This window comes from Nyctereutes procyonoides, unplaced genomic scaffold (genome assembly GCF_905146905.1).
Source record: "Nyctereutes procyonoides isolate TBG_1078 unplaced genomic scaffold, NYPRO_anot_genome, whole genome shotgun sequence".
In the NCBI taxonomy this organism is placed as follows: Eukaryota; Metazoa; Chordata; class Mammalia; order Carnivora; family Canidae; genus Nyctereutes; species Nyctereutes procyonoides.
In genome coordinates this window covers 13,585,292-13,657,380 of record NW_026575117.1, presented here as the reverse complement: position 1 = coordinate 13,657,380, position 72,089 = coordinate 13,585,292, and the positions used below count along the sequence as shown (strand labels likewise).

Below are 72,089 nucleotides of genomic sequence, written 5' to 3'. Positions count from 1 at the left end.
GTTGACATGGGGTCAAATTCTACTGCAATGAGATTTAAAGTTGGAATTAATGATGGAAGAAAAATGTAAATACTTAGAGGAATGTAAAGAAGGGAATCAACCTTCTGAAAAGTTTAAGAACAGTATTTGAATTTTTATCAGCAAGATCAGGGGAAGGCTGACATTCCACAATAGCTAGGATCAGATCATTGGTTATGGTCTGAAAACATCGAACAAGAGAGGTTTCTCTTTCATTAAATGGCAGTTTAAAGACTGTGAGGATGGATGTGGAAAAAGTTACAAGAGCACAGTGACTACCTTCAATTGATCACTATAGAGCATAGGCGTATGATAACAACTAAGATTCGTATTGCAGAAGGAAATACAGAAGTACTGGAAAAGTAGTAGTATTTCAGCTTCTTGGTTGAAAATTGTCTATTTTGTTTTGTCATTAAACCACGAGTCTTGGCATCAGTTATCTACTGTTAAAGAAAAAGTGTACCAGACAAAGCAAACGAACAGACAACAGTGATTTTATTCGGATGCTATTGACAGTTGTAGGAGAGAGCACAGGCCAAGTTTAGATACTCACTTCCATGGAAACAAAGACTTGGAGAATTTTTAAGAGATAGATTAGGGGGGATCTCAGGTCCTCTGTGTTTGCTAATTGTCTTTATCCAAAAGGAAAGTAAACTTTCTCATATCTTCATGGCACAAGGTAGTTTTTCAACTTGGAGCAAGGGGCTCCCACAAACTGGAGGGCAGGTGCTCTGTGTCCTTCAATAACTACATTTCAAAGGGATGCCTCCATGCAAATGATAGTCCTCAATTGTAAACCAGCAAGAGACTTTTTTTTTTGGGGGGGGGGGGTTTGTTGTTTTTTTTTTTAATTTAATAAATTAATTTTTATTGGTGTTCAATTTACCAACATACAGAATAACACCCAGTGCTCATCCCGTCAAGTGTCCCCCTCAGTGCCCGTCACCCATTCACCCCCACCCCCCGCCCTCCTCCCCCTCCACCACCCCTAGTTCATTTCCCAGAGTTAGGAGTCTTTATGTTCTGTCTCCCTTTCTGATATTTCCCACACTGAGTGAAGTAAGTCAATCAGAGAAGGACAAACAGTGTATGTTCTCATTCATTTGGGGAATATAAACAATAGTGAAAGGGAATATAAGGGAAGGGAGAAGAAATGTGCAGCAAGAGACTTTTTAAAATGATTTACATCTCAAAGGAGCAGAGAAAGGATTTATAATTACAAGTTTTCTAAAGTAAATGCCCTAAGAAAAATCAGTCAGGAAGAAATTTTTCTAAAGTTTAGCCAAGCTGAGAGAGATCTTAATGCCTTCTTGGTCACTGTCTACCAAGATTGTCAGCTTCTGGAGTATTCTATAGACTACTCTCAGCTCAAGGTCTCCCCAAAGCATTTAAATCCAGTGAATGAGAGATGATGACCTTGTCTTTTTAAGTTGGGGAATATAAATCCAAGATCACGCTTTTTCTTGGAGATCATTGTTAATAGTGTGATAAAAACTTTTTCCATTAGGGATGGAAGGGTGAATCAATCTTTTTCTCTAACTCTCTCTATCCCTCTCAGGCCTTCCAATGGCTATTTATGTAACTGTCTTGAAAGGCTGCTTCTTCTGGTTTAATGTTAAGACTCTATTGTTATAAGACTCTGTTGTTATAAGAATTCTTTTTATCCATATTTGTTTCCTATAGGATAGAATCTCCAACTGAATATAAGATTTTACTGGTACCTGAAGGACAGATCCTGTGTCATCAAGGCTTCCCTAGAAAACCACAGAAGTTCTAGAGCAGTGCTCTCTATTAGGACTTTTTGTAGTGATGAATATACTCTAACCTTTGCTAACTAATATGGTAGCTATCAGCCACACATAGTTCTAGAGCACTTGATATGGGGATAGTGTCACTGAGGAACTGGATTTTTATTTACTTAAGTTTAATTAATTCAAATTTAAATTCAAATAGCCACATAAGGCTAGTGGTTACCATATCGGAGAACATAGTTTTAGAGTTCTTAGAACTTTGCTAATTTTTAGTTTTATTTTTTATGTATTTATTTATTTTTTAAGTAAGCTCCAAGCCCACTGTGGAGCTCAACGTGAAGTTTGAGCTCATAACCTGAGCTGAAATCAAGTCAGTGGCCCAACAGACTGAGCAACCCAGGTGCTCTAGCTAATTTTGGGTTTTAGAATTCCATCGGTACTCTTTATTTACTCCTGAAGTTTGAGGTTAAGGGCAATAAAGTTTGTTGAGTGAAAGATCTTACACATATTTAAATAAATTTCTCAGTAAAATGTGGTTTACAATCAAAGAAAGTCCTCAGTCCTAATAGAAAATACGAAAAAAAAAAAAAAAAGAAAAGAAAGAAAGAAAGATAGAAAGAAAGAAAAAGACCAAAAACATTTTAAAACTCACATGATGCTTGTATAAATATTTGGGCTTTTTTGCTTGTTTTTCTTTTGGTACATAGCAGGCTCAGTCAAAGTCAATTAACCTAGTCGTCTGAATTGATTTAACTCCTGGGAGTTAATATACCAAAAATAAATTTGAATATTGCCTTCTGGACAGTGTCCAGGTTGGGTTTTAAATATGATCCATTAACTAACAAAATTAAATCACAATTATCCTATCGAGTCTCTAAAAGTTCTGCATATGATGTAAATAATTTTCTGAGAGGTACAAACTAAATGAATTTTCATTCTTTAGGCAGGAGAAGGAGATTGCTGGTTTCAGGTTGTTACAGTGACAGATAGTGATATGTGAAGGAGAAAGAAATCATGAGGGTATAAATCAGATCCTTTAATTTATTTCATTCAGTGTATTATGGGGGCACCTGTGGGGCTCAGTGAGTTAAACATCGGACTCTTGATTTTGGCTCAGGTCATGATCTCAGGGTCATGAGATCGAGCCCTATGTTGGGTTTGGCACTGACTGTGGGTCCTGCTTGGGATTGTGGCTCTCTCTGCCCCTCTCCACCTCACCCCTGCTTGCACACACATGCACTCTCTCTCTCCAAGAACAAAACCACACAAAACAAAAACTATGATTGACAACAGTGTATCAATATAGATATCTAGAAACAATTGTAGAAAATTATTATGCCAGTATTAGTTCTTTTTTTTTAAAAAAAAGATTTTATTTATTCATGAGAGACACAGAGAGAGAGGCAGAGACACAGGCAGAGGAAGAAGCAGGGTCCACGCAGGGAGCCCGACATGGGACTCCATCCCAGATCTCCAGGATCATGCCCCGGACTGAAGGCGGTGCTAAACCGCGAAGCCACTGGGGCTGCCCAGTGTTTATTCTTAAATATGAGAATGTTTCTTTAACTTGAGAGTAAAGTTCATGCGTGTGTCTCTGTTAAATTGCAAATACTGTTAAAAAAGGGGGGGGGGGTCCTCAAAAGTTTCTAAGTCATCAAAATTAAAGGAACACTAAAACACCTGATTATGTTCACTTTTCCTTCCCTCCCACCCACCTAACCTATTTAAAAAATAAGATGAAGAAGTAAAGCTTTGTTTTACTGATAGTCATTCATTCCTGAAAGCCACAATACAGTTTAGGCATAAAAAGAAGTCTTAACAATGTCGGTATTCTGAATTTGAACTTGAGTTTGCAAAAGGCACAACCGCACAACCACACAACGGGAGGTTGCCAGAGAAGATAAGATGTGAACATAAGCCATTAGTAAATTATTAAAGGCAATATTTTGAAAGCATGTTATATCAAAAAAATAATATTTTATTATCTTACAAAATTAAGAAGTTAGTAGACTCTTTATTAAGAGAAATCTCTGGGGCAGCCTGGGTGGCTCAGCAGTTTGGTGCCACCTTCAGCCCAAGGGCGTGATCCTGGAGACCTGGAATTGAGTACCACACTGGGCTCCCTGCATGGAGCCTGCTTCTCCCTCTGCCTGTGTCTCTGCCTCTCTCTCTCTCTCTCTCTCTCTCTCTCTCTCTCTGTGTGTGTGTGTGTGTGTGTGACTATCATACATAAATTAAAAAAAAATAAAAAAAATAAAACTAGCAGGGGAAGTGAGAAGTAGGATGATGGTGGGATTCTACTGGAAGAGAGTAGTTTGCTATATTTCATTAAGACACATTGCTAAATAATTAGAAATCATCTATAAGCTGTAGGGGTGGACGATTTTCCCCTTCCTCCTTTCTAGGTTCTTTGGCTGGTCTAATAATTAAATGGATTTAAGAGAAATGAACAGGAGAAAAAAAATGTTTAATAACATGTGCAACTCATGCAAATATAAACATGAGAGAGACCCAAAGAATGTTACTTAACTCCCAGAAATGACTGAAATCCTCACCTGGAACATCATCTTCAGCTAAAAACCAAAGAAGATGTTTTGGTGGGGAGTCAGTTCTAGGGGGTTACCAGGAAAATAACAGTAAACAAAGGTAGGGTTGTTGTGAAGATTGAAGCCCAGGCCTTCTATTTAATACCCATTCAAACTGTTTATTTAGATCCTGGGTTTTAAATTGAACTGGAGCCTTTTTAGATTTTTGTTCCTTTCAGAGGTAGGGGAAAAAAAAAAAAAAACATTCCCCAGTTTCTAGAGTCATCCTCCTCTTCCTGGTACAGTGAGGGAGACAAACTTCCAAATGGAGATTTCCTTACAAATGGAAATGTGTCTTACAAAAGTGTAACTTCTATTCAGTTTTGAGGGTTTCACCTGGGTCTGCTGTTCTTAAAAATAACTACTTTAAAATAATTAATATACCAAAGAGGCATATTTTGGGGTGGTATATTTTCCTCCTTTTCTTTATATGTAGATGTACCCAAATCCATCTCACTTCTTGGTAAGTGAAATTTCCCTTTTAAGGGAATTAACTTCTTTTTTTTTTTTCATACACCATGCTCTTACCTAGTTCCTTTGCTCATAAAAAAAGGATTAAAGTGTAGATTTAGCCATAAAATGATCTATACGTCATAGGTTCTTCACACACAGTAAATGCTCAGCCATATGCACAACTGAAGTAATTAAGGAAGTAGTGGCAAACATCCTGCGTTACTGGGGAGCAGCTTGGCTCTCAGTGGTATCATAACAACTCCTGCTGGGCTAAATAGACTCTGAGAAAACAAATGTGTTGGTGGGCAACGTGAGAATTCAAAGCCAGCTGACTATTTAGTGTTCCAGTACCCACGCCAACAGTCTGTCTAAGTACCTCTTTGGGAAAGCAGAACTCCACCTTGGGAGAAAAGTTATATATTTTGCAAGTGAATTTCCAAAAATGAAAACTATGGAAATATTGCTTTAGAATCTGTTATTTTTCACTGTTACTGACAGAGAATTTCCTCCTGGAGGGAATAATTTTGCAAAGAAATTTGATAGTTGACTTGAGAAAACAAATCTCACCTAAATATTTTTCTGTTTCCAGGATTCTTAACGATCTTGTCACAAGCCATTTTCATAGGCTTAATCTAAACCTCACCTATTGTGGGGCAAGCAGGAAGTTCGTTACTTTTCAATTTTTATTTTTTTTTCTGTATGAAATATCTTCTCAGAGAACTATCTAATAATGAAGTTTGTGTGAACAGAAAATCACACAAATGACAGGTAAAAAATATACTTTAAATTATAAGCATTATGAGGATAGAGGGCTCCCCTTCCCATCTGATTCACTAGTTATTACAGGTCTTGAAATATTGCCTGGCCCATAGTAATCATTCAAATATTGTTGAATGAGTACCAGGCATTTTTAATATAAAACTTAGCTTCAGAGTGGATGCGGTTAGATACACTCTTTCTTAGACTTAATAATTTCTCATGAAATATGCTTTGTAAGAATGTGGAGGTCGAAGAGTGAAGTTTCAGAAGTGGGATGAGAAGATATAAGCAGGAAAGCATGGGATCGGGTACATTCATGACAAGTGAACATATGTAGGAATGTCATGTGCTCTATAGTGAACTATGAAAAGCTTCTTCCAGCCTGTGAGATAGAAGAAATAATACATTCACACTAAGTCTATATGAGGAGTAACATACCTAGCTGGGGTCTTTTAGGAGTTGTAAAAGTGTTGGTCTCTTCCATTTACTAAATCACTATACTACTATTAAAAAGGTCAAAAAAGGGACGCCCGGGTGGTTCAGCGGTTAAGCATGTCTGCCTTCGGCCTAAGGCGTGATCCTGGAGTACAGAGATCGAGTCCCACATCAGGCTCCCTGCATGGAGCCTGCTTCTCCCTCTGTCTGTGTCTCTGCCTCTCTCTCTCTGTGTCTCTCATGAATAAATAAATAAAATCTTTAAAAAAAAAGTCAAAAAATTATCATCAGGTTTTAAAATGTATATATTAAATGCTCACATTTAGAAAATAATACACTTTGCAAACACACATAGCAGCTTACACACAGGTTTCTAGTGTATGTGCTTCATCTGAAGATAAGGACAAACTTTACATCTGGGTTTTGTCTTGAATGTGTGGCACAGGCCAAATGGTCCTTTGGCCTCTTTAGAAAAACACTGCCCCTGGCAAAGTCCTAACTCCAACTTTCTGGTTTTTCCTAATGCTTTGGGCAAATTTGGGTGCACTTTTAAATCTGTTCTCTTTTTTAATTTTTTTAAGTTCGTCTGCATCACATTCAAATCATTTTAGTTATTTGTTTCAATGACTATGCTTCCTCTGATTGAGAAATCTTTGAGCATAGTTAGAGATTGAACATTTGCATCTTCTTCAAATTTTGTAAGTTTAAACACCTACTCCCCAGTATGATGTTATTTGGAGGTGAGGCCTCTGGAAGGTGATAAGCTCATGAGAGTGGAAGCCTTGTGAATGGCGTTAGTGCCACATAAGAGAGGTTTCAGAGAGTTCCCTTGCCCCTTCTGCCAACTGAGGCCACAGGCAGAAGGTGGCAGTCTGCAACCTGGGGGAGGACTCTCCCCAGAGCCCTGATCTTGAATTTCCAGCTTCCCCAACTCTGAGAAATAAATTCCTGTTGCTTATAAGCAAACCAGTCTGTGATACTTTGTTACAGCAGTCCCAGCAGCCTGAGACAAGCACAGAAACAATGAGCAAAGTAAAACATCTTGGTGTGCCTGGGTGGCTCTGCCTTCTGCTCTAGTTGTGATCCCAGGACCCTGGGATGGAGCCCCCTGTCATTAGATCTGTGCTTAGCGGGAGCCTGCTTTTCCCTCTCCCTCTGCCACTCCTCCTGCTTGTGCTCTCTCTCTCTCTCTCTGTCTCAAATAAATAAAATCTTAAAGAAGAAATTCCTGGGCAGCCCGGGTGGCTCAGCAGTTTAATACCACCTTCCACCCACGGTGTGATCCTGGAGACCCAGGATCGAGTCCCACGTCAGGCTCCCTGCGTGGAGCCTGCTTCTCCCTCTGCCTGTGTCTATGCTCTCTCTCTTTCTCTGTCTCTCCTGAATAAACAAAAATAAAAAATCTTTAAAAAAATTCCTTCTTTACCAAAATAAAGAAAACAAAACAAAAATATTTACAATGCATGAATGAATGATGAATGAATGAATCTTGGTCCCCGGGTCTCTCTCCTTATTTTGTTCAATTCCACATCCATTTCCAAAGAAAAATGTATAGATCTAGGTTTTTCAAAAGAGACTTTTCTACCTAAAACCCTGTTTTTATCTAAATACTCATTAACATGACCAGAAACATTTTAGTTTCATCCTGCAAGTTGAATTTTGAGAAAATACTTTTGTCGCATTCCCTAACTGATCAGAATAGTGCTTTAGCAAAATTAAGTAATCCCAGAAATAATTTTGTTCAACATAGTGAAATGGATCACGATGTGGACAGAATTTCAAACTGCAATGAGGGACGCCTGGCTGATTCAGCTGGTGGGCGTCTGCCTTTGGCCCAGGGCTTGATCCTGGGGTCCTGGGATCAAGTCCTACAGCAGGCTCCTCACAAGGAGCCTGCTTCTCCCTCTGCCTGTGTCTTTGCCTCTCTCTGTGTGTCTGTCATGAATAAATAATTAAAATCTTTAAAAAATAATAAACAACAAAAAAATAAAACTGCAATGGAATTTTTATGACTCATATATGCTTATACATGACACGCAGACACTAATTCAAGAAGGGATACACTATGTTCCTCATGGGAATTCCACAGAAATGTGGTGAAGGTTCTACCCCATTGTGGGAAATGAGTGGACAGAGAGCTTTTTCCCTATAGTCAGTGGAATACCTTCCTTCCTCTTTCCTTTCCGGGTGCCTTGACTTCCACACTCCTTTGAATCAAAACTCATTTGCATTCTGGGGAGTGCTTTCACTGTGACTCATTTGGGTTTTTTATACATTCCCATATTTAGGAGTGGCATAGCAGAAACACTGATTTTGTTCTCATTAATCTATTCCTGACTTAACTATAGTTTGATTACTTGGGATTTTTGTGTTCTCTGACCTGTTCTCTATTCACCGAATTTTGTTCTACACTTTTTCTTTTTAATAGCTCTCATTTATAGTAAAACTGAGTACTGCACAGCAGAAAAGAAAACTTATATGGCTTTCATGAGAAACTTATCTTTTCCAATAATGCTAGAAGGCTAGTATATACTTAAGTAGTTACACTAGTACCTACTCTTTGTTTTCTATATTGAAACTGGGAAATGGTTCCTACACATGAAAGGAACAGAAATCTAAAAAGGCTCCAGTTCAATTTAAAACCCAAATCTAAGCAATTTGAATGGGTATTAAATAGAACAAAAAGCTTTTCCTCATTTCTCCTGAATTTGTTTTTATTTTTATTCTAGTAAAAAGGTATGATCGATCTATCCTCTGTACCACAATAATCAAATATTGCTTCAGTCAGCAGGTGGAAAGGGAACAGTTTTTACAAAATGGCTTTATGACCAGGTCTATAAATACCTACAGTTTATCTTCCTTAAATCTGTGTAATGTCAGACTGCCTGACAAAAGCCAGCTCAGACCAGTATCTGGATCTCTGCATAGGTACCTATGTTAACTATGCTTTGGGGCTTATTCCTGTGATGTTCACAAATTAGGCTGAGCCACGTATTTTGTCTCTTTTGCACTATAAGATCTAATGAGAAATAAGTGGGATATCGGTAATATGAGGCAAATATGTCTTTAAAATCCATTGTAACTTTTAGAATAAATCTACTTTTCTAGACTAATAAAGTGTTCTGTTTGTATCTGCATTGTACGTACTAATTGATCAGGAATGCAAGGAGGAAGGGAAGAACTTTAAAGCATATTGTCCAGCAAATGAAAGATACATTAATATTTCGCATTTGCTTTGGTCATAGTCTTGTGCTGCAGCCTGGGTCCCCCAGGAAAACAATTTCTGAGATGAAGAGTAGAAAGAAGGAGGTGTACTGTGAAGGGCTCCAGGAATCAATATGCGTAGAATAGAAGAACAGAACCGGGCAGAGGGAGAAGTCAAGCTATAATGCAATCTCTGTAAAGCCTCAGTTAAACTTACATGGAGTTTTATTTTGTCTTGGGGAGAATAAGCTGAACTTGGTCATGTTGATTGGTTGTTATGGTGAAGGACTGTCCAAGAGTGTCGTCTTGGGCACTGTGGCTCTCTGCAGTTGAAGCAGCCCCTAAAAGTGATCGACAGCTGAGGGCTGCCTGCCATCAGGTCTCCCAGAAGCTGGAGTGTAAGTCCTTCATTCCTGAAGGGGGATCTGGGCAGCACAGCATTCACCGCAGATGGGCATGCCATATGCCATGAATCAGTCATGTCAATTGTCTCCATTTAGATTCAAAAAGAAAAATGTAATAGAAAATTATGTTAGTAGTTTAAAATTCATGAAGCAGCAAAAGCAAAGTTATTCTAGTCAACAATATACCTATTATGCTAATTGGATCTTCTGTGGGATATTTTTGAATAAGAAGTAATTGTGTTATTTATGGAAGAAGCATGTTAGGAATTAAGGAAATAGAAAGATGACTAAGATAGTAACATAACTCTCTTTCTAACAGAGTTTACCACCAACTCTAACAGAGTTTAGAAGAGACAAGATGGTGACACCAGTAAGTGTTCTATAATAATGAACACCATTATGTAGAGTCAGATAGTATGCTGGGAGTTAGAATAGTTCAGATGGTTCATTGTAAATGAATTACTTCGTATATAAGGTGCATTTGGACTGGACTTTGAGGCAAGAATTGGCTGGAAGAGACAAGGGATTGGGACTTAAATAAAATGAGCAAATAAGTGAGTTTAGAAAGCCCTGGCTGTATATGAGAAACAAGAAAATGAATCACTATGGCCAGAGTAAAATGTGTGAGACAGGAGAAGAGGGTGATAACATGGCAAAGTCAAAATGAGAACAAACAGGCAAACCCCAGCTTCCAGATATAGAAACTGTAGTTTTTTCAGTTGTAATAAGTGAAAAATTTTGAAAATGTGTTAAACCTGTCAACTGAGACTTCTATACCCTATAAAAATACCATTAAAAAATCAAGATGTTTTCAAATATACAAAAGCTAAGAGGCTATCTCTCCAGGAGACTCTCATTACAAGGAAGGCTAACAGGGCTTCTTCAGGCTAAAGAGAAATCATGCCAGAGAGCAGCCTGTATCTACCAGAGAGAATGAAGAGTATTGACCGGGATGAAATGTGGGTAAATGCAAAGACTCTTTTTCCCTCTCATCACCATGAGATTACCAACAATCAGAAGCAAAATGGTAACATAGTGTGGGTTTCACTATTATACTATCTATGTAAATAAATGACAATGCCACAGAGAATGGGAGTGACAATGGAATTATGCTGTTGTAAAGTTCTTATCCTGTAAATTAAGTGGTATAATGATAATTCAAAATAGAATGTTTTCAACTAAGGATGCATTTTCATTTTTTTTTATTTTATTAAACTTTTTTTTTTTTGAAGTAGGCTCTACCCCCAACAAGGGACTTGAATTTATGATCCTGAGATCAAGAGCTACATGTCCTACTGACTGAGCCAGCTAGGCATCCCAAGAATGCATTTTCTAATCTCTACTACAGTAGCTCACAAAATAAGAGTGCATTGGCCTGCAACATCAGCATTACATGGGAGCTTGCTGGAAATACAAATCATCAGGATTTATCCACATCCCCAAAGGTAGAAACTTTGGAAGTAAGTAGGGCCTAGCTACATGTATTTCAATAAGTCATCCAGTTTATTTTGATGCATGTTAAAGTTTGTCAATATGGATATGTGGGTACAGGCACTATTTTATGCCACTTGGGGTGTCTCTATTGCTTTAAATTATTTTGGAAAGTAGTGTAGAAATACATATGTTCTAATCACTTTATTTGATATTTCCTTTTCCATAAATTTACCCTAAATTAAAATTTGCAAAGTGAGCAATGACAAATGCACACATGTATGCATTGCACAATTTATAATATCAAATAAATGGGAACTATCTATATTCTGAGGAGAAAGGAAAATGTTTGATCAAATGTGACCCAGCCAAATCATTCTGCTATTAAGGTGGATGTTAGATCTATTTGTGTGAACGTGGAAAACTGTCCAAAATATGCAATTGAATTAAAAAATGGATTGTGGGGAACCTTGGTGGCTCTGTGAGTTAAGGGCTTGACTCTTGATTTTGGCTCAGGTCATGATCTCAGGGTCATGAGATCAAGCCCTGAGCTCTAAGTAACAAGGAGTCCGTTTGAAATTTTCTCCCTCTTCTTCTGCCCCTCCCCCAACAACTTGCACAAGCTCTCGAGCATGTGCACACATTCTCTCTCAAATAAATAAATAAATCTTTTTAAAAAATAAAAGTAAATTAAACAAAAGAACATATTGCAAAACAGTATGGATAGTGGAATTCTGTTCATCCAACTATGCATTAATGTATAGTTTGGACAATTTTATTTCTAAGTTTAAAATTATGATTATAAAACATGAATTTAACAGATGATTAAAAGAAGAAAAAATGCAAACAATTGAAAAAAAGTGTAAAAATGAAAGTTCTAAATTGTATCACCTAACTCAAATTCTCTTCCACCAAAGTCAAGCATTTTTAATGCTTCTCTTAGTAAATCTACAGTCATTTATAAATTCAAATATGCTTATATTCCTATTTCTTGGTGAATCAAAATTTAGACAGTAAATATTAAATCTCAATTTTGAAAAATAAAGCTTTAGCTCATTTATATTTCCCCTAAATACATTCTTCCTTCCTCTAAGTTCCGTTTACAACCAAGCATAGTAATGGGATAGGGATATAAGAAAGCAAGTATCACTCTATTACCCTATGACACTTACCCTGTGCCATTTAAAAAATAACATTATAAGAGTAATTGAATAGATGAAAGGTATGCCACATTTTAAAGTGCTGCATATTTTGCCCACAATTTTCTTGAATAGCATTTTAAATGGGTTCCAGGGGTTATCATTACCTGCCTTTTCCCTAAGCACCTACCTTTATTATATCCTTAACATTATCATTTATTTTAACTAAACTATTTATTACATGGTGACCACATTCTTCAAAAGGATATCCCTATAAGAGACCTACATCTTCCTGTTAAAACATAAAATATTTGCTCTAGGGAATGACCTGTTAATCTAGGATTTCTGTTCCTTAGTTTCTACTGTTTCTTTTATCTTTATAATTCCTCTTCCTGGATTATTGTTTCCATTTAATTATTATACAGACTTTTTTTTCAGAAAAAGTTCATAAAATATGAGGCTATATATTGATGAAAATATATATTTGAAATTATGCTGAACTCTTTTAATTTCCAGAAATTTTTATAATGACTTTTTTATAATGATTTGTAGTCATTTTCCATAGCTTTGCTAAAAATTCATTTGTATTATCTTTTAATATCTAGTGTTCCTCTTGGAAACTTAAATGACAATCTCAATTTTGTTCCTCTACAGATAGAGTTACCAGAGGTCACACTGTGTCTGGGATGCTCTTGGGATATTCTGATTGCCATGGAGTAGTTTCAGTGGCACCTCTTTATCAAGAAAATTGTTCAGGATTAGATTATACATTATATAGGAAATTGTCTTTATATTTCTGAAAATTTATGTGTGTCATTTTTCATTTACTGAATTTAGCACTTAAAGCCCCCATCACTTGAAGATTTATCTTAAACTCTTGAAAACATTCTTCCATTCATTATTATTACTGTTGCTATTGTTGTTATTCATGTTCTCTCTTTAATCCCAATTTCTTGACTACTGAACCTCTTAAATAGATATTTGTCAGTTTGTTTTTTCTTACCTGTTCTCTTCCTCTTCCATACTTTCTGACTTAATACTTTCAAGCTTAATATTCTGGAAAATATCTTGATTTTTACCTTCATGCTTTTAATGGACTTTTAATTTTTTTAAGAAATCACATTTTAATTTAATTTTATTTTTTTTTTTATAAATTAATTTTTATTGGTGTTCAATTTACCAACATACAGAATAACACCCAGTGCTCATCCCGTCAAGTGTCCCCCTCCGTGCCCGTCACCCATTCACCCCCACCCCCCGCCCTCCTCCCCTTCCACCACCCCTAGTTCATTTCCCAGAGTTAGAAGTCTTTATGTTCTGTCTCCCTTTCTGATATCTCCCACACATTTCTTCTCCCTTCCCTTATATTCCCCTTCACTATTATTCATATTCCCCAAATGAGTGAGAACATACACTGTTTGTCCTTCTCCGATTGACTTACTTCACTCAGCATAATACCCTCCAGTTCCATCCACGTTGAAGCATTAGAAACAACAAATACCCACCATTTGCTTCACATTTTAATTTTAAAGGATTCTTTCCTCCGTTTCTTTTTTTATGATAGATTTCTAGGTTTTCAATGAATATGTTCATATCTCTAAAAGAATATTAATTATAATTTTTTGAAATTCTTCTCTCTACTCTGAATTACTATTTCAGCTTAGTCATATTCTTTATTCATTTAGATTCTTCAATTTTGTTCCGGTTTTCTCAAATATCTGCTGTCACTTTAGATTTCTATTCTTATTTAAAAATGAAGATTCAATTGACTCATATTAGCAGTTAGCTTGGATTTTTTTTCATTGCTCTATGGGTAAGCTTTCTTCTGTAGCTGCCTCAGCCCTCCACCTATGAGAGAGTTTACTAGAGGATCTGCTTACATAGATTTCAACTGATAATCTTTGTTCTGTGGTACACGACTGGAAAACAGGTGAGCACAATCATTCCAAATGCTAGAACATTGATAATATCAAAATCTCAATTTGTCCTCAAATGTATAATAGGATGTATACAGAGTTCTGGTTTTTGTCTGGGAATAATGGCTGAACTCTGAGTGACTCAGCACACAGAGGCAGGAAATACTGTAAGCCAGCAAGGCTCTTTGTGGACTCCCTATTAATTAGCTTTTTTCTGGTCACTCCTGTATTTCTTCTGCAATCTCTATCCAAGAATTCTGTGCGTATTGGCTCTCCATGGCCCTGAAAATAAAACAAACCCGTTTTCATTGTGTCTGTCAGAGACATCTGGGTTTTTCCTCCTCTGTTCTAACTATATCTTAACACCCTTCTATCTACTTTCCATTTTCCACAAATCCAATAACAACTTGTATAAACTGATAACATCCACTACCTTCTCTTCCATACTATGCATTTGAATCCTTTTTCACCTTTCATTGACATTTCAACAGGGTTTCAGGGGAGAGAAAAAGGAACATTCCATCTTGAACTATTCTTTTGTAATGAAGAATGATATTAATATGTACATTAATGTATATCTTTAATGAAGAATAATATTAATATTTCTTGCATATGAGAATTCATATGTAAGAAAAAAGTCTCATGTTAAAAACTTTGTGAAATCCTGTGTTAAATAAATTTAGAAGGCTGCTTTACTGCAGGATTGCTCACAGTTTTTCAAAAGCTATTTTTAAGGTCAAATTCTGAGAACAAGATATGCTAGAGTAGTTCAAAACCTTTTTCTCATATGCAATGTTTATAGGAGAAAAGTCTTGATATTAGATTAGCAAACTAAAATGATATCAGATTAACAAACTAAAATGCAGCATGAGCTCTTAAAGAATGAGAAATCTCAAACTTAAATATATATAGAACTAAATAATTAGTAAACAATAAGGAAACTTGAGAACACTGACTTTTTTTTTTTTTTTGCTAAATTCCAATTCAATTAGGTTTTATGAAGACCTATATTGGTTTTACCAATGTATTAAGATTTACAAATTTAGCATTTTACTAACTGCATACAGTTATGAAAATGTTTTATACAATCCCTTTTGTACCATAAAGAAAGGACTAAATGACAATATGTATAACCTTGGGTGACTTGGGGATTGTTTTAAATAATAATCCAAACGTTGGGATTCTATTCAAACTCCCCACACTTTTTTGAGATACTGTGAAAGCAGTTTCCTTATGAGATTTCTGCTTAGATTGGAAATTCAATGAGAAAACCTGGTTGACAGTATTTCAACATTTCTAGCTCCCGCTTCGCTTATTATCTGAAAGCTCTGAGGGATCAACAATAAAAAAAGTAGTGAAAATGGAATTTTGCTTTAACTTTTTTAAAGTTCTAAAAGATTTTGACTGAAGACAAAATTTGGAGAAAAGATGGAAACTTATGTTAGCATATGTATTTCTCTCTTATTGATCTACTAGGTCAAAAACAAACAACGTAGCAATAAATGCATAAAGTTGCCTATTTTTAAATTAAAGTTAATAGTTTAAATAAAATGCTTAAATGAAATATAATGTGGTAATAGAATTTTAAAATATATTACATCCAAATCTTTAGAATACAGTTTGATATGCATTTATTTGAAGTCTGATCATTACTGGATTTATTCTGGTGTCTAAATGACAAACTTCTCTGTACCTAAAATCACTGGCAGCAACATTTTTTCTGGGCTTTAAGTCTCTTGGTGTGTAATATTATTAGAAAAATAACACTTATTTTTTACAGTTATAGAATGAATAAGTCATAGGGATGAAAGATGCAGCATAGGAAATATAGTCAATGATATTGTAATAGTGTTGTATGGTGACAGATGGTAGCTACACTTGTGGTGAGCAGAGCACAATATATAGAAAAAACAATAACACTATTTTAACAGCATATTAAAAATATTTGATTGGAGATGCTATTTTGAGTAACTTTATCTCTCACTCCCATACAAACACACACATATAAAGCAAAGTTTAAAACTTGCTTCAACTCCAGGTATGAAAAATTTAAAAGACTAACCTGGAAAAAAATTAGAAGCAAGACAACAGCAACATCGTGAACAACCACCACAACCAACTGCTTTTACTTTGTTCCCATCTGCTAAACTTTCAAAATACGTCATATTTCCCTAGACTGTCTCTTTTTAAAAACCATTCAATGGTAGTTTGTTGTTGTTGTTAATAGAATTTTTATAGTACTTTTGATTTCTTAAAAGTACTTAAAAATTCTTAAATTTCTGCTTTTATATATTTTATATATTTATATAATATTGGGCAAGCATCTTATCTCCATATTACAGATGCCTCTCTTATGGTGTAAACATTTTTTGGCTTCAGAAAAACCATCACACGTTAGTGATAAACCAAGTTTTGCACTGAGATGCCTGGACCATTCCGCTCACCCCATGGCTTCACTGCTTTGAATAACTATGGTATCTAAATCTTACTGTATTCTTAGTATGTTGATTCCCTATTTCCCCTTTTTGGAACACTGATTTACTGAATATGCTTCCTTAAAGACTCTGGGGAGAAAAGTGTCTGTATTTACATTATACTGAACCATATTTTGGAATACAGGCTCCATGGAAAAGAGGAATCTATTATGAAGCTCAGTCATTTGACAGGGATATATAAACGATGCATGAAAAGACTTGAATACAATGTTGAGCACATGATAAGAAATCAGCAAATGGTAGCTGTCATCATTATTTATTGATTATGTCTCCACATTTACTCCTCATTGTCAATGTGTAAGGTAAAAATCCCTATCTTAAACATGAACAAACTGATACATAATTTATGCATGTGAGGGCTCCAGGTTAAACATTTTAGAATTGGGGCTTTAAAACTCAAAGAGCAAGCTTTTTATGAGGTGGAGGAGGGTTTCATAGGGCAGCAAGTTTCCAACCTCTCTGATTAAGAATCACAGAGAGAACTGTAATTTCTTTTTAATTTCCAGATTTTAGCACAGATATAAGGTGTGGCCAAAATATCTACTTATACCTTGTTTTTGGACTCTTCCAACCTCCAAAACTATGATAGAACAAGTTCACATTATTCTAAGCCACTAATTTTGTGATAATTTGCTATAGAAGCCCTAGGAAACCAAAATCCCCTCTCATGTGGCCTGGACATAGTAAATGAAAAATAGATGTTACTTACTGTCAATTATCTTTAGGATACTAGAACATAGGTGAATGTTGAGAACATCGAGTATGTGAGTAGAGGGGAAAGTCTTTTACTTAAGTTTATTCACACTGGAGTCACTATGCTCTGCCTTTCAATTCAAAAGTTGTTTCTGTTAAAGAATTATGTATAGTAGATTCATAATGTGTTAAATATTATGCAGAGTGCTAAGAGCACAAAGATAGAGAAGTCCCTGCCCCAGAGACTTCTGTGGAGAATAGACACAAAAACATTTACTGCTTATTAAAAAAAACTATGGTGATTTTAACTTCAGATACAGACACAAGACAGTGCTGGAGCAAAAAGGAAGAATACTTGATTCAACTTGAGAGAAAAAGGATTAGAGAGAAAGCCCCAGAAAGGTATAATAAGAGATCTTATCAGAGCTGAGGCTCATACTTTGTCCTTGAAAAGTTAGATCACAGGAATGAGTGTCAAAAGGGCTCTCTTGAAGTATCTATAAATAGGATTTTTATATAACATTGATTTTTTTTCTTTTGGTCCATACATTGCTAACTACCTATTCTCTTCTAAGGGTATATTTAAAATGTTGATTCCTTTCCAAAAAATTTAATTGCAATTTTGGCTTTAGCTATGTGTTTTTGGCACTATTCCTCCTTTTTTGTCTTCATGGTCCAAATTCCTACAATATACCAAACATATGAATATTTATGAACTAGATTAATGGCGTTTTCATAAGGATCATGAGCACATTTCCCACTATGAGCTGAGTCCACGCATTCATTCAAAATTATTTATTGAGCCCTACTTTGTTTCAGCCATAATTACCTCAGAAGATACTGACTTTTAGAACGCCTTGTGAGTACTAAATAATTAAAGATATTCTATTTTTTCTAGGTGAGGCTGTTAAATAAATATTTCATTCTCTGATTAGGATTATGGGATCTAGAACATTAGATGAATTTATAAAACTAATTATAGAATATTGTACATAAAGAAATTTGAAATGTAGTGCCCTGGATTTCTTACTTTTAACACAAGAGACTGAGTTTAGACAGAGAATGGTAGGTAAATACTAGAAATGAGAAAGATAAAAATGTATTACCAAAAAATAATACAGCTATTTTAAGAACTGTAGTGACAGTTGGATGTCTGATATATGATAGGGAGGCATTAGAGAAGTTTATTTCCAGAACACCCTGCTCATCCTGTGATTTCCTCTGAAATAGTGAGGTAAAGAATAAACTGAAAGGTTGAATTAGCTCAAGAAAAGTCATGACCCTATAATGCTGAAAATATGGTCCACTAAATAAGGGAAATACTTCTAGGAATAAAGCAAAATATATTTGCATGCATCCTATAGATATGTCAACTTTCTGCAGATGCTTCATAACGTACTTACAGAAAGAAGAATCAACACCAATGACAAGTCAAAATCTCAGTTAGTGGATGAAAAGAGTAATATTAACCCAGCCAAGATTAGCCCAACCAATAAAATGTACTTGGACTAACCTAAATCTGATTCCTACTGGCAAATTTTTATGAGACTTAATTCCAAGAAGATCAAACATTTCAATGTAAAATATTAAAACATAAAAATGCTAGAGGATAACATGAGTAAATTTTTAAAAAGTCTTTACATTGAAAGAATTTTTCATTATGGTTTTAAAACTATGAATTTTACATAAATGTATTTATCTACATAAACATTTAAAATTTCCTTATTTCTCAAAGGGCTAAATATGGGAAAAATCATTCAAACTTATTATTAATCAGGGAAATTTTAACTTAAAACCAAAAATAGATAGTGCTACACATCCATTAAAATGGCCCAAGTGAAAAAGCTTGACAATAGTTGTTGCAGATATAATCCCATTAGAAATCTCATGCATTGCCGGTGAGAGGGCAAATTTGTACAGCTACTTTGGAAAATTCTTTGATACGATCCTATATATTTGATCAAGTACATGGCCTTTGCCTCAACAATTTCATTTGAAGTGCATATCCAACAGTGATGTGTGATGAGTGCAACAATAAACATGCATAAAACTTATTATAACAGCATTATTTTTAATAGATTAAAACTAGAAATAACAAAAAAGTTATAAGTAATATGTATGAATGAGTTTTAAATTTTTCAAACCTGTATTACCTAGCAATTAAAATGAATGAACTATGAGCTTCACGCAATAGCATAGACAAGTTTCATAAATATGATGTTGGCCAAAAGAAATCTGACACAAATAAACAAACACTATATGATTTATTTATTTAAAGTTCACACCAGAGGAGAAGGAAGGCATTGTGTTTAAGAGGAGGAATTAAGGGGTGGGGTGAGGAGCTTCTTTGGTGGTAGTCATTCAATTTTCTGACCTGAGTACTGGTACCTAAATCCATTCACTTTCTCATAATGTATTGAATTGCACACTTGTGATTTGTGAACTCATATTAATGTATGTTAAGCTTACATTAAAATGTTTAAAAGAAACTTCCTTAAGGCAAAAATATTACAGGGAATAAAATGGTTAGTAAAAATGATTGTTATGTATTGAATTGTCCCCCTTCTCTCAAATCTGTATGTTGAAACTATAATCCTGGGACCATATTTGGAGAAGGGTGTTTAATGAGGTAATTAAGATTAAATGAAGTCATAGAGTGGGGTTCTCATTCAATCTGACTCTTTTCCTTATGAGAAGAGGAAGAGAGGTCAAGAATATGCAGGCCAAGAAAAAAGTCTGGTGAGGACACAATGAGAAGTTGTAGGAGCCAACGGAAGAAGCCTCAGGAGAAATCAACCCTGCCAATACCTTGGTCTTGGACTTCCGGCCTCCAGAACAGTGAGAAAATAAATTTCTGTTGTTTAAGTCACGCAGCCTGTGGTATTTTATTATGGCAGGCCTAGCAAACGAGTACAATGACCGAGGGAAAAAAAAATATATCAGTATGGTATAAAAAGCATATGCATTCCTACTATCTTAAATATATTAAATAGGAAAGACTGGGAGGCTTAATCAGTTGAGTACCCCATTCTTGATTTTGGCTTAGCATATGATCTCAGTATCATCGGATAGAGCCCCGAGTCGACTCCAGCACTAAGTGTGGAGTTGCCTTGTCTTTCTATTTCTGCTCCTCCCGCTGCTTGCACACACACTATCTCTCTCAAATAGAAAAGAAAATCTTTAAAAAAAAATAAATGATAGATGATAGATAGATAGATAGATAGATAGATAGTGATAGTATACACACACACACACACACATAAATGAGAACCAAAATAGTATTAGCTAAGGATATTATTATAAAGACAAGAAAATATATTTAATATTGATAACAAGGGGCTCGGGAGCGGCTCCGCGGAGGGGGCTGCGGGGCGGGAGCGCGAATCCAACAGCGCAGGCCCCGGAGCACAGGGCGCCGGGACACAGCCCAGGATCCGGCCTCCCCCGGGACAGGCAGAGGCCGGGAGGGCCCAGGACAGCGAAGGACGCTCCTGCCCCGAGCTGAGCAGATCAGCGGCCCCGCCCCGGAGCCTCCAGGCCCTGCGGACGGAGAGCCGAGAGCCCCGAGCCCCGTAGTTCCTGCGGAGGCTGAATCCAGGCTTCCAGAGTTGCCATAGCAACTGCGGCTGTTCCTCCTGGGGCCCGACGGGGTAAACAACCCCCGCTGAGCCCTGCAGCAGGCAGGGGCAGAGCAGCTCCCCCAAGTGCTAACACCTGAAAATCAGCGCAGCAGGCCCCTCCCCCAGAAGACCAGCTAGAGGGACCAGTGATACTCCCCCGTGTTCCAATACAACTTGTTTTTGGCCACTCTGCACTGAGCAAAATGACTAGAAGGAAAACCTCACTTCAAAAGAAAGAATCAGAAACAGCCCTCTCTCCCACAGAGTTACAAAATCTGGATTACACTTCAATGTCAGAAAGCCAATTCAGAAGCACCATTATACAGCTACTGGTGGCTCTAGAAAAAAGCATTAAGGCCTCACGAGACTTCATGACTGCAGAATTTAGATCCAATCAGGCAGAAATTAAAAATCAATTGAATGAGATGCAATCCAAACTAGAAGTCCTAACGACGAGGGTTAACGAGGTGGAAGAACGAGTGAGTGACATAGAAGACAAGTTAATGGCAAAGAGGGAAACTGAGGAAAAAAGAGACAATCAATTAAGGGACCATGAAGACAGATTAAGGCAAATAAATGACAGTCTAAGGAAGAAAAACCTACGTTTAATTGGGGTTCCCGAGGGCGCCGAAAGGGACAGAGGGCCAGAATATGTATTTGAACAAATCCTAGCTGAAAACTTTCCCAATCTGGGAAGGGAAACAGGCATTCAGATCCAGGAAATAGAGAGATCCCCCCCTAAAATCAATAAAAACCGTTCAACACCTCGACATCTAATAGTGAAGCTTGCAAATTCCAAAGATAAAGAGAAGATCCTTAAAGCAGCAAGAGACAAGAAGTCCCTGACTTTCATGGGGAGGAATATTAGGGTAACAGCAGACCTCTCCACAGAGACCTGGCAGGCCAGAAAGGGCTGGCAGGATATATTCAGGGTCCTAAATGAGAAGAACATGCAACCAAGAATACTTTATCCAGCAAGGCTCTCATTCAAAATGGAAGGAGAGATAAAGAGCTTCCAAGACAGGCAGGAACTGAAAGAATATGTGACCTCCAAACCAGCTCTGCAAGAAATTTTAAGGGGGACTCTTAAAACTCCCCTTTAAGAAGAAGTTCAAGTAACTCTGAACGTGAATGGGCTTAATGACCCCATCAAAAGGCGCAGAGTTTCAGACTGGATAAAAAAACAGGACCCATCTATTTGCTGTCTACAAGAGACTCATTTTAGACAGAAGGACACCTACAACCTGAAAATAAAAGGTTGGAGAACCATTTACCATTCAAATGGTTCTCAAAATATACCCTAAAAACTACAGAACACTTCTGAAAGAAATTGAGGAAGACACAAAGAGATGGAAAAATATTCCATGCTCATGGATTGGCAGAATTAATATTGTGAAAATGTCAATGTTACCCAGGGCAATTTACACGTATAATGCAATCCCTATCAAAATACCATGGACTTTCTTCAGAGACTTAGAACAAATTATTTTAAGATTTGTGTGGAATCAGAAAAGACCCCAAACAGCCAGGGGAATTTTAAAAAAAGAAAACCATATCTGGGGGCATCACAATGCCAGATTTCAGGTTGTACTACAAAGCTGTGTTCATCAAGACAGTGTGGTACTGGCACAAAAACAGACATATAGATCAATGGAACAGAACAGAGAACCCAGAAGTGGACCCTGAACTTTATGCTCAACTAATATACGATAAAGGAGGAAAGACGATCCACTAGAAGAAAGACAGTCTCTTCAATAAATGGTGCTGGGAAAATTGGACATCCACATGCAGAAGAATGAAACTGGACCACTCTTGCACCATACACAAAGATAAACTCAAAATGGATGAAAGATCTAAATGTGAGACAAGATTCCATCAAAATCCCAGAGAAGAACTCAGGCAACACCCTTTTTGAACTTGGCCACAGTAACCGGAGAAGGACAAACAGTGTATGTTCTCATTCATTTGGGGAATATGAATAATAGCGAAAGGGAATATATGGGAAGGGAGAAGAAATGTGTGAGAAATATCAGAAAGGGAGACAGAACATAAAGACTTCTAACTCTGGGAAATGAACTAGGGGTGGTGGAGGGGGAGGAGGGTGGGGGGTGGGGGTGAATGGGTGACGGGCACTGAGGGGTACACTTGACGGGATGAGCACTGGGTGTTATTCTGTATGTTGGTAAATTGAACACCAATAAAAATTAATTTATTAAAAAAAAAAAAAGATAACAATCATAATTTAAAAAAAAAACATAAACAACTTGAAAAAAACATGTAACCATACATGAGGCACTATACCAAGCTTTAAACATACATAACCTCCTTGAATCCCACGAGGTCACTATATAGTACGTATCTTTTCCAACTCTATTTTATGAGTGAAAAAGCTGAGACTCAGAGGGGCTAAGGCTCCATATGTATTGATTGGTGAAGTAGGGATTCCAGCCTAGGCAACTTGAGCCCAAAGTCCACACCACTGACCACTTGTATTACATTGCATGTGTTAGATTAGCAGCAAAATGCCATTTTTCACCTATCAGCTATACACAGATTAAAACTCCCAGAAAATGCCCAGTGTTGGCATCTAATGCACTTTCAGCAGGAATATAAATTGATCTGAGCTTTTTAGAGGGCAATATTACAATTTATATCAAGTCCTTTTTTTAATTACATGGATAAGAAACAATGTAAGGACAAGGATATTTATCACAATGTTATTATTAACAACAAAAATGTGTTACAATGTAAATATTCACCAAAGGAGAATTGACAAGATAATTTATGATATGCACATTCTAAAGGATCCTTTCTATCTATTAAACATGATGTAATTGAGCTATATTTATTGACAAGAAAAGATTTCCATGACTTACTATTCCACGTAGTATTTGCTCTTTCAAATTTTTCTTCCACCACGGGCATTGTACATCTTTTTTCTTTTTTTTTATTTTTATTTTTGTTCTCCTTTTTTACAGTACCACTAAGGAAGCTTTAAAAAAGACTAAAAGCTAGCTTTTCTTGAGAAAGTAATTCATTTTCCATTCACTAATTCAAGAAATGTTTACTGAGTCCTCACTATATGCAAACCCTTTTCAAGGTTTTATGGACACAGTACCAAGGAAAAAAAATCCCTTATAGAACTTTCATCACCAATGATATTTAAATAACAATTTGGAACAGGTGGTTCTTTATGTAAAGTAAATTCATTTTTACTGATTAGGCAAAAAGATCTTAAAAATTCTTTCATCCCCAAGTGTCCTAAATCTATAATTTAATGAACACAATTTCAAGTGTTAAGTGTTCTTTTGCTGCTCCTTGAACTTCCTAGGGCAATTTATCTGTCAGGAAAAGAAATTGAGCTATGGTTTAAATATGGAGTTACAGCTCAAAAATATATTTTTAAAATAATCAACACTTGATAACTAACTCAACTATTAAAATGATAGATATGCAAGTGTGAGTATATAAATATATATTTACATATATAATATAAATGATATGCTTTTTTTCCAAAATGAGTCAGAAGGAGAAAATTGCTAGGTAATAAGAGAAATTGGTCCTGGGACATAATTTTGAAGTCATTCATCTTTTAGAAAGGGCTAAGTAAATCTTAGTTTAGAATTATAATAAATAATAGGGTACTCGGACTAACAGGAAATTAATCAGTGGTTGTAAAGTTCTTTGGCATTAATTTATCACCTTAACCTTAGTTCCTATTTCTTTCATGGTTTTCTTTTTCCTTTTTAGAGCTTTGATTTGTTAATGAAAGAACAATTCTGACTCTTCTTAATAGGTCAAATAATAAACAGTCTTCTGAGTTCCTTAAAATCTTCAGTATTAAGGGATGCATTTCAATTAAAATACTGACACCTCAATATCAATATTTAATTAATTGCTATTATTTGACATTGTTCTAAGATATAAACATAAAGATGGATTTTTCTTTTCCTCATTTTTATTCTTTCATGCACCTATTCAAAAACATTTATTCAATACCTTCCATGTGCCAAATATTTCTCTGAGCATACAGATATAAATAAAACAAATGGTATCTGCCATTATGGAGCTTTTGTTTTAATGGGAAAAACATGTAATATATAAATAGATTATGTTTGTTAAGATGTATTTTGAATAGTCCAAATATAATAACTTGTATTGATTTGATCATCTACAATAGGGAGAGCACATTAAATCTGTTATTTCACAATTTCTTATAAAACTTTGAGACAGGTGTTACTAGGATAAGTTTCCTTGGCCCTCAGAGACTAAGTCACTGATCCAAAGTCCACTGGCAGAACTAGTACAAAACCAGTTTGTCACAGTACTCCAAATATCACACACTTTCCACTATGCTCTTTTGCCTTTTATTTTAAAAATTAACCACATTTGTTTACCTAAAATGTTTCTTTTTAAACATGATGCATCCTAAGTCAGCTCAGGTTGCCATAACAAAATACCATAGACCAGGTGACTTACACAATAAAAATTTATTTCTCACAGTTTGGGAGGTTAGAAGTCCAAGATTAGCGTGCCAGTTCTGGGAAGGCCCTATTCCTGGCTGTGGATGGCTGCCTTTTCACTGTGTATCTTATGCCAAAGAGAGAGAAAAAGCTCTACTCTTTCTTCTTCTTATAGACACCAATGCTATCAAAGAAGCACCATCATCATGACCTCACCTGAACCTAGTTACCTCCCAAAGGCCCCATCTCCAAATACATCACATTGGAGGTTAGAGCTTCGACATATGAATTTTGGGAAGACACATTCAGTCAAAAATAGACACTATTCTTTGAGATATTGTAATAAGAAAGAAAAACTACCATTATTATTTTTATTCTAAAAAAATTAAAAAACATTAACCATACTCATTTTAGAAATCACAGATATTGAAAATTAAAATTTGCATGTAATTTCATGTCAGATATTGCTATTAATAATAGTTTGGGAGGATGGAAAGATGATTGATGATAGATAGATGATAGATGATAGATGATAGATAGATAGATAGATTCATTAAAGAAGTTGATTCTCACAATTATGGAGGTTGAGAAGTTCCAAGATCTGTGGTTTGTAAGCTGAAGGTGCAGGAGAATCAATGTGCACTTCCAATCTGAGTATGAAGGCCTGTGAACCAGGATATCTGATGATGTAAATTTGAGTCAGAGAGTCAAAATGCTTGAGACCTAAGAAGAACTAATAATTCAATTTGAGTCAGAAGTCCAGAAAAGATCTATGCCCCATCTCCCAGAAATCAGGCAGAAGAAGTTCTCTCTTACTCATGAAGCACAGCCTTTTTGTTCTATTCAGGCCTTCACCTGGTCCCGTGAGACCCATCCCCTAAGGGAGAGTAATCTGCTTTACTCAACCTGATTCCAATGTTAACCTCATACAAAAACGACCTCATAGAAACAATAATTTTAGACCAAATGCCTAGGCACCCTATGGCTCAGTCAAGTTGACACAGAGAACTAACCATTGCAGCAACTATTCTTAGTCTTTTACTTGAGTGAAGAGGCTGATGGAAGATCAAGGCTGACTCTTATCAGAAAGGTATTGTGGACCTTGGCATTTATGAACACAAAAACTAGATCTCAGGAATTTAGAGTTAATCAGTAAGACAGGGAAAATTGTCATAGTAAGTGTTGATAACTCAAGAAACTTGTCAGTAAAAGAGAGAAAAGAAACTGGTGGAAACAAGAGGAGAATATGGGATCAAAAGATGAGGTTGTTTCTGGTTATCTGTTTTGTTTTTTTCAAAATGGAATAAAACACATGCTTAAATTCTGCTGAGAAGTACCAAGTAAATATGAAAAGAGGTTGAATATTTGGAATAGAGAAGATAATATGTCTAATGAAGATTTTGATAAATGTAAAAGGGGATAGGATTCAAATCAAGGGGGAAGGTATTTTCCTAAAACAGGAGAGTGAATACCCATTTCATGTTACCAGGATGGAAAAAGTAAAGATAAGGAACATTTGTACACTTGGTGTTTGAAACTGAGACAATTTCTATTCTATTCTATGGCTTTGGCTCCATGAACTAAGATGTGGAGTCGTACACTGAAAATAAATTCCCTATGGTTCTCTAGGCTTGTAAGTACCAGAGCTAGAAACAAAAATATTATAAGTAAATAAGCATATATAGAAAAGTTTATTCAACATTGTTATGGTAACTGAAATATTGGGATTATAGTCAATGTCTGTATTTTACCAAGTTTAAATAAGTTATGAACATTATGTCAAGAATATTACACAGTTACTATAATATATGAGAGAGAGCTATAATAGTTGATTTGCAGAGACTTTGTTGATGTCCTGCTGAGGGGGAAAAGAGAGATACACAGCCTACTTGATGGAATCTTTATTTTTTATTTCTATATTTTTGAAAATTTTATTTATTTATTCATGAGAGACATGGAGAGAAAAGCAGAGACATAGACAGAAGGAGAAGCAGGCTCCCTGGAGGGAGCCCATTGCAGGACTCGATCCCAGGACTCAGGGATCATGACCTGAGTCAAATGCAGACACTCAACCACTGAGCCACCCAGGCACTCGGAATCTTTATTTTTTAATTAAGCAAACAATGGCAAAGAACTATGTATGTACAGGGAGGCATGTGTGGATGTGTATGCATTATAATATGAGACTGGGGAAAGGAATATAGAAAAAATAAAATTGAGTTGTTAATGATCACCCTGCAGTTATTAGTTGAGAGGAGAGAAGTGAGTGGTGGAGAAGTAAGGGGTGGGGTAAGAATGGGGGGAAAAAAAAACAAGTGTTTTAGGGGAAAATATGTGCTAATAACCCACTTCTATATAATTTACATTTTCACATATGCTTACAGGTACATTTCAGGTGCAACACAAACGTGCTGAGATACCTGGTATCATTTTCTTTTCTTTCTTTTTTTTTTTCTGGTATCATTTTCTAACACGTTTCCATGTTTTATCTGATAATAGAAATATATTATTCTTTATATAATGTGAAAACAATCTATGAAGCCAGTCCATTGTGGAAAATACAAATAAATGCTTGTTCCCAGTCTATGAAGGCCATTTGTTGGTATAACACATCAGTTACTTCTAAAAGTTGTAGTATTAGTCTGTTGATTTACTTGAGTTTTCTAGTTTCTTGAGACAATCATAGGGCCTGAAAATAATAATAATAATAATAATAATAATAATAATAATAATTTGATTTGTTAGCTTCCTCTGTTATTTCTATGTCTTCTCTTATTATAATGGTTAGGACTGCTAAGTAATAGTGGAGATAACAGTTATGCCTAGCTCGTCCAACACTAATGAGAAAGCTATTTAAGGACATAATTGTTAACTGCTTCAATGGTGGCTTGAGATAAATCTCTTTATCATGTTAAGGAAGTAGTCTTACATTACTAGTATAGGAAGAATTATACAGAATGAATGTGCATTTTTACTATTATCAGATTTTTTGCTTTGGTCTATTAACATATTAATAGGGTTCCAAATATTAAATATTTGCAAACTTTCCAGAACAAAACACACATTACCTCGGATTAATTTGTTTAAATGTACTGCTTAACTGTCCTAATTTATATTTGACTTAGGATTTATGCAAAAGTGAGATTGACTAATTTATTACAACCTTTGTCATCTTAAAAATATCAGTATTTGTGACTTACTCTATACAAAAGAAAGCAAATAAATTGCCTGCCCTCCTAAATAAACTAGATGAACTGATTCATCGTTTTGCTCATATGAATGCATGACTCTGGAGTTGTTAGTAACCTTTGACATTGTTGTATTTTCCTTGACATTTCATTAATGCGATGTAGATTAATGCAACTGTTTTTATATTAAAAGACATCACTTGTGAAAGCAATAAGATACAGTGTTTTTTTTTTTTTGAGTTTTGTTTTTGTTTTAACATTTCTAAGTAATTTAAAGGCTTTCAACTTCCCACAGAGTTTAATAGAACAACAACAACAGAAATATCTTCAGAGTTCAACACAATGGAAAAGGTAAAAACTGTAGGTTGAGTAATAAATAAATGGGTGGTCAAATAGCCTTAGTAAAGATCAAGCATTACTAATAAGGCAGATTTTGGAAAGAGTACTTTATCATTCCTTCTTCAGTTCAATCAAAAGGTGTTTTTTGTTTGTTTGTTTGTTTTTTGTAAGCTTGCTATATGTAATTCTCAACGATTAGCAGAAGTTTGAAGTATAACATTTGCAAGGGTTCTCTTTATGGAGAAAAGAGATTATTTAAAATAGTTTTTGTCCAAGAATATGATGTTTAGTAACATAAGAGAAAATTACATCACGACTTTTAATAAAGACATGAGATTCTGTGTGTTTGTCAGATTGAGTGTGGGTATCAGTGTAGAACTGTGATGGGCTCAGTGCACTCCAGAGAGTAGAATACAATCTATTAAATCTGTCACCTGGACTATCAGCCCTGCTCATTTGAAATGGAGTTTTCAAATAAAATTGATTTTCTAGTAGCCATTTGCTACTAAACCTTCAGATTTTTCTACAGAAACAATCCAGATATGTTAAGCAGACACATAAAAAGTTTGAAGTTAAAAAAAGATATATTTTTTTCTCTTGAAGTTGATGTGTAGGTCATTCTAACTTTAAAATACATTTAAATTACTGTTCTTCATGAATTTATTTCTATGCCTATATGGAGCTAGCTGATGAAGAGGTCTCATATTTGGTGAGTCTCCTTTTATTAAAATTTTTTTTTCTTTTTTGCCATTTATTCCCATAGTTGAAATCAATATGCTTACAAATCCCTAATTTTATCTGATAGTCTAATGTTTCTTCCCTCCCCTTTACTCATAGATACAATTTTTTTTTTTTTTTTTAAAGAAACCACTACTTGGGCAGCCCAGTGGCTCAGTGGTTTAGTGCCGTCTTCCGCCAGGGTGTGATCCTGGGGTCCCAGGAGAGAGTCCCATGTCCGGCTCCCTGCATGGAGGCTGCTTCTCCCTCTGCCTGTGTCTCTGCCCTCTCTCTGTCTCTGTGCCTCTCATGAATAAATAAATAAAATCTTTAAAAAGAAGAAAGAAAGAAAAAGAAAGAGAAAGAAAGAAAGAAAGAAAGAAAGGAAAGAAAGAAAGAAAGAAAGAAAGAAAGAAAGAAAGAAAGAAAGAAAGAAGAAAGAGAAATCGCTACTTGTCTCATGCTTATTTTAGAAATTCAAAAAACAACTTTTAACCCCATCCGTTACCCACATCGCATCTGGCTCCATGCTTCTCCCTTCTCCCCTGCCCCTCTCCATAGCTCATGTTCTTTCACTTTCTCTCTCTCTCTCTCTCTCTCTCTCAAATAAACAAAATCTTTAAAAAAATAAAAATAAGAAATAAAGTATATTATTAGCAGATAGGAAGCTTTATATATTTCCATCCAGTAACTCCCATCCAAAGATAAAGATTAACTTTATTTATATGTCACCATTAATTAGTTTTATGTTTTTTGAAATTTATTTAAATGAAATCATGCAGAATGACCTATTTTGCATCTAGCTACTTCCTCTTAGTATTATGTTCATGAAATTTATCCTTGTTTTGTGTAACTTTGCTGCCTTCATTTTTATTGCAATATTATATTAATATATCACAAATTTTTATGCATTCTGTTCCTGATCGACATTTTGAGTAATTCCATCATTTGTCTCTTATAAATAGTGGTGCTATGAATATTTTTGTACATCACTTTTGATGCATATGTGTTAGAATTTGTTGACTATGCATCTAGGAGTGGCACTGTAGATTTAAAAGGAATATCAGTGTTCCACTTTACAAAATACTGACAGTTTTCAAAATTGGATCCATCTGCTTACATTGTGATTATCAGTATATTAAAGTTCCATTTGCTCCATTTGATATTATAAGTCTTGTTAGAATCATCATTCTACTGGGTGTGTAGTAACCATTATGGTTTTAATTGGCATTTCCCTAATTCTCGGTTAGTAATAGTTACTAAAAGTTCCTAATGTAACTTTTAAGGTGGTTATTGGGCATTTGGTCTTCGTAAGAACATTATAAAATGTTTAAGTCTTTTATATTTCTTTTGTATTTGACTATCTTTTATTGACTTACAAATAGAAGTCTGTCTATTGGATGTATGTATTTCAAATATCTTCACTTTATGGCTTACCTTTTCTCTTAATTGTATCCACTGAAGAAGAGAAGTTTGGGGGTTTTTTCTTAATATTTATTTCAACTATAATATATATGAAAATAAGAGCACTATGCTAAAAATAAAAATCAATATATTTCCACAAACTGAACACACTCATGTCACAATCACCCAAATCAAGATATAGAAAATGGTCAACATATTAGAAGGTTCCCTTCTGCCTCCTTACAGTCACAAATCCTAGATCCTACTCCTACCATCCCAATTTATATGAGGTAAATTAGTTTTGTCTGATTTTATGATAATTTTTAAAATTTTAATGAGACTTAATTGATCAGTTTTTTTTCCTTATGGGCAGTGCTTCTGTGCCCTGCTTCAGAAATCTCCACCAGCTTCCAGGTTATGAAAATACTATCTTACAATTTCTTCTCAACAGCTGCTTATGGATCCTTATGTGGATTTTCTAGTAATGTTTTCATATTCAATTTCTAAATTGTGCAGTGAGAGAATATACTGAATGATTTCAATCACTTGAAATTTCTTCAGTCCTGTTTTATGGTCCAGCAAGTGTCTATGGACATCTCTATTTCGTCACTGTTGGGCATGGTGTCCTAAATACGTCAATTCAGAAGTTTGGTGTGTTAATTATAGAGTTCAGACTTTCCATCACTTAATTTTTTCTGTTCTATCAGTTACTGAGAGAGGTGGGTTAAACATCTCTCATGTGCGTTATAGGTTTATCTATTTCTCTTTTTCATTCAGTTTTTGCTTCATATAATTAAAACTATATTCCTAAGTACATATGAATTGAGAATTATTATTTTTCTTCTGGTAGGAATGTTACTTTTTACCTACTACTAAAACCAATATCTGCAAAAAGTCTACTTTGATGTACATTAGCTTTGTATCGCATGGCATATTTTCTTTTTAATTTCAATTTTTATGTATCCTCATATTTAAAGTGATTTTTCTTATAAGCAGCATGTGCTTAGGTTTAATGTATCCAATATTAACCAGATCACTATTAACATTTAATGTAATCACTGATATATTTGTATTTACATCTACACTTTGCTCTGTTTTTTTTTTTTTGTTTTCAACTAACATTATTTCCTTTTTTCCTTATCATTTGGTTTCTTTTTAATCAAGAATTTTCATTATTCTATCTTTCCTATCTTTGGGGTTGTTAGCTATACATTTATTTTACTATTCTTTAATTGGCTATTACCCTGGAGATGCTAAGACAGTGCAATGTTAAATACTAAAATATTTTATTTCCTTTCTTTTTTTCTGTGCTCATCCTATTATTTTATCATGTCTCTCTACTGAACTATAGGAATTTCTGTTAGCACACATTTTCTGTCAATAGCTGCAACAAGCGAAATTCTATCAAATAATTACAATTCATCTTTGGACTTTTATGATAAAATTTGAACCTCTTTTCCCTGCTAAAAATGCATGCATATTCATATAAGAAGATCAGATTAATAAGAAATGTTTTAAAATAATGTTTAAAATAATAAATCATGACTTATCCATATCTTAATAACAGTTCCATATTACCACCTTTATTTTATAGAATAAAATAAAACACAACATAGAAATACTTACAATAAAGTCATTATGTGCTCACCAACAATATGAGCCTCTCTCAGATGCATCATTGCATATTTGCTATTATCATTCTTAAGGGCATTTTGTCATCATGAATAAGTAATCTTCTGTAGTAAAACAATGAAAGTGTTTATTAAACATTTTTTACTTTTTATCAATCAGTGCATTAGACTGGCTTTCGCATAATCACATTTCTTAACTTTCTATTGGCTTAATTTAACAAATTTACTGAGTGTATTCCAATCCAATCTATTATTTTTTCAACAGAGCAGCAAGAGTCATCTTTTCAGTGGAATAAATCACATTCTTTATTTTACTTGCTTTAAGCACTTCAGGGGTTTCCACCTGAATTTTTTTTTTTGACATCATTTTTTGGCAAAAAGTTACTAAAGTTATCCTGACTTTAGGGACTTTTTAACATGCTGTTTCCTTCTTGTCTTCCTAGACATCTCTCTTTCTTCCTTCTAGACTCTGTAATTATCTTTCCCTTGACTGACAAAGATAATTATTTTTTTATCCTGTCACTCTGTATTCCACAATCCTAAAATGTTATTCATGGAATTTTACACAATAACAAATATATACTGATTTCGAATTTGCTTGTTTAATGTCTATCATGTGCACTAGACTGCTAACTTGTCAATGCAGGTACTGAATCTATTTTGTTCACATATACACATCCCTGAGCATAGCACAATCCACATAGAAGCATTCAAATGATTTTGCAGTTCTGTGGAAAAGTCAGAGCTGGAGATTATAATTTTAAAGTCATCCCCACAATATCTAAAATATTGTGGATGGGTGAGCTAGTTTAGGTAGACAATACAATGTCAAAGAATGCAGAATGCTGAAGATGATTGCAGCACTGTTTGATCAGAGTAGGTAAGAACTGATGAGGTTAAAATTGCACATATACCAATCAATATTTACCTTAAAAAACAGCTCATTCTATTTTATCTTGAGTAGTAAATATTGGAACTATTAAGATTAGCTCAATTGGTTATGTGGTCAACTCTTAATCTCAGCTCAGGTCTTGATCTCAGGGTAGTGCATTCAAGACCCGCTTTGGGCTCCAAGCTGGTTGCAAAGTCTATAAAAACAAAACAAAACAAAAAAAAAAAAAAAAAAAAACCTCAAAAATTTACAGAAAATTTGTTGACCATCTTTCAAGTTATTGCTTAATTAATGGCTAACATTTCTATTAAAACATTTTATATCACCTGATGAATTAATGAATTAGTTGCTAGCTATATAAGTTAGACTAAAGTTCAATTGCTAAGTGACCAAATAAAGGACCTAAATAATGTAGCACTTTCTTTCTCTTTCTTACATAAAATAAGTCTGGGGGTCATTAAATCCAAGGTCATTAGGCACCCTTTCTATTTTTCTGCTCTATTATTTTCAAGATCACCTATGACCCAACTTGGATGCCAGAACTTGAGAATTATTAAAAGAAAAATAACAGAAAGAAGGTAAAGTATCAAGGACCAATACTTGAAACTCTACCCACTAACTTCTTACATTTCAGTGTCAACCCCTGACTACAAGGAATAGTGGGGAACAGAATCTTCTAGCTAAGAATTTTACCACCTCAAAACAACAACAATAACAAACTAGAGTTCTAATAAAAACTAAGAGGGGTGCTTGGGTGACTCGGTTGGACCCTCAACTCTTGATTTTGGCTTAGGTCATTATAGCAGGGTTGTGAGATTGGGGCCCATGTCGAGTTTTGCGCTCAGTGAGGAGCCTGCTTGAGATTCTCCCTCTCTCTCTGCCCTCCCCCAGCTCATGTGTGCTCTCTCTCTTGCTCTTTCTCTCAAATAAATAAATAAATAAATAAACAAACAAATAAACAAACAAATCCTTAAAAAAATCTTAGAAGAGTATAATAGAGGATAGGAAAATAGTCTTGTGCACATAAGTCCTAATGATTTTGAATGATGTCACTGTAGAAGTATTTATATAACACCATACTTAAGGCAAAAGAGAAATATTTCTTTAGACAGTGAGAGCTGAAGATACTGTTTCTTAAAGGAAATCAATTAAGTGTTTTATTTAAATAATTTATTACCTGAATTACTGTAATTTAGCATAATTTTGAAGTGTGAGTTATTTTAAACATTGAACTAATGTTCAATAATCTTAACTGATTTTAAAATATTTATGTGAAGTGAAAAATTATGTTCTGTATCTGTAAAGAATTTTATGATCTTAATATTTGTTGACTGTTTTATATTTAAATTTATTTTATTATTATTATTAAGTTTATTTTACTCTTACTTTGATCTTATGGGATTCTCCCTAATGGTGCTGGGGAAAAAAATTACATTTCAAATAATTTCTTCATTTAGTAATGTTTAAGGATCTAAGACTTCATGCTCTGTTTTAGACGATCATTATAATAGGCTCAGGAAAGCATGTACTTAGAGTGGTTTATTTGGCATCAGTGGGTACCAAGTAGTACATTTATTTAACTTCTCAGCAGTTCATTGGCATTTTGGTGAAAAGAGGTGATGAAGGCTATTTAATTAACCTCAAATATTTCACTGGCATAAGAAACTGGATCATCTGCCAGAATCATTAGCAATTTATAAGCTGAGTTCAGCAGCAAATGGTCATAAATTCAATCACATGTAACCTTTCCAGTAAGTGACACCAGTCAATTGAAATTTATTATGGGGGAAATCACAGACTTTGACATTCACACTAAATATCCCGAGCATTAAGATTCTACTTGCCAGAATCCTAGATATCACTTTGTAGATAATGCACAGAATTTTAAAATGCAGACATGATGGATAAGATCTGAGTAGTTCCTCTGAGCGTTATCAAGAAATATAAGAGGTTCAATATTTGATAATGCTTCATTTTCTTCAATAGGACAAACTCATACTGTGGGACCTAGAACAATAACTGTGATTACTGAATAGTAAGTGTCATAAAACACTGGTGAGTACCTTTGGTATGGTGTATAGTCGGTCTGGTGAGAAACTTGCTTGGCAAGTTTCCATTAAGTACTCATGACAGATAACCTGAGAAAGCAATCAAATTTCATTTTCTGCATCTTTAGTGGTAATGTGAGGTTATACTTATACAGAGTGGAGTAATTGATTTTAGAAACTTTATTAAATTATCGATAGCATGGCATAAATATAGCTTTTAAATTGAGAGTACATTTGTTTCATAGTTTGGGGAATTTTGGAAAAGTGAGGAAGGAGAATAATCAGATCATCATATCCATAAGACATTAAAGGAATTCAATTATTTGTTAGTTGATGCAAACATTAATGTGTTCATTTTGATTTGTTCAATTCGGCAGATGGCCAGAATGCATCATCAGGGGTAATCCTTCCAGTAAATGACACAAGCTAATTATGGTTTACCAAGAGAGACAAAGTACCTTGACAATTATGGTTAAGTTTTACAAATTTGAGGTTTCACGTAGTAGATAGTGCAATCAGTATTTGTGGACAGAGTTAAGTATTGATAGAATTTTAGAATGACTCTTACATACATTATATGAAAAAGATTTAAAATGCTTTTGGAATTCACTCTTGCATGCTAATATAATATCTAATATCCCACGGAAATAGCTAAACTTAAAAAAATCTGTATGTAAATATAGGTCATATAGAGTTGGTTCAAGCTGATATTTTATTTATTTTTTATTTTTTAAAATTTACTTATGATAGTCACAGAGAGAGAGAGAGAGAGAGAGGCAGAGACGCAGGCAGAGGGAGAAGCAGGCTCCATGCACCGGGAGCCCGACGTGGGATTCGATCCCGGGTCTCCAGGATCGCGCCCCGGGCCAAAGACAGGCGCCAAACCGCTGCACCACCCAGGGATCCTTCAAGCTGATATTTTAGATGTCAATTCACGGTGGATTTCTATGGATAGAATTATAGCTCATTTAGATGTATACATTCAATTAAAATGTTGTAGTCTATATACGGAAAAGTTATTTTAGTTATGAGTTAGTACATTTGTTTTTTTCTTAGTACAGCCAATTCTTCTGGAATTGGCCAGCAGAGGTTGACCTATGCTGGCTCTTTTATGCATGAGTAGTGTGGCTGTCAGGTTAACCATCAGGTCAGCTAGCTGGTGAATGATTTAGAACAGTCTCACTCACATCTCACATATTTGATCACTGAATGTCAATCGATTATATCACTTTTTCTCCACATGGCACCCATTATCCAGAAGACTAGCTTGTATTTATTTGCATTATAAATAGAGGGTTCTAAGTATAGCAAATTCTTGTGTGCAAGTATTTCTCAAGTGTCTGCCTGTGTCACATTTGATAAAGCAAGTTACCTTACAAGAGCATACAAACAGGTAGGGGAAGTTTGCTTTTTTTTTTTTTTTTTAACCTGCTCCATACCTAACAATTTATTCTCTAGGATGCATGGACTCTCAGAAAAAAGATATTGAAAATCATCTACCTTTCTGAACAGTCACATATAAAAGGACCATAAATAATAATATCATACTGAAAATTATCTTCTTGATTTATTTCTTTAGAATTAAGATTTACCAGTCATAGAACTTCTTAATATCTTCTATCAAGTAAAAAAAAAACCAGGATACTCTTTGTAAATATAGTTTGCTTCATAGTCCTTGATCAAATCTTTCACAATTTTCTTTTTTTATAGTTATTTTTATATTTGTCCTCTCCTACAAATTGTGTATTCCTTGAAGACACAAACCAAATGATATACATCATTCTATCCATATTATAATGCCTGGTGCTTATGAAGTAACAATAAATGTTTGTTGAATTACTAACATTTATCTTAACAACATCAGTTACTTGACTTAACATGCTAATATTTATCTTTAAAAAGTAATGAAGTTCTTATTCATGAAAATCTTAGTGAATCCATGATGGAGTCATCACTATTATTATTTTTTTATAATAAATTTATTTTTATTGGTGTTCAATTTACCAACATACAGAATAAAACCCAGTGCTCATCTCGTCAAGTGTCCCCCTCAGTACCCGTCACCCATTCATCCCCACCCCCCGCCGTCCTCCCCCTCCACCACCCCTAGTTCATTTCCCAGAGTTAGAAGTCTTTATGTTCTGTCTCCCTTTCTGATATCTCCCACACATTTCTTCTCCTTCCCTTATATTCCCTTCACTATTATTCATATTCCCCAAATGAGTGAGAACATACACTGTTTGTCCTTCTCCGATTGACTTACTTCACTCAGCATAATACCCTCCAGTTCCATCCACATTTGAAGCAAATGGTGGGTATTTGTCGTTTCTAATGGCTGAGGAATATTCCATTGTATACATAAACCACATCTTCTTTATCCATCATCTTTCGATGGACACGGAGGCTCCTTCCACAGTGTGGCTATTGTGGACATGGCTGCTAGAAACATCCGGGTGCAGGTGTCCCGGCGTTTCATTGCATCTGAATCTTTGGGGTAAATCCCAACAGTGCAATTGCTGGGTCGTAGGGCAGGTCTATTTTTAACTCTTTGAGGAACCTCCACACAGTTTTCCAGAGTGGCTGCACCAGTTCACATTCCCACCAACAGTGCAAGAGGGTTCCCTTTTCTCCGCATCCTCTCCAACATTTGTGGTTTCCTGCCTTGTTAATTTTCCCCATTCTCACTGGTGTGAGGTGGTATCTCATTGTGGTTTTGATTTGTATTTCCCTGATGGCAAGTGATGCAGAGCATTTTCTCATGTGCATGTTGGCCATGTCTATGTCTTCCTCTGTGAGATTTCTCTTCATGTCTTTTGCCCATTTCATGATTGGATTGTTTGTTTCTTTGGTGTTGAGTTTAATAAGTTCTTTATAGATTTTGGAAACTAGCCCTTTATCTGATATGTCATTTGCAAATATCTTCTCCCATTCTGTAGGTTGTCTTTGAGTTTTGTTGACTGTATAAAAGCTTTGCTGTGTAAAAGCTTCTTATCTTGATGAAGTCCCAATAGTTCATTTTTGCTTTTGTTTCTTTTGCCTTCATGGATGTATCTTGCAAGAAGTTACTGTGGCTAAGTTCAAAAAGGGTGTTGCCTGTGTTCTCCTCTAGGATTTTGATGGAATCTTGTCTCACACTTAGATCTTTCAGCCATTTTGAGTTTATCTTTGTGTATGGTGCAAGAGAGTGGTCTAGTTTCATTCTTCTGCATGTGGATGTCCAATTTTCCCAGCACCATTTATTGAAGAGACTGTCTTTCTTCCAGTGGATCGTCTTTCCTCCTTTATCGAATATTAGTTGACCATAAAGTTCAGGGTCCACTTCTGGGTTCTCTATTCTGTTCCATTGATCTATGTGTCTGCTTTTGTGCCAGTACCACACTGTCTTGATGACCACAGCTTTGTAGTACAACCTGAAATCTGGCATTGTGATGCCCCCAGCTATGGTTTTCTTTTTTAAAATTCCCCTGGCTATTCGGGGTCTTTTCTGATTTCACACAAATCTTAAAATAATTTGTTCTAACTCTCTGAAGAAAGTCCATGGTATTTTGATAGGGATTGCATTAAACGTGTAAATTGCCCTGGGTAACATTGACATTTTCACAATATTAATTCTGCCAATCCATGAGCATGGAATATTTTTCCATCTCTTTGTGTCTTCCTCAATTTCTTTCAGAAGTGTTCTATAGTTTTTAGGGTATAGATCCTTTACCTCTTTGGTTAGGTTTATTCCTAGGTATCTTATGCTTTTGGGTGCAATAGTAAATGGGATTGACTCCTTAATTTCTCTTTCTTTAGTCTCATTGTTAGTGTATAGGAATGCCACTGATTTCTGGACATTGATTTTGTATCCTGCCAGCTACCAAATTGCTGTATGAGTTCTAGCAATCTTGGGGTGGAGGCTTTTGGGTTTTCTATGTAGAGTATCATGTCATCGGCGAAGAGGGAGAGTTTGACTTCTTCTTTGCCAATTTGAATGCCTTTAATGTCTTTTTGTTGTCTGATTGCTGAGGCTAGGACTTCCAATACTATGTTGAATAGCAGTGGTGAGAGTGGACATCCCTGTCTTGTTCCTGATCTTAGGGGAAAGGCTCCCAGTGCTTCCCCATTGAGAATGATATTTGCTGTGGGCTTTTCGTAGATGGCTTTTAAGATGTCGAGGAAAGTTCCCTCTATCCCTACACTCTGAAGAGTTTTGATCAGGAATGGATGCTGTATTTTGTCAAATGCTTTCTCTGCATCTAATGAGAGGATCATATGGTTCTTGGTTTTTCTCTTGCTGATATGATGAATCACATTGATTGTTTTACGAGTGTTGAACCAGCCTTGTGTCCCGGGGATAAATCCTACTTGGTCATGGTGAATAATTTTCTTAATGTGTTGTTGGATCCTATTGGCTAGTATCTTGTTGAGAATTTTTGCATCCATGTTCATCAGGGATATTGGTCTGTAATTCTCCTTTTTGGTGGGGTCTTTGTCTGGTTTTGGAATTAAGGTGATGCTGGCCTCATAGAACGAATTTGGAAGTACTCCATCTCTTTCTATCTTTCCAAACAGCTTTAGTAGAATAGGTATGATTTCTTCTTTAAATGTTTGATAGAATTCCCCTGGGAAGCCATATGGCCCTGGACTTCTGTGTCTTGGGAGGTTTTTGATGCCTGCTTCAATTTTCTCCCTGGTTATTGGCCTGTTCAGGTTTTCTATTTCTTCCTGCTCCAGTTTTGGTAGTTTGTGGCTTTCCAGGAATGCATCCATTTCTTCTAGATTGCCTAATTTATTGGCATATAGCTGTTCATAATATGTTTTAAAAATCATTTGTATTTCCTTGGTGTTGGTAGTGATCTCTCCTTTCTCATTCATGATTTTATTAATTTGAGTCTTCTCTCTCTTCTTTTTAATAAGGCTGGCTAATGGTTTATCTAGCTTAATAATTCTTTCAAAGAACCAACTCCTGGTTTTGTTGATCTGTTCCACAGTTCTTCTGGTCTCGATTTTGTTGGGTTCTGCTCGAATCTTTATTAACTCTCTTCTTCTGCTGGGTGTGGGATCTATCTGCTGTTTTTTCTTTAGCTCCTTTATGTGTAAGGTTAGCTTTTGTATTTGAGTTCTTTCCAGTTTTTGAATGGATGCTTGTATTGCGATGTATTTCCCCCTTAGGACTGCTTTTGCTGCATCCCAAAGATTTTGAACGGTTGTATCTTCATTCTCATTAGTTTCCATGAATCTTTTTAATTCTTCCTTAATTTCCTGGTTGACCCTTTCATCTTTTAGCAGGATGGTCCTTAACCTCCACGTGTTTGAAGTCTTTCCAAACTTCTTGTGGTGATGTAGTTCTAATTTCAAGGCATTATGGTCTGAGACTATGCAGGGGACGATCCCAATCTTTTGGTATTGGTTCAGACCCGATTTGTGACCCAGTATGTGGTCTATTCTGGAGAAAGTACCATGGGCACTTGAGAAGAATGTGTATTCAGTTGAGTTTGGATGTAAAGTTCTGTAGATATCTGTGAAATCCATCTGGTCCAGTGTATCATTTAAAGCTCTCGTTTCTTTGGAGATGTGTGCTTAGAAGACCTATCGAGTATAGAAAGAGCTAGATTGAAGTCACCAAGTATAAGTGTATTATTATCTAAGTATTTCTTCACTTTGGTTGTTAATTGATTTATATATTTGGCAGCTCCCACGTTTGGGGCATATATATTGAGGATTGTTAAGTCCTCTTGTTGGATAGATCCTTTCACAATTTTCTTTTTTAAAAAAAATTTATTGGCTCTTTTCCTCTTCGGAGGCGGAGAGCCCGTTTGCGCAAACGTTCAATAAACCCTCTTGCTAATTGCATCTGCCTGTCTGGGGTCTGAGTCTCTGGGGCGTCCACCGGGCCACGTTGGCACCCGTGAGCCAGGGTCCAACATTTGGGGGCTCGTCCGGGATCTGAGACGCCCCAGACTCAATCCTAAAACCGGCAGGAGGTAAGACCGAGCTCGCTAAATGTCCTATCTGTCTCGTCCGTTTGTCTGACTGGCCGGGTCTGTTTTGTGCCGGGTCTGTATTGTGCCTGCAGGACGCTGTACTCTGTATTCTGTATTTGGACCAGCGGGGGAGGCAGACGTGCCCGAGACCCCTGGTCCCCCTCCGGAGTCGGACTCCGGAGTGGTCTGGAAGAGGAACGGAGCCCCGGCACTCCCTCCTCTTCGGGGAGGGTCGTGGTTCGCGACCGCTCCCATCTGAATCTGCCGCGCCAGTCCTGTCGTTCGTGTGCGTCTGTTCGTTCCGTGTTTTTCTTCCTTTCCTGTCCACCTCCTCACCGCTCACCCCTTCTCTACACCCATGGGGCAGACTGTAACCACCCCTTTAAGCCTCACTCTAGATCACTGGAAAGAAGTCGCCGGCCGGGCACACAATCTCTCGGTCGAAGTCAGAAGACGAAGATGGGTCACCTTCTGCTCCTCAGAGTGGCCGGCTTTCAACGTCGGGTGGCCCAGGATAATATTGACATTATCTTGCAGGTGAAGGCCCTAGTCTTCCAGCCAGGACCCAATGGACACCTCCACCAGCCGACCTAGGATGACCGCCAACAGCTCCTGCAGACTTTCCTCACCACGGAGGAGAGACAGCGCGTCCCGGGGGCGGATGGGAGGCCGACCCAGCTGCCTAATGAAATTGAGGATGTTTTCCCCTTGGTTCGCCCGACCTGGGACTACGACACTGTTGCTGGTAGGGAGCGGCTCCGTCTCTATCGCCAGGTACTCCTAGCGGGTCTCAAAGGGGCAGGGCGTCGCCCCACCAATTTGGCGAAGGTACGTGCTATAGTGCAGGGAAAAGATGAGACGCCGGCAGGTTTTCTGCAGAGGTTAATAGAAGGCTATACTGGCCACCGTAGTACAGGGCTCAGGGCAGAGTAAGTCAGGACAGAGTAGGGACCTGGGAGACAAAAGAGGACCACGGGTTGAACGAGACCAGTGTGCCTACTGCAAGGAAAAAGGACATTGGGTTAAAGATTGCCCAAGGAAGGGCCAAACGCAGGGACCTAAAAAGAAGCCCATTCCTGTTTTGTCCCTAGAAGATGAAGATTAGGGATGTCAGGGCCAGGAAACCCCCCCCCCCCCGAGCCTCGGATAACCCTTAAAGTGGGGGGACAGCCGGTGACCTTCCTGGTCGATACGGGAGCTCAACATTCAGTTTTAACTGAGGCAAAAGGACCCTTGAGCTCTAAAACGTCTTGGGTTCAGGGGGCAACTGGAGGCAAGTTATATCGATGGACAACCGAACGGAAGGTCCACCTGAGCACTGGGCAAGTAACGCATTCCTTCTTACTGGTCCCAGACTGCCCTTACCCTCTCCTAGGCAGAGACCTTCTTTCAAAAGTAGGGGCCCAGATACATTTTCAGCAAAAAGGGGCCACTATTACTGGCGCGGGAGGGCAGCCCCTCCAGGTACTGACCTTGCGCCTAGAGGATGAACACCGGCTGCACGAGGACTCTCCACCGGCCGTGCAGCCCCTAGATTCTGAATGGCTCACTAACTACTCTCAGGCCTGGGTGGAAACGGCCGGAATGGGACTAGCTGTAAACCAGCCGCCCATAATTATAAACTTAAAACCCTCGGCCACCCCCATATCGATCCGGCAATATTCAATGAGCAAAGAGGCCAAAGAAGGCATTTGGCCCCATATACAGAGACTATTACAATTGGGCATTTTAATACCTTGCCAGTTGCCCTGGAATACTCCTCTATTACCCGTAAAAAAACCCGGCACAGGAGATTACCGGCCGGTACAAGATTTACGAGAGGTTAACTGGAGGCCAGAGGTGGCTGACGGAGAGCTGCAAAAAGGCTGTAGCCCTGATCCCAGCACCCACTAATGCCAAAGGACTACGAGAGTTCCTCGGCAGTGCTGGGTTCTGCCGCCTCTGGATACCCGGGTTTGCGGAGATGGCGGCTCCCCTATATCCTCTCACGAAATCCAACACCCCCTACCACTGGGGAAAGGAGCAGCAATTGGCTTTTGACAAAATAAAAAGGGCCTTATTGACTGCCCCTGCCCTGAGCCTCCCAGATGTAACCAAGCCTTTTACGCTATATGTTGATGAACATAATGGAATAGCCAAAGGGGTCCTAACTCAAAAACTGGGACCCTGGAAAAGGCCCGTGGCATACTTTTCAAAAAAAATTAGACAGCGTGGCTGCAGGATGGCCCCCATGTCTCCGGATAATAGCGGCTATGGCAGTCCTGGTAAAAGACTCAGACAAGTTGACTTTTGGCCAACCCCTCACTGTGGTGGCCCCCCACGCCGTAGAGACAGTCATCCGCCAGCCCCCTGATCGATGGCTCTCAAACGCCCGGGTCACCCATTATCAGGCCATGTTACTGAATTCTGAGCAGATACAGTTTGGAACGGCTACATCTCTAAACCCGGCCACCTTGCTTCCAGAAACCGAGTCCCCCTCCCTAGTAATGCATGATTGCCACCAGATCCTAGCTGAAGTCCATGGCACCAGAGGGGACTTGACGGACCAGCCTTTGCCAGATGCTGAAGCAACCTGGTACACCGATGGGAGTAGCTTTCTACGAAATGGCTGGACAGAAGCTTTCCCCACCAAGCGAGAAACCGCCCAGGTGGTTGTCAAGAAAATCCTGGAAGAAATTTTCCCCCGGTTTGGACTGCCCAAGGTAATAGGGTCGGACAACAGCCCCGCCTTCGTCTCCCAGGTAAGTCAGTTGGTGGCCAGATTACTGGGGATAAATTGGAAATTACATTGTGCATACAGACCCCAGAGCTCAGGTCAGGTAGAAAGAATGAATAGAACAATTAAAGAGACCCTAACTAAATTGACATTGGAGACTGGCACTAGAGACTGGGTCCAACTCCTCCCTATGGTTCTGTTCCGAGTCCGGAACACTCCCGCGCGCCATGGGCTAACTCCTTACGAGATTCTCTATGGAGGTCCCCCACCAGTAACGGACTTACTAGATTCTGCTCTTGACCCTCTTGCTAACACTCCCGGTTTACAGGACAGGCTAAAGGCGCTCCAGATTATCCAGCACCAGATCTGGAAACCCCTTGCGGCTGTCTACCGCCCCGGAGACACACCGGCCCACACCCGTTCCAGATCGGGGACTCCGCCTACGTCAGGAGACATCAGTCCAGGACGCTTGAGCCCCGCTGGAAGGGCCCATATACTGTACTACTGACCACCCCAACCGCCTTAAAGGTAGACAGCATTGCTGCTTGGGTCCACGCCTCACACGTCCAGCGCGCCCCATCAACGAGCACCGCTGACGCCAGCCAGGACGGACCGGACGAGCCACTCCAGTGGAAGCTCCACCGCTCCCAAAACCCGCTCAAGATAAGACTTTCATAAATTGTTCAATGACAGTTGTTATATTCCTACCTCTCCTAGCGCTCTTCACCTCCGCCAAAGGTGACCCTCATGCCCTCAAAAGGTTAACCTGGCAGGTACTAACGTCTGGGGGTGACGACGTCTGGTCTATAACTAAGACCGCCCCCGTGGGAACCTGGTGGCCTGACCTATATCCTGACCTATGCAAGCTAACCATAGGGGCCCCTAGCCCATGGGACCTAGAGGGATACTTCGACACCTCTAGAGCCCCTAACCAAGAAAGCCCTCCAGGGCGACTGGGATTAGACCCATGGGGAGGCTGTGGCACGCCTGATAGAAGGGCCATGCTAAGCACTCTTCCCTTTTCTGTCTGTCCCGGGCACCACAGAGATCGCAGGCTAAATCCCACCTGTGGAGGAGGGGAATATTTTTATTGTAAAAATTGGGGGTGCGAAACTACGGGGGATACAGAATGGAGGCCCTCCTCCTCCTGGGATTATATCACTGTCAAGGCTAACTATACTCACCCGACATTTAGCAAATGGAAAACCCTTAATTATGGGCCCTGCCAAGGGTGGTGTCATCCCCTACGGATATCCTTCACGGAGCCCGGAAAAAGGGCTACTTACTGGGCCAATGGATATACGTGGGGATTCAGGTTATACAAAGAAAGAACAGATGATGGTTTTATATTCAGAATTAAACTAAAAATAGAATCCCCAGACCCCGTGGCGATCGGGCCTAACGCGGTCCTCGGGGAACAAAGAGCTGCCCCGGCCCTAGCCGCAGGGAGCGCCGCACCCACTAACTTCGCGGTCACTCCAACCCCTCGGTCGTCACCCGAGACCGGACAAATCTTATCATAGGGGCATTCCTGGCCCTTAATCGAACCAGCCCCGATGTAACTAAATCCTGCTGGCTCTGCCTTGCACCACCCCCCCTTATTATGAGGGGATTGCTACTTCAGGGACCTATAATAACATCACTAGCACTCAGGGATGCACACCCGACTCCCAACCACAACTCAGCCTTACAGAAGTTACAGGACAGGGAACCTGCATAGGAACACCCCCCCGGGGCTACCAGAGACTCTGTAACACTACCACCCCGATTTTGGGGACTGATTCTTACCTGGAGCCCCAGCCGGGAACTTGGTGGGCATGCAACAAAGGCCTCACCCCCTGTGTGTCGGCTAAGGTTCTAAATAGCTCAAACGACTTCTGTGTCATGGTGCAGATCCTACCCAGGGTGTTCTATCACCCTGCTGAAACTCTAGAAAATCAGTATGATAAACATCCCACCCGTTTTCGGCGCGAACCTGTCTCCCTAACCTTAGCCGTTATGTTGGGACTAGGGGTCGCTGCTGGGGTGGGTACTGGCGCAGCTGCTCTGATCCAGGGCTCACGGCGTTATCTAGAACTCCAAACAGCTGTAGATGAGGATCCACGGACACTAGAGCAGTCCGTTTCTAAGCTAGAGCAGTCCCTCACCTCACTTTCAGAAGTAGCACTTCACAACAGGAGAGGCTTGGATTGACTATTCCTGAAAGAGGGAGGACTGTGTGCGGCCTTGGGAGAGGAATGCTGTTTCTATGCAGACCATTCTGGAGTCATCAGAGACTCCATGGCCAAACTCAGGGAAAGGTTAAATAAAAGACAAAGGGACCGGGAGGCCCAGCAGGGCTGGTTTAAAAGCTGGTTTAATCAGTCTCCCTGGTTGACCACCCTAATCTCTACCATTCTGGGCCTCTAGTTATCCTGCTCCTGCTGCTAACTTTCGGCCCCTGCGTCCTCAACCGGCTGCTCCAGTTCATCCAAGACAGATTGTCTATTACCCAAGCTCTGGTATTAACTCAGCAATGTCAGGCCCTCCAAACTGAAAAAATAAATGTTCCCTAAGATTTTAAGGTTAAAATCAGCCCAAACAAGAGGAGGGAATGAAGAAACCTCCCCCCTTGTAAGTAGGGCCAGCCCTAATCCAGAGGCAGCCCATCCAGTCTTCTTCCTGAAATTTTAGCAACTAAAAGCATTCTGTTTACAATAAGAAAACCGTTTCCCCCCCACACCCTGATTGGAATGTCCCTGAATAGGTTCATGTTGACCCTCCCCAAAATCAACCTGGATGCCATGCGACTCCCGCGGTTCTTTTGTCTTTAGGAAGTTTCTTTCCTTTTGCCTTTTAAAAGACACCTGTAATTGCTAATCGGGGCTCTTTTCCTCTTCGGAGGCGGAGAGCCCGTTTGCGCAAACGTTCAATAAACCCTCTTGCTAATTGCAAAAAAAAAAAAATAATAAAAATAAAAAAAAATTTATTTATTTATGATAGTCAGAGAGAGAGAGAGAGGCAGAGACACAGGCAGAGGGAGAAGCAGGCTCCATGCACCGGGAGCCCGACGTGGGATTCGATCCCGGGTCTCCAGGATCGCGCCCTGGGCCAAAGGCAGGCGCCAAACCGCTGCGCCACCCAGGGATCCCCCTTTCACAATTTTCAACTGAAATATTTATTAACCTGGAATGAAAAAACACCACAAACTTGAAATATATGTTAACCTGGGAAGAAACCAGAATATGCAGAGAACTTTCATCTAAGCATACGATTAAATGAACTAAACAATCAATTCAGTGAACAATGTATGATATGCATTCAGAATTAAAGTAAAATTATTTACATTTAAAAAATCTAAAATTATTTACATTTATCCTTTTCTTAAAGTTTACCCCCTGCCCTCACACTAGGGTTTACATAAGTCAAAAAGTTAAATAGCATACAGTTGTTTGGGTGCTACCTTTGAAGTAATAAAGCATACTGTTTTCATTTAAAATATATTTCCCCCTAAATTTCCTCTTATTTAAGGATTATATACGAACTGGAAAATCTCAGGGAAAAACTAGGCAAAAAGGATGTAGCAAGGATGGATATGATAAAGTGTTCCATGCTTCCAGGAAGGAATGAAAAGTCAGCCTGTTAATCGTGAATTGTGTTTATCCAGATGATGATATGTTCCTCAGCTTTCTTATTGGTACAGAAGGTCTTACAGGGATGTGCTTCATGAGATTTATGTTTAAACAATTAGTCATTCATAATCGGCTATTGGCTGAAGAAGTTGCTTGGCCTTCACTCAAGTAGGAATAAGAATGACAAGTGCTTCCTGCTAGTAAACATCAGGACTGGGAAGCTGTCTCCTCATTTGACATTAAGTTAACTGTCAAAAACTTGGTTTATGATGAAGAAATCATCACAAACTAATCCATCAAATGCACTAGACTCATGTTCTGCAGATGGACCTAACGTACAACTATGACCACTTAATAGGATTTAGTGGATTCAATCACCAAACTCTTAAAATGAATATCCAATCTTCTCCATGGCCTATTATTTTCTAGTCTGGTATTTTACTATTTCTTCCATCCAACATTACTTTCCAAAGACAACAAACATTTATTGTAGCCCTGTTTATTTATTTTTTAAGATTTATTTATTTATTTTAGGGAAAACGATAGGTAGGAGAGGGAGAGAGAATCTCAAGCAGAATCCCAACTGAGTATGGAGCATGAAGCAGGGCTTGATCCTAGGACCCTGATTTCAGGACCTAAGCTAAAATCTAGTCAGATGCTTAAACGACTGAGCCACCCACGCACCCAACAATGGTTATTTTTAATACTACTGTCCTATATACTTTATGCTTGAGTTAACTGGCTAACTCTCCACCATATTGCAGTATTAGAATATTCTGGATTTGACAAGTACTCCCCACCTCCCCTATCTGTGGGGGTTTCCTTCCAGGGTTTCAGTTTCCTGTGGTCCATCCTAATCTGGAAACAGATGATTCTCCTTCTGATGTATTATGAGAAGGTTAACAGTATTCTGATGTTACATCACAATGGCTATATCATTTGCCTCATTTCATCTCATCATACAGGTTTTTTTATCATCTCACATCATTAAAGAAGAAGATTGATTATAGTACAGTAAGATATTTTGAGAAAGAGACCACATTCACATAACTTTTCTTACAGTGTACTGTTATAATTGTTTTATTCTATTTTTAGTTATTATTATTAATCACTTACTATGCCTGATTTATAAATTAAATTTTATCATAGATATGTATAGGAAAAAATATATTATATAGAGGTTTCATTACTCCCAAGTTTCAGTTATCTACTCGGGGTCTTGGAATGTATTCCTCATGGATAAGGTGAGATGACTGTACTTACTTTTACCAATGTGCTTCTAATTAGCATCCTTTTATTTTATCTTAAAGGTCTCCTTTCATCATTTCTTGTAAGGAAGTGGTGAAACATTCCCTCAGTTTGTGTTTGTCTGGGAAAGTTTCATTCTCCTTCATTTCTGAAGGATGCTTCACCCCATAAAGTTTTCTTATATTTAGTATTATATTACATTAATTAAATTAATGAAAGAAAAAATATCCCCTTGTGGTTACATCTAAGGCTTTCTACATATAATTAACCAAGTAACATGGTGTCAAAAACTAAAGTATATTAGCTAGAATATCTAATCTAATTTCATGATTGAAATTCTAGACAATGCTTAGATAGAGTAGAGAAGAGTGACTATAAACTCAGTCCTTGATCAGAATGCCCTTGTTTGAAAGATTTTAATACTTAAAATGATACAAATTTCATTTGGGATATTTAATTTCTTTTTTTCTTAAGTAATAAAATATTCATAAGTAATGTGGCAGAGGGAGTGATGAATGTCTTGAAAGAGATAATTCTTTTGGGAATAAGAATAGCTTATAATATTAATGCTATAAGCAATGAAGACCAGAAAAATACAGCTTTTGTCTTGTGATTTTCTGTGCTGTTTATTAATATAAACTTGATAGCTGTTCTCAGAGTTTGGAATGATTTTGATGATTGGCTGTCAATCATATATGAAAAGTATATTTCATACTGATGGCTACTAAGTAAAGCTGTATATTAGGGGCTTTTAAAATCCAGATTCTTTTGTTACAAGCACTAGCAAGATATTCAGACTTAAAACTTAGAAATACCTAGTTTTCTCCCAAGTTTCCAGGTACTTTTGTGATCAAATTTTAACTGTTTTACCCTCAGCTCCTAGGCAATCCCTGGGAATTAGGAACTAATAGTAATTATTGAATGAATTAGCAAAATATAGGAATCATATTTTTATGTATCTCATCTTTTACTTACTAGCCAGACACAGAATTGCCTCTTTAATTGTTACACACTGTTTCAAGTTATACTGGTCTATTATGAGTGGTATCTTTAAATGATACTTTCAAATTTTTCTTCTTTCCACTTTTCTTTCTTTTTTTCTGAAGTGACGTGTTCTTCTATATTTCAGACTTTATATGGAGAGAGCACCATTTACTCACCAAATGATAGATAATTGAATCATTTTGGGAGTTTCTTCTCTCAAGCATTAGCAAAATTCCTAGCTGGAGGTTAGGAATAAAGTTTGTGGCCAGAAACTATGTCATGTGTTGCATACTAAAAGAATAACGTTAAAGGGTACCTGAGTGGCTTAGTCCATTCAGCATCTGAATCTTCCTTTTGGCTCAGGTCATGATCTCAGGGTCATGATTTCAAACCCTGCCTTGGACTCCAGGCTGAGTGAGAGCCTGCTTAAGATTCTCTTTCTGACTCTCCCTCTACCCACTACCCTAACAAAACAAACAAACAAACAAACAACAAAAAGGAAGAAGAAGAAGAAGAAGAAGAAGAAGAAGAAGAAGAAGAAGAAGAAGAAAGAAGAAAAGAAAAAAATAGCATTAAGATGTTCTTTGACCAGGGTGTACAGAAGCACTCAAGTGTCTGTCATTCATCAGCCACCATTCCAGAAATAGCACCACAGGGTATATGTATATACACAGACTGTAGCAGATATATAGATAGGTTAATGTCCTATTTGTAAAATTATTTTTCCAAGGCCCACTGAAGATTACCAGTGAATAAGGCTATGGCACGTAAATATTATATAGGTACAGCCTAGAACTAACATTGACTGGACTGTTTTCTCCCATTTTCCCCTCATGGAGTTCTCAGATCTCATTACACTCATCCACTGTTGAGGAAAGGTCAGTTGAAGAGAGCAGCATGGTTAATGATGGCACATACTTCCTCCAGTTCACCAGAGGGGCTGCCTAGTGTTGAGGTGATGAGAGGCAACCTTTAGAATGTTCTCACCCCAGTCCCAATGTCAGGTATAGTCAACATTTCTTTTCCGTCCTCCATATTCAAGCCAAAATGCTCTCCCTAAAGTCCGCTGCAATAGCTTCCCAGCCTCATTCTGTTTTCTCTCTTAACCTACATTAAATACATCAGTTCATGTCCCCTCTTCAAAATATATATCCACAACTTATGTCATTTCCTTGGTCATTCTTTTTTGATAGTGACTCATAATAATAAAAATAAAATCTAAGTTGTTAGCGTTTTCTATTTGGTGTGACTGTGGGCAACCTTTAAATATATTTCCTACCACTACTCTTCCACTGGTCCCCTCTGCTCAATACTAATATTTGTTCTATTTCTCAGACACCCAGTCATGCTCCTCTCTTAGAGTTTGCATCAATTGCCTCAGTCTGGATTGCTCAGCTCATTTCTGTCCCCATGTTCATATGTCTACTTTCTTTAGGTCTTTGTTCAGATGTCACATCCTCATAGAATCCTACTTCGATTACCTTTACAACTAACTCTCCCATCTATTTCCATTCATTCCTTTATATTTTAGATAATTACTATGTAAAATTATATTATTTATTCACCATTTTATTTGCCTATTGTTTAGTTATTCAAAAACTTGAATTCCATAAGGACACAAAGTTTAGAATTTGGTGGTTTTTTTTTTTTTTTTTTTTTTTTTTTGAGAACCTGAAATGTTTATTGCAGAAATTTGGTCACAATTCCCACTGGGTGGACCTCGTTGAAGTTGGAGCAGAGTGGGCCCTTTGTCCAGGGCTGGGCAGGTGCAACATGAAAGAGTGGAAGGAGTATATCTGGGCCCAGGCACTCAGAGCTGCGAGAGGATGTTGGGGGCCAGGCCGCAGGGAATTTGGTGGTTTTTATTATTTTTGTTTATAGATTTTTGTTCACTATAGTATTCTCAGCAACAATAATGAACCTCACAAATATTTCTTTTTTAAAAAAGATTTTACTTACTTATTTGAGGGAGGGAGGTCAGAAAGAGAGGTCAAGCAGACTCCACACTGGACATGGAGCCCCACATGGGACTCTATCCTAGCACCTGAGCAGAAACCAAGATTCAGATGCTTAACTGACTGAGCCACCAGGCGCCTCCCTCACAAACATTTCATCCTAAAATAATATTTGTATAATGAATAACCTAGCCAACCTAGAAAGACCATGATGCCAAGAGAAAAGTTTCTCTAACTACAACTTCCATTTCCCCAACTTTAGGTCACAGATGTTATATTTAGGTTTCACAAGAAAGACTATTTATATTTACTTATTTAGTGGCCTGAAATGACAGTGGCATTTTAATTTTAGGTAATCTGCATGAAGCTAATTTAGGTCATTTAAAATTTTTCTGTTTCAGCAGTAATTTATATTTCAGGATTTTTTTTTAATGTATTTCAGGTTTTTAATGTAGATTGCAAAGAACGTTATTCCTCAAAAAGGAGACATGTTTTGTGTTACTTGTTAATTATCCTTATTGGAATTAACTAAATATTTGAAATCAATTAGTAACATTTAAGGAATATGATTAAATTGTAAATTCTTTTCTGTTAAAAAAATATCAAATTCTTCATGTATTGCTATCTACACACTTGAGAGCCATATGTAAAGAAACAACAGATTAAATCATTTCTAGCATGCATCTATGTTTAAATTCTCTGAGAATATTTTGACAGAAATTATAAAATTAATTATTGTTTTAAACATCAATCTTGAAATATAGGATCAGATTACCAGGTATTTCCAGAATGTTTTAAGTAAGATCCTTATTCAAAATTTTTGCTTCATTAAACTATGATCATATACAGACTAGAGAGGAGTATTTAATGATAAATATGTGTACTGTGCAAATATTCATAGGAAAATACTTTACTGTGTACTTCACCCTGCAATATTTTAAAATAATTAACATTGTTCACTCTTAGCATAAGGATTGATATTAGAAATTTCTTCCCACTTCTACTACTGGAAGAGTAGTATTTATTTGGAAGACTTAAGAACAATGAATGCAGAGCAATGTGTGTTTGTGTGTGCATATGACTGTGTGTCTGTACATTCCCCTGTTGGTAGAACAGCAAAATGGTCCTGAGGAAAACATACTAAATCAGAATTTGCATTGTTGTAGTGGGTACTCTATTGCTAGGCCACTGGGAATGGTTGTGAAGGCTGTAGTCTAGAAAACTCTAGGAGGCATCTTTTTCATCAAGTTCTCAGCCAACATGGTGATATGCAGTGTTCCAGTAGTAGGCAGCTATGATCATTGCCAAGACCACCACTGAGTCATAGACGGTAACTGAATATCTTTGAATCAAGTTTGTTTGTTTTCTCTGTAAAACAGTGTTAATAAAACACAATTACCTTATTTAAAAGTTCTTGAAAAGATAAAGGGGTGCCTGGGTGACTCAGTCAATTAAGCCTCTGACTCTTGATTTCTGCTCAGGTCATGATCTCAGAGTCTTGGGATTGAATGCCACATGGGACTCTCTGGCTCAGTGGAGAGTCTACTTGAGGATTTTCTCTCTCTCTCTCTCCCCCACACCCCCACCCTTCCTCCTACTCCTGCATTCTCTATATAAAAGTAAATAAATCTTTTTTTAAAGGAAGCTTTTGGAAAGATATAATAAAATTTAAAATAGAACAAAATATTTTGAAGCAAACCTGAAGTTAATATCAAGGCCAATATATAAATATCAATCACTTTCCTCCATATCAGCAATTAACAAATAGACTTTGAAATTAAAATCTCAGGATCATTTTCTTTAGCACACTTAAAAATGAAATATATAGTTATAAATCTAACAAAATATGTGCAAGATCTATAGAAGGGAAGGCTAAAAAACTCTGATAAAAAAAATCAAAGACCTAGATAATTGCAGAGATAGTCCATGTTTATGGACAGGAATATCATCAAGCTGACCATTCTTCTTAACTTGATTCATAGATTCAAGGCAATCCCAATCAAAGTTCCAACAAGTTATTTTGTGGATGTTGAAAAGCTTATTCTATGGAATCAAAAAGTCTATTTTTTTTTGAGAAGAAAACAAATAAAAAACAAGAATAGTTAACATAATATCCAAAGGATAAGAACAAGGTTGGAGGACTCTACCTAATTCCAAGATCTTACAATTAAGCTACAGTAACTAAAGCAGTATGATAAAGGAGGAGAACAGCAGGAGAACAAATAAACAAATAGATTAATGGAACCAAATAGACAACCCAGAAACAGACCCTCCTATATATATATAGTCAACTGATCTTAGACAAAGAAGCAAAAGCAGTAAAACAGAGTAAAGATAATCTTTTCATCAAATGGTGCCAGAAAACCTGAAGATCCACATGCAAAAAGTACAAAAAATAAAAAATGGATAAATGTAGACACAGACCCTACAATCTTCACAAGAATTAACTCAAAATAAATAATAGATCTAAATGTAAAATGTCAAGTTATAAAATTCCTGGAATATAACATAGGAGAAAACCTAAATTACTGTGGATATATAAATAACTTTTTAGATATGAAACCAAAGGCACACACCACAAAAGAAATAATGGATAAGTGTACTTCATTAAAATTAAAAACGTCTGTCTGCAAAAGAAAATGCTAAGTGAATGAGAAGAAAAGCCACAGACCAGCAGAAAATATTTGCTAAAGACACATATTATAAAGGGCTGTCATCAAAAACATGCAAATAACTATTAAACTTAACACGAAAACAAACAACTCAATTTTAAAAAATTGGCTACAGACCTTAACATCTCACCAGAAAAGATGTAGAGATGATAAGCACATGAGAAGATGTTCCACAGCATATGCCATTAGGGGACTGCAAATTAAAACAACAGTGAAATACCACTATGCTTTTATTAGAATGGCCCAAATCTGACAAACAACCACATCAAATGTTAGCAAGGATGTGGAGCAAGAAGAACTCTTACTCGTTGCTGGCAGGAATGCAAAATGGTATGGCCACTTTAGAGGACAGTCTGGTGGTGTCTTACAAAAGTAAACATACTTTCATTATATAGTCTAGCATTCTTCTTAGTCTTTACACAAAGAAGTTGAAAACTATGTTCACACAAAGCCCTGCACGTGGATGTTTATAGAAGCTTTATTCATAATTTCCCAATCTTGGAAGTAATCAATGTGTCCAGTAGGTAAATGGAGAAATAGATGAAACAATGGAATATTATTTAGTAATAAAAGAAGATGAAATATCAAGGCATGAAAAGATATAATGGAGGAACCTCAAATGCATATTTTGAAGCCACTATTAAAAGGCTGCATACTGTATAATTCTAAATATATAGTATTCTGGCAAAAGTAAATTTATTGAGACAGTAAAACAGCCAGCCAGTGGTTGACAAGATTGGGGATGGGTGGATGAATAGTCAGGACACGGGAACTTTTTTAGGGCAGTTAAAATACTCTGCATGTAACTACAGTGGTGGATACATGCCATTATACATTTGTCACAGAATTTATAACACCAAGAATGAACCTTAATGTAACCTATGGACTTTGGGTAATTATTATGCGTCAACTTAGAGCCATCAATTGTAACAAATATACCACTATTGTGGGGAATGTTGCTAATAGGAGAGGCTGTGCATATGTCTGGGCAAGCAGTGCGTGGAAAATCTCTGTGCCTCTTTCCCAATTTTGTTGCAGACCTAAAAGCACTCTAAAGGAATAAAGTATTTAGCTTTTTAAAAAAATCAATAGGGGACACCTGGGTGCCTCAGTGACTGAGCATCTGCCTTCAGCTCAGTGTGATCCTGGAGTCCCAGGATCGAGTGCCATCCCCACGGGACTCCCCACGGGAAACCTACTTCTCCCTCTGCCTATGTCCCTGCCTCTCTCTCTTTGTGTCTCTCATGAATAAATAAATAAAATCTTTAAAAATAAATAAATAAAATTAAAAAGAAATAGGATATAACCATTGAATATTTTAAATTGGTTAAGTTTGGACAGGTAGTTGGGGAAGGAAGCATTGAATGACATGGTAAGGTTCTCATTTGGAAAGATTACTGTGAATACAGTATAAAGAACTGCACTGGAAAAAGAATATATTGGGTAGAGGCAAAAACAATTTCAAAGAGAGCAACTTGTGTGTGGGATATAGTGAAAGATCATCAATGTTAGAATGCAAGAGATATTAACAGGTAATGAGGAAAAGAATTGGTGCTGGGTCCCTATGTCAGTTTTAAGGAGAAAACTAGATATGTGTAGCTAGAAGTTTGGTGATTTTGTTTTCTGCTATATGAATCCCTGGGAAATGACCAGGTTTGGGGTAGGAGAAGAGGGAATGAATATCATGAGGACAATTTTGGGCATGTTGAGATTAAAGAATGGAATGGAATTGGAAATGTTGACATGAGTCTGGGCACAAAGAAAGGTTTTGACCAAAGATGAAAATTTGGTAGTTATTGGTATGTTGAGGGTTAGTAAAGCACTGCTTTGAATAGAATGTCTATAGAGGAGAACAGAAAGGAAATTACCTGGACGCAAGCCTCACAGAAACCGAGCTTTCAATGGTTAATTAATGGTGAAGAAGGATGTGGCCATTATGGTGAGTGAAAGGAGAGTTAGAAGTAAAATTCTGTAAGGAGCCAAGTGAGGTGTTCTGTTAGGAGCAGAGCGTGGCCAACAGGGTTAAACAGTGCTCAGAGCCCCTTTATGATGAGAAGGGACACGTGGTCCTTGACTTCTGGCCCAACTCTAAGAAAACATTTCATTCTGCTTGTTATAAAAGCCTATCACCAGTCAAAGGTAACATGCCACCTAGAACTGGAACATGTAGTTAAACAGATATAGAGGATTACTTGTTTTTAAGAAAATCAGAAGGAATAACATTGCATGTGAAGTTATATCATTTTAACAGTTCACTTATGCAAACTCAGTACCTGCAGTAGGCCCACAATTCATAGGTCTAGCATTACATGTAGCATTTACATTATAAGGAAAATGTAAAATCATTAGGAGTGATATTAACTCATTATTAATAAAAACGGTTGATTAGTAATCAGAAGCATTTTCATGGAAATGACAACAAATGCATATTAGGTTCGAAGACAGATGAAATCTGCCAAGGCAAAATCAGTTTGGGTGGATTATTCCCTCATCACTGTCTGTTTTTAATGCAGACTTTACGTCTTTATCTTCTCAGAGAAGACTAAAATGAAAACACCTAAAGGTGAATTGTAAAAGAAATAGGAAAATAAGAGAGTAGATAATAGATTATTCCCAGTTTATGCTTTCTCCTCTCTTGTAAGTCAAACACAAAGCAATGGTGGAGTTGCTTAGGGGATAAGGAGACCTCCTGTATACTTAGCATCCTTGCATCAATATTTGAGGAGCATAAAATATCCTGTTATTATAAAAGTGAATAAGAAACAATCCTCTACATAATATATCAATGCCATCTTTATATTATTAATTCATTGCAAGAAAAATATATTACATTTGTTCTTGTAAACACAGTAATTTTAATATGATAGCATATTGGAATTCTGCAGAAAATAAAAAGGCACATAATTTCAGAGATTTGCTTCTGTATCTTTGATGAATTTTAAGATCAAAACTTAAAATAACTATCTTAGAAATTTTGTCTTGTTTATGGACCACAGTTGTTTGCATGATCTAGTCAAAATGTTTCCTTGAATTACATATTGTGTTTATACAAGACAAAATAAAATAAAATAAAACTAAACTAAACTAAAACTAAAATAAAATAAATAAATCACAAGAGGAAAACAACATAAAGATGCACAATGGCATGACTTTTCCCATGGTCAAGGAGAGAAGTACAAAAATGTTCAAGTTTTCACAAGTAAACCTGCTTTGAGTTCACTTTGGTTTGAATTTGAATTTTAATCCTCAAGTCTTAATCTTCTCATCTCTGTTTCCTTTTAATATTCAAAGCTTCACTCTCCCTTTATACATATAAAGTCCCCCGATCTCATACCTCTATCAACTGTTCTAGAATATACTCCTTAAGTCTAACAGCTGAGGAAAAAAAAGACTGTTTCCCAGGACCATTAAGAACCCCTCACAGCTCACTAATTCCAGCAACACATTCCCAGGCAGTCCTTCTTGCAGAGTTTCTCTGCTGTGGTTTCAAGCACCTTCATTTTCACATCCTGATTACAAATTTTTTTAATCTTTTGAGGGTTTCTCTTTATTTCTTGTATGTGTAATTATAATTGTAATGGTTTTTTTCTCCCTTGTATAAAAACTGCCCTTGCTGCACTTGCTCAATAAAAAAACATTAATTTTCAGAAGCTGTGCAATCCAAACTCACATGAGGAAGTTAGGCAATGGTTTTCTGGCTATCTCACACCATGAAGAATCAAAAAAATAGATACCTACAGTGGTTCACATTATTATGCATTTATTGTCAGTTCACTTCCTTTACTCTTGGCTTTCAAACGAGGCATTTAAGAGTCTATTAGAAATAAGAACGAGGCACATTACTGAGGCATAAGGGCTACTACTCTAGCCACACATGTAATTATTTCTAATAATACTACACCCAGTTCTTAGAGTCCCATTCTACGTTCAGATTCTAAAGAGAGGGGAGGTCTTACCCCTGTAATTACACATGGCTTCTCTACACATAAATGAAAATGACGTTCCACGTTCTTCAACATTTTGAAATTTTTTTATTGGAGTTCCATTTGCCAACATATAGCATAACACCCAGTGCTCATCCTGTCAGGTTCCCCCCTCAGTACCCATCACCCGCCCCCCCCGCCCCCCACCGTCCACCTCCCTTTCCACCACCCCTTGTTCCTTTCCCAGAGTTAGGAGTCTCTCATGTTCTGTCTCCCTCACTGATATTTCCCACTCATTTTCTCTCCTTTCCCCTTTATTCCTTTTCACTATTTTTCATATTCCCCAAATGAATGAGATCATATAATGTTTGTCCTTCTCCAATTGACTTACTTCACTCAGCATAATACCCTCCAGGTCCATCCACGTCGAAGCAAATGGTGGGTATTTGTCGTTTCTAATGGCTGAGGAATATTCCATTGTATACATAGACCACAGCTTCTTTATCCATCATCTTTCGATGGACACCGAGGCTCCTTCCACAGTTTGGCTATTGTGGACATGGCTGCTAGAAACATTGGGGTGCAGGTGTCCCAGCATTTCACTGCATCTATATCTTTGGGGTAAATCCCCAGCAGTGCAATTGCTGGGTCGTAGGGCAGGTCTATTTTTAACTCTTTGAGGAACCTCCACACAGTTTTCCAGAGTGGCTGCACCAGTTCACTGGTGGCTGCACCATTCCAAACAGTGCCAGAGGGTTCCCTTTCTCCGCATCCTCTCCAACATTTGTTGCTTCCTGTCTTGTTAATTGTCCCCATTCTCACTGGTGTGAGGTGGTATCTCATTGTGGTTTTGATTTGTATTTCCCTGATGGCAAGTGATGCAGAGCATTTTCTCATGTGCTTGTTGGCCATGTCTATGTCTTCCTCTGTGAGATTTCTCTTCATGTCTTTTGCCCATTTCATGATTGGATTGTTTGTTTCTTTGGTGTTGAGTTTAATAAGTTCCATATAGATCTTGGATACTAGCCCTTTATCTGATACGTCATTTGCAAATATCTTCTCCCATTCTGTAGGTTGTCTTTGAGTTTTGTTGACTGTTTCTTTTGCTGTGCAGAAGTCTTTTATCTTGATTAAGTCCCAATAATTCATTTTTGCTTTTGTTTCTTTTGCCTTCATGGATGTATCTTGCAAGAAGTTACTGTGGCTGAGTTCAAGAAAGGGTGTTGCCTGTGTTCTCCTCTAGGATTTTGATGGAATCTTGTCTCACACTTAGATCTTTCATCCATTTTGAGTTTATCTTTGTGTCTGTTGTAAGAGATTGGTCTAGTTTCATTCTTCTGCATGTGGCTGTCGAATTTTTCCAGCACCATTTATTGAAAAGACTGTCCTTTTTCCAGTGGATAGTCTTTCGTGCTTTGTCGAATATTTGTTGACCATAGGGTTGAGGGCGCATTTCTGGATTCTCTATTCTGTTCCATTGATCTATGTGTTTGTTTCTGTGCCAGGACCACACTGTCTTGATGATCACAGCTTTGTAGTACAACCTGAAATCTGGCATTGTGATGCCCCCAGATATGGTTTTATTTTTCAATATTCCCCTGGCTATTAAGATTATTTATTCCAACTCTCTGAAGAAAGTCCATGGTATTTTGATAGGGATTGCATTAAATGTGTAAATTGCCCTGGGTGACAGTGACATTTTCACAATATTAATTTTTCCAATCCATGAGCATGGAATATTTTTCCATCTCTTTGTGTCTTCTTCAATTTCTTTCAGAATTATTCTGTAGTTTTTAGGGTATAGATCTTTTACCTCTTTGGTTAGGTATATTCCTAGGTATCTTATGCTTTTGGGTGCAACTATAAATGGGATTGACTCCTTAATTTCTCTTTCTTCAGTCTCATTGGTAGTATATAGAAATTCCACGGATTTTGAATCCTGCCACACCGCCAAATTGCTGTATGAGTTCTAGCAATCTTTTTTTTTTAAGATTTTATTTATTCATGAAGGACACAGAGGAGAGAGACAGAGGCAGAGACATACGCATAGGAAGAAGCAGACTCTAAGCAGGGAGCCTGATGTGGGACTTGATCCCGGGTCTCCAGGATCATGCCCTGGGCTGAAGGCAGGTGTTAAAGCACTGAGCCACCCAGGGATTCCCGAGTTCTAGCAATCTTGGGGTGGAGTCTTTTGGGTTTTCTATGTACAGTATCATGTCATCTGCGGAGAGGGAGAGTTTGACTTTTTCTTTGCCAATATGAATGCCTTTTATTTCTTTTTGTTGCCTGATTGCTGAGGCTAGGACTTCTAGTACAGTGGTGAGAGTGGACATCCCTGTCATGTTCCTGATCTTAGGGGAAAGGCTCCCAGTGTTTCCCCATTGAGAATGATATTTGCTGTGGGCTTTTCGTAGATGGCTTTTAAGATGCTGAGGAATGTTCCCTCTATCTTTACACTCTGAAGAGTTTTGATCAGGAATGGATGCTGTATTTTGTCAAATGCTTTCTCTGCATCTATTGAGAGGATCATATGGTTCTTGTTTTTTCTCTTGTTGATATGATCTATCACATTGATTGCTTTACAAGTGTTGAACCAGCCTTGCATCCCGGGGATAAATCCCACTTGGTCATGGTGAATAATCTTCTTAACATACTGTTGGATCCTATTGGCTAGTATCTTGTTGAGAATTTTTGCATCCATGTTCATCAGGGTCTATAATTTTCCTTTTTTGGTGGGGTCTTTGTCTGGTTTTGGAATCAAGGTGATGCTAACCTCATAGAATGAGTTTAGAAGTATTCCATTTCTTTCTATCTTTCCAAACAGCTTTAGTAGAATAGGTATGGTTTCTTCTTTAAACGTTTGATAGAATTCCCCAGGGAAGCCATCTGGCCCTGGACTTCTGTGTCTTGGGAGGTTTTTGATGACTGCTTCAATTTCCTCCCTGGTTATCAGCCTGTTCAGGTTTTCTATTTCTTCCTGTTCCAGTTTTGGTAGTTTGTGGCTTTCCAGAAATGCATCCATTTCTTCTAGATTGCCTAATTTATTGGCGTATAGCTGTTCATAATATGCTTTTAAAATCGTTTGTATTTCCTTGGTATTGGTTGTGATCTCTTCTTTTTCATTCATGATTTTATTAATTAGAGTCTTTTCTCTTTTGTTTTTAATAAGGCTGGTTAATGGTTTATCTATCTTACTAATTTTTTTCAAAGAACCAACTCCTGGTTTTGTTGATCTGTTCTACAGTTCTTCTGGTCTCTGTGTCATTGAGTTCTGCTCGAATCTTTATTAACTCTCTTCTTCAGCTTGGTGTAGGTTTTATTTGTTGTTCTTTCTCCAGTTCCTTTATGTGCAAGGTTAGCTTGCCTATTTGAGTTTTTTTCCAGTTTTTTGAGGGATGCTTGTATTGCGATGTATTTCCCTCTCAGGACTGCTTTTGGTGTATCCCAAAGATTTTGAATGGTTCTATCTTCATTCTCATTAGTTTCCATGAATCTTTTTAATTCTTCTCTAATTTCCTAGTTGACTCTTTCATCTTTTAGCAGGATGGTCTTTAACCTCCAGGTGTTTGGATTTCTTCCAAATTTCTTCTTGTGATTGAGTTCTAGTTTCAAAGAATTATGATCTGAAAATATTCAGGGACAATCCCAATCTTTTGGTATCAGTTGAGACCTGATTTGTGACCCAGTAAGTGTCTATTCTGGAGAAAGTTCCATGTGCACTTGAGAAGAATGTGTATTCAATTGCATTTGGATGCAAAGTTCTATAAATACCTGTGAAATCCATCTGGTCCAATGTATAATTTAAAGCTTTTGTTTCTTTGGAGATGTTGTGCTTAGAAGATCTGACATTTGCAGAAAGCGCCGTGTTGAAGTCTCCCAGTATAAGTGTATTACTATCTAAGTATGTCTTAACTTTGGTTATTAATTGATTAATATACCTGGCAGCTCCCACATTAGGGGCATAAATATTCTTGATTGTTAGGGCCTCTTGTTGGAGAGATCCTTTAAGTATGATAGTGTCCCTCTTCATCTCTTACTACAGTCTTTGAGATAAATTTTAATTTATGTGATATGAGGATGGCTACTCCTGATTTCTTTGAGGACCATTTGAATGGTAAATGGTTCATCAACCTTTTATTTTCAGGCTGTAGGTGTCCTTAGGCCTCAAATGAGTCACTTGCAGACAGCAAATAGATGTGTCTTGCTTTTTTATCCAGTCTGAAACCCTGCGCCTTTTGATGGGATCATTAAACCCATTCACGTTCAGAGTTACTATCGAAAGATAAGAAATTAGTGTCATCATAATACCTATTCAGTCCTTGTTTTTGTGGGTTATTTCTTTGGACTTCCTCTTTCTTTTACAGGGTCCCCCTTAATATTTCTTGCAGAGCTGGTTTGGTGGTCACATATTCTTTCAGTTTCTGCCTATCTTGGAAGCTCTTTATCTCTCCTTCTATTCTGAATGAGAGTCTTGGTGTATAGAGTATTCTTGGCTGCATGTTCTTCTCATTTAGGACCCTGAATATATCCTGCCAGCCCTTTCTGGCCTGTCAGGTGTCTGTGGAGAGATCTACTGTTAATCTAATATTTCTCCCCATATAAGTTAGGGATCTCTTGTCTCTTGCTGCTTTAAGGATTTTGTCTTTATCTTTGGAATTTGCAAGTTTCACTATTAAATGGCAAGGTGTTGAATGATTTTTATTGATTTTTTTTTGGGGGGGGAGAGCTCTTTATCTCCAGGATCTGAATGCATGTTTCCCTCTCCAAGTTAGGGAAGTGCTCAGCTATGATTTGTTCAAATACACTTTCTGGTCCTCTGTCCCTTTTCGTGTCCTCTGGAACCCCAATTATACATAGATTTTTTTCCTTCTGAAGCTGTCATTTATTTCCCTTAACCTTTCATCATGATCTTTTAATTGTTTTTCTCTTTTTTACTCAGCTTCCTTCCTAAGGAAGGAAGGATTGCATCTCATTTAATTGATTTTTAATTTTGGCCTGATTACATCTAAATTCTACAGTCATGAAGTCTCTTGAATCCTTTATGCTTTTTTCCAGAGGCACCAGTAGCTTTATGATTGTGCTTCTGAATTGGCTTTCTGACATTGAATTGTAATCCAAACTCTGTAACTCTGTGGCAGAGAGTACTGTTTCTGATTCTTTCTTTTGTGGTGAGTTCTTCTTTCTAGTCATTTTGCTCAGTGCAGAGTGGCTAAAAATGAGTTGTATTTGTTAGAAGCACAAATTATTCTCTCTGTAGCATTCCAGCTGTTCTCTCTTTAAATCTCAGACTGAATTGTAGGTTTTCAGGATGATTTGAAAATTATCTAGGTAAGTTGGTGGGGACAGTTGACTTGGGACCCTACTCTTCTGCCATCTTGCCCTGCCCCCTCATATTTTGAAATGTTTTCTATACTCTGTAGGTCAGAATGATGTTTGGTAAGGAGCGTGAAAGATAATTGGGAACTTAAGTTGAAATTCTATATGACTCAGGGAGGCATTACACATCCATTGAGTTGATTAATTCATTCTTTAGTCATTAATGGACTCCCTCAAAACTGTTATTTTGCTCTTTCAAAAAACAAATTGCCCACCCTTAGTAGGCTGCTTGGAGTAAAGTGTCTGTGAGCTCCTCTTTCCATTTTATTTCTATGTGATTTGTACACATTAATGTACACACTCACCTACTTCAGGGCTTACCATGCAGGTGGAGGCTCTACATTTCTGTAATACCCTTGTTTTATCTCCTAATGATAATAATACTCCCTAGTTTAGCAAGTCAAGCTCTACAAGTCCCTGGAGTATTCCTTCTCTGGTCAAATAATTTCAATTGTCTTTGGAAGATGATAATTTGAATAGCAAATAGCAGCAAGAATACATTTCCAAGCACTTTCTAGTCCTATTGTGTACAAGTACAAATGAGAAATCTTAGTGTTCAGTGATTCACAAACAATTTTGCTTAGGCAGATGTCAGGCTGACTGCATATTAATTACCCAAGACAATTTTTAAAATTCCAGTTCTCAGTATCTCAGTGGATCAGGGGTGTAGTCCAAGACTGTATTTTTTAAAGCTCTTATGACGGTAAGCCAAATCTGTGAACCTACACTCTACTCTGCCATCTAGAAGATACTGTTATAAATGGCTTCAACATTTAATATATATGCACATGAATTCCAAGGTTTGTTGCCCATCAATATCATTTTGGTCAAGTAATTTAACATCTCAGTGCATCCCTTTCTTCCTTAAGAGGTGTTTTGTGAGGACTAAATGAGTTTAATACAACTAGAATGCTGAGACCTATCCCCAAGATAGGAAGATCTTATTTTCATTTTTATTATTAATCATTCATTTATTTTGTAGTCATCCAACATTTATGAACAACTTATATCAGACATAGTGTTTCATGTTTGGGGAATACATAAATAGAGAACATCCTCCTTTTGCTGTTATCACTAAGAAAGTAGCATGGAAAAATAGGTTTATAAATAAATAATTAAAATAGATGCATTTATAAATAAGTAATTAAAATAAATCCTATTCATAAGAGTCATAACTATAAAAGTATTAGAAGGAAGCATAGAGGAGAGCCTTCATGATACTGGGTTTGGCATATAGGAGAATCTTCATGACATTGGATTTGGCAGTGATTTCCTGGGTACAATACCAAAAGCACAGGTAGCAGAACTAAACAGATCAATTAGACTATATCAAAATTAAAAACTTATTCCCATCTTCTAATAGTCTATTTCCTGCAATGCACTTAACCACACTCTGTCTGGCAAACTCTTTCTCTTCTTTCAAGTCTTTGTCCAGACCATCCTTTGTGATCACTCTTCTGCAAACTGGTCTGCTCACCACTTTTTCTTCATAACACTTTTTACCTCTAACATATATAATTCACTTAATTGAGGTATTGCTTATCACCTGCCACCTCTCAGGAGTCTGTGGGCTCCAAGAAACGGGAATCTTTGTTTATAAACTTATCCCAAGCATCCGGACGAGTGGATGGCACATAGTTATTTTGAATAAAAATGTGTTTAGTTAACTATCTGTGGAAGTTGAAGAAAAAAAAAAACAGTGCAGAAACCTGGTTGATTTCCTCCAGAGAATGAATAGAATAGTGCAAGAGAGATTTACGTATGGATAAAACCTGAGCCATGAGCCAGAAGCCTTCATTCTAGAAGCAAGAGGAATTGGTGCTCAGCAGATGCTGGCACTAAGAGAATAGAGGACTGTATAAAGATCAAATTGGCAGTCAATCCACACCAGAATAAGGAAATATATTCTCTGTCCTGTTTACCTTCTGCCTCATTCAGGTGTTTTACACATATAACATGGAATTGCTCATCTGCATGGATTTCATGTGATAGGATGAGATATTTTGCCTTATTTAACTTCCTTCACAGGACATTTGGGATAATCTTTATCCTCTAAAAGATAAATGAACACAAACAAACTCTTAACAGAAAGGAAACAAAAGTCAGTCAGGGAATAATCTTGGACGTCAAATAATTACTAGATTAATCGAACTGTCTACTATTCTCCCACGTGTACATGGCTATACACTCTGAATGAGAACAATGATGATTCCAGCTAGAGTAAAAATTCAGAACAATCCAGACAGGAAAACAATTTTCTGATTGTCCTACAAAGGAATGAATTATACATTACAAAATGATTGCTTTTACATTTTCTAGGGCAACATTATTCCATCGCAAGTCTGTGTTATTCAATTCTTTTGTATTCTTTAATAATAAAACCTGCAAGTTTGTAAAGTTAAGTAAAGAATATATCACCATCATTTCAGGCAGTGTGGTATTACAAGTTACCAGAAATGCCTGGAAGCATCCCACTTGGGCCTCTTCAGAGAAAGCTTATTTTCCATCTTGCTATAAAATAGAAAATGAACATAACGAATGCTTCTGTTTGTTCCCCAGACATAGTTTAAAGCAAAGGTTATACATAACCATAAGATAAAACATAGCTGGTGATCCCTTTCTTAAGGTATTCATATCTAGCAGTATCTTTGAAGTTTCATTCATTAGGCAAAGGAGAAATTCAGTCTATTATTTCTCTTGTAAATTATTTTTTTAAAGCATGTAACAGTTCAAATCTACATCACCATGTGTTCTTCAGTCCTGTTATCTGGAAGGCAAGGGAAAAGTATTTTACTTCCTTTGGCTAACAGACCATCAACTAAAATCATAAGAATTTACCCAGTCCTTCTATCAGAATGTAATGAGGGCATATATTCTCTTAAATTTTCTTTGTTCCCCAAATCTTTGCTTTCTAATATAATGTGCTTTAATTGTCATTTTCCTAATGACAAAAAAAATGTTGAGAATCTTTTTGCATACTTATCTGCCATATGTATATCTTCTTTGGTGAGGTGTCTGTATAAATCTTTTGCCCATTTTAGTTGGGTGGTTTGTTTTCATGTTGTTTAATTTTAAATATTCTTTGTATATTCTGGATACAAGCACTTTACCAAATGTGTTTTACAAATATTTTCTCCCAGTTTGTGACTCGTCTTTCCATTTTATTAAACTGTTTCATAGAGCAGAAGTTTTTAATAAAATTCCAACTTACCAATTTTTTCTTTTGTACATCATGCTTTTGCGATTACATCTGAAAATTCATTACCAAGCCAAGATCATGTAGATTGTGACAGTTAGGTGTATGACACATTTTGAGTTAATTTTTAAATAGGGGGTAAGGCCTGCATCTAGGTTCATCTTTGTGTATATGTGCATCCAAGTGTTCTAGCACAATTTGTTGAGAAGACAAATGTTTCTCCTCTGAATTACCTTTGCATTGTCAAAAGTCAGATAACCATATTTATGTGAGTCTATTTTTTGGATCTTCTGTTTTATTTTATCTACTCTTTTGTCAGTATCACAGTGTCTTAATTAGTGTCTTAATTAGCTTTATTGGTAAGTCTTAAATTTGTTTGGTATGAGTCCTCCAATTCTTTTTATTTTCTTTAATATTTTGTTAACTATTCTAACTCATTTTTTAGGAAAAACATTCAATTCCTTTAATTCCACAGTCTTAGAATTTTCCATGTCATATGTAATTTTAAAAGAATCTAATTTTAAGTTGTTCCATCACTAAACTATACAACAGAAAACATTAAACACTATCTATAGTTAAGAATATTGGGTGTGACAAGTATGGAAGACTCTGGATCTCTTAATTACACACTAAAAGGTATACTCACTTTTCTTTCTTTCTTTTTTTTTGGTTACTAATGACTTAATACAGGTAAAATAATCTGAAAATTTCCATTGTGTTATCGTACACTCTTAATCATTTGCTCATTTTTGTATGAAAGTAGAAAATGTAGAGTGGGCTTATGAAGTGCTTTTGCAAAATCATCACATTTGAAAGCAAATCAGTAAGATGATCAATACACCTGTAACTTCCAAATGAAATTAATATCTTTAAAAATGATATTTTAAGATACTTCATCAACATTCTTCAATGAAATTATCCACAGATTCTAATTAAGTGCAACAATAGTTTTTCAATCATAAGGAAAGTTTCAGAAACAGGCCCTGAAATAACTTACAATATGATATTTAAAATTCATATCAATAGTATAAAAATGTATAAAATAAAAATCAACTGATCTCATGAATACATTTCTTTATTTCTAAAATCACCAACCAGTGCATATATGTTTTCAAAGTAGTGACTTTATCATTTTTTGTGACTTTATCATTTTAAAAAATAATATATGCCCACAATTCAATAAACTAAAGAAAACCAAAAAAGCGGTAAAACTCAACATAATAGTTAAAAACCTACTATCCAGGGGTGCCTGGGTGGCTCAGTTGGTTACGCGTCCAACTCTTGATTTCTGTCAAGGTCATGATCTTGGGGTTGTGAGACAGTCCCATGTCAGGCTCTGTGCTCAGTGGGGAGTCTGCTTCTCTCTCTCTAACCCCCACTAGCATGTGTATGTTCTCTCTCTAAAAAAATAAATACATCTTAAAAAAAAAAAAACCCTACTATCCAGAAATAAGCAGTATTACATTTCTCTGGACCAAAAAGTGAATAGAAGGATGGTTATGCATCTATAGACAGAACAAATTTTTCAATCAGAGATTAATTCTATAAATGGTATGTTTTAGAGGTACCTGGGTGGCTCAATCAGTTAAGTGGCTGCCTTGGGCTGGAGTCATTATCCCAGGGTCCTGGGATCAAGCCCAGAGTCAAGATCCCTGCTTAGTGGGGAGCTTATTTCTCCTTCTACCTCATGTGCTCTCACACTGTCTCTCTAATAAAGAAATAAAATCTAAAAAAATATGGAATGATTTAAATTAAAGCATTAATTACAATTTTCTTGAATTCAGCAGAAAATAACTGAAGAAGTTACATGATTTTAAAAATACATTATTTTTACTCTAAGTTCTGAATCTTCAAAGAGGTCTCTAGATTGAAAAAAATGTATGATGAAAAGCATTATGAGTTAGAAGGTATCCTTTAATTTCATGTTTAAGTCTTACATATTATGGGATGAGTTGATTTTCCTATGATGAATTGATTGACTTGCTTACATCACTTTCCCCTTCTTTCCTTTCTCATCTCCTTTCTTTGCTTTACAATGATTTTATTTTCTCAGACTTTGTACTATTTACATTTTGTTCAAGTATTTAATTCACTTTATGTATTTAAATTGTGTCATTGCTCATCAGTCCATATGCCAAAATATTTCTTATTCTCTCTAATTTATTTTGATTAATGTCAGAGTCAGGTGGATTTAATCATCCAAGCATTTTGTTTTAAAATATGATTAAAGATACTCTGTATTCCCAAAGTATTTTGTGTGTGAAAAAAACTGATTTTTTTGTTTGTTTGTTTGTTTGAGAGAAAGAGAGAGAGAGAGAGAGAAAGTGCTGCATGGGCACAAGAGAGGGTGGAACAGAGGGAGAAGGAGAGAGAGCATCTTAAGCAGGCTCCCCATCCAGTGTAGAGCCCATCGTGGGGTCTCACAACCCTAGAATCATGACTTGAACCCAAATCAAAAGTTGGACGCATAACTGAGCCACCCAGGCACCCCAAAACTATTTTTAAAAAATGAAAACAGCAATTTGCTGAATCTCTATATTTTGAGAATAGAGATTGCTGCATTGTCTTCTGATATTGATGGCTGCTCTGATAAAGTCTGACACCAGTCTGACTTGCTTTTTCTGGCTGTGTGAGAATAGTCCTTATTTTCCATTCTCAACATTTAATTGCTTAACAAGGATTTGTCTCAACCTTAATTATTCCATGTCAAATTGCCTAGGCATTCCAGTTCATTTTAGATGTACAGATTTAATTCTTCCATTATCTCAAGAATATCATCCTATATTATGTTTCTAAATATATGTTTTTCCCATTACAGGATTCACTCCTTAGGGACACCAATCATCCTTACATCAGGTAAGTTTGTCTTTTTCATCTATAATTTTCCTGCTAATTCCTTTTGTTTATTTGTTTTTTTCCTTTAAAGTGGTTGCTGGGTCTATCTTAAGTCAGTCATTACATTTTTAGCACAATTTATTCCAGCCTACTATGGGTCTCACTTAAAAAAAATATATTATGTATTCATGAGAGACACAGAGAGAGAGAGAGGCAGAGACACAGGCAGAGAGAGAAGCAGGCTCCATGCAGGAAGCCCGATGTGGGACTCGATCCTGTGACTCTAGGATCATGCCCTGGGCCGAAGGCAGGTGCTAAACCGCTGAGCCACCCAGGGATCCCCTGAGTCTCATTTTTAACGAGTTTGTAATAGTTTGGGTTTGCCTTGCTTCTTTAACTCTGCTGTCTCCATACTGCTCTCAATGTGTTATTTTATTATTATAACAACTGAAAGTGATATTTATTGAACTCAGGTAATATGCTTTCTTCCTGATGATATTCAGTGAGTCTGACCTACAAAAATGACAATGTCATTGTAGTTCAACTTAATGAATTATGTCCCATCTTTTGGTTGCTGCAGTTGGGTAAAGTATTGATTTTTACAATTCTTTAACATGTGTTGACTTTGAAAGTCCTTATGGCCTACCACCTGCCTCATGCTTCTGTAGGCAGAGTTACTCTGGAGAGATTAGCTTTATTTTCTCACGGGGCTTTCTACTCTCCTCTTTGGGCTGCTTCTCTCCACTATGGAATATGTTAATGAGAATCTCAGTCTATTTTTTTGTTTTTTACTGTCCTTCTTATAATAATCTTCTTATAGAAAATTAGCACTGTTGTTCATACCTTTTCTATTTAGCTGCTCCTTGTGATTTTTTTGTACTTTTCAAAAAATAGTTTTGATTCTCTTCCTCCGAATGAAGAAAAATCTTTGAATCCACTTCTTTCACCATGTTTCTTCTTATTGGATGACTATATGTTCTTCTGAATCCATTTCTTCCCAGAAACATCTTCAATTATTCCCTACCCCATTCTTTATTTCTATCTTCCTATAATTTAAATATGTGACAGTTTCCTCAAATACTTTAGAGTATATATTTGCACCCTAAAGTATATGTTTGTTTTGAAATGATTTTATAGGGAAGCCCGGGTGGCTAAGTGGTTTGGTGCTGCCTTCAGCCCAGGGTATGATCCTGGAGACCCCGGATCGAGTCCCACCTCAGGTTCCCTGCATGGAGCCTGCTTCTCCCTCTGCCTGTGTCTCCTCTCTCTGTGTGTGTGTGCTTTCATGAATAAATAAATAAATTATTTAAAAAATAATTTTGCATATGAATGAGATATAAAATGTGTTTTGCTTTTTCTTGCCAAAATCTTTTCAAAATTGTTGGTATACCATAAGCACATACATTTTTTTTTACATTTATGGAACTTTATTTTTAATTTTTTTCTATTATTTTTTATTTAAATTCAATTTGTCAACATATAGTATAACAGTCTGTGCTTATCCCATCAAGTGCCCTCATTAGTGCCCATCACCCAGTCACCCCATCCCCCCACCCACCTCTCCTTCGCAACCCTTTGTTTCCCAGAGTTAGTAGCACATATGTTTTAACAGTACTTTTCATATCTTTTAATTTTTTTATTTTTTTCAGATCTTTTCAAAAGATAATCTTCCTCTTTAAAAAAGAAAATTTTCTTTCCTCCCTACAAAAAGATTGAATCCTCTCTCATTTTCTTGAGTATTTACAAATATAACATTCTTTTTACTTATTTTGCGATATTGCAGATAAAAGTCATCACATGCTTGCCATTTAGAGTTTCTGTCTGTGTCTTTTTAAGTTTAAAGAGAGCCACCTCAGGCACTGAAATAAATTCCTAGAAGCTGCATAGTTGGAAGGTTTCAACTTTCTAGCCCAAAGAGGTATTGCAAAGTTCTCATTTTTATTCTGTGAACGTGGAAAATTGATCTAAGTTTGTGAAGTTCAACAATATGGATATAATGAGTCATCTTCTCTTCTGGGATAC

The 72,089-nt window shown here is 36.9% G+C and overlaps 1 protein-coding gene across 2 annotated transcripts; it reads left to right on the top strand.

Annotated features, from left to right (window-relative positions):
* The first annotated feature begins 41,913 nt into the window (after window positions 1-41,913).
* LOC129515311 (uncharacterized) lies at window positions 41,914-44,846 on the top strand. 2 transcript variants are annotated; one of them, XR_008665565.1, is made up of 2 exons: window positions 41,914-44,292; window positions 44,596-44,692. XR_008665565.1 is itself a non-coding variant. In XM_055334157.1 (2 exons), exons 1-2 carry the CDS (start codon window positions 43,804-43,806, stop codon window positions 44,773-44,775), a joined length of 669 nt encoding a protein of 222 aa, XP_055190132.1. In that variant the 5' UTR covers window positions 41,914-43,803; the 3' UTR covers window positions 44,776-44,846. The 2 variants fall into 2 exon arrangements, 1 of the variants encoding a protein (XP_055190132.1); XM_055334157.1 differs by having other exon boundaries at window positions 44,596-44,846.
* Window positions 44,847-72,089: the final 27,243 nt, after the last annotated feature.

What these genes read in the sequence shown, in the direction of transcription:
- LOC129515311 (XM_055334157.1), top strand. Translation starts at nt 43,804, where the DNA reads ATGGCAGTCCTGGTAAAAGACTCAGACAAGTTGACTTTTGGCCAACCC. An exon ending in GCCCCGCCTTCGTCTCCCAG is followed by an intron (nt 44,293 to 44,595) that starts GTAAGTCAGTTG and finishes CCCGGTTTACAG; the next exon opens with GACAGGCTAAAGGCGCTCCA.